Genomic DNA, 71,582 nt, shown 5'->3' with positions numbered 1-71,582 from the left:
GTGAGCATTTGCAGTAACTGTTACCTCTACCTGCATCTCAGCTTCTCCAGGTAGATCCATGGCTGACTCACTCCTTCTTTAATTCTAGGTTCAAATACCAACTCATCAAAGAGGCCTTCTTTGGTACTGTATATAAACTATCAAGTCACCCCATCCACATGCCTCCTGTCCCTTTTATCCCGATTTATGCTTCCCTACATACTAATTGCAGGGTTTATTATATATGTGCATACGTTTTTCCCTCCCCTCACTACACCATTAGCTCCAAGCAAGTAGAGACTTGCCTTATCCTGGATCCTCTAATCCTACACCTAGACTCTTGTCCAGAACAGAGCAGGTTCTTAGTATCTACTGGAGTGATGAGTGCAGGGCACGTGGATAAAGGCACAACGGCATAGTCTTGGTGTAATTTCACCGGACACCAATTCTCCCTGAAAAGGAACGCTGGCCACTTATAAATTTCTCTCTCAAGGGAACCACTGTATAAATTTCCTCTGTGTGCAAAATCCCTCTGTATTCCCTTTCTGTGTAACGCCACTCACACCACAGTCTAGGCCTTCATGGCTGGTCATTTAGCATATGCACTTGAAGTATCAATTCAAAATTGATGAACCAGGAGATGGAAAAATAGTCAATACTTGGACAAAATTTCCTACATACTGAATAACATAATCAATTAAAAAAGTATAAATAAACAAAATAAGAAAAGGGAAGGGTCAAACGACCACACAGATAAATTTGATAAAAATCTTAAAAAGGCTACTTTGCATAATTGTGAGAAAATGAATGTTGAAACTTGGACAAAGTGAACATTTTTATAGTCATTGTAATTTAACTCAACTGACAAAAGAAGAACAAAATGTAATGCTCTAAACAGGCCAATGTCAATCCTAGAAAAAGAAATATATAAAAGAACTACCCCAGTAAAGAGCATCAGACCCAAATGCTACTGTGGAGAACTGTGCATATTTTAGGATCACAGAATTCCAATGCTATTTATACTGTTTTAGAGCATAAAAAAGAAAAAAAATTCAATTCAATTCAAAGGTGCATGGATAATACTGAAATCTAAATTTACAAACTTTACATTGGGAAATAAAGTATGAACAAACTGATGTATGATTATTGATGTAAAAATACGCAGTGTATCAGCATGTGTCAGTTTGTAAACTCGGGAGTTTTCCAGGTAAAGTCTGAAAGCATTCCCCAAACAAGGAGGTCAGGAAGAGACAAGAGAGGCAGGCCCCTCCAGATGGGGAGGTGGCAGTTCTCATAAGCCAGGGAACTTACCTATGAGTCTTGTCTGGGGCCACTGAAGATGAATAGATTTTCACATCTGCCCACCAGAACCCTAAAGATTGGAGAGCCCACAGCAGGGTTTAGTTGTGTCTGTCTCAATGGTGCCAACAACATAGTGCTTTCACAAAGCCATGAAGCAGCTTTCCATGCAGTGAGACTGGTGGAACACGCATTCCCAGCACAGAGGAGGAAGCACAGACCCCCCCAGGGCCCAGGTCCAGCTTGGTGTCCCGCTTGGTGTCCACCGGCAGCCATGTCCTCTCACACACTAGAAGGGAAACACAGATAACCAAGTGAGCTTCATCCCAGCAAAGTAAAACTTGTTTAATAAAGCTATTAATAATTCAGAGGAGAGAAAAACTATACAATTATTTTCACCAGCACTGAAAAGGCATTTAGCAAAATTGAAGTAAATCTAGATTTTTATTTTAAAATTTATTTATTTATTTATTTATACAAGCACTGGGTACAGTCAGAAGCGTGGGAGGGTGAGAGAATTCACCAGAGCCAGAGCTGGGAACAGAACAGGCAGACTGATGAAATACACTGCTGAGGGGAGCAGTGGGGCGGCAGGAGAGGTTTGTCGCACCTTGTGGGACCCTTGCTGGCAGCCGGGGATTGAACCAGCGCTGCAGAGGCTGCAGGCAGCTTCGCAGCCCAGCACTCAACCACTGCGCCCACCAGGGGAGGCCCAAATCTAGATTTTTAAAAAGAAGAAAATAGTTGATAAAACAGGACTTGCTAGATGCTTCTTTAATATGATCTTATTCTTATTTTAAAGAAGAGGTGCATTCATTATGGATAGATATGATTTTCTCTAAAATATTACACAGGTCAGAAGACATTGCCAACAATTTAGTGAGGTGTCTGCACTGCACATCTTCAATATAATTAACAGACAGAAAAGTGTAGGGAAATAAAAAAAAATAGTCATTTACCATAGGTCCAAACAGATTACATAATCTAGAATATGGTTAATTATCACCTATTCTTAATGGGAAAACATGAGATGCATTTCTGACCAACTCAGGAACAAGACCACTACTGTACTGTTCAGGGGAACTAGTTCATGGGTGGCTCCCAGAAAGCATCAGCAGCACCTGCAAGGAGAGTGAGTGGAAGGCAGGACAGAGAATTCTACCACCAAAGAAGCACGAGAAGGCGTTGCAGGAAGCTGGGTATACAGGACAAGCACCTGAACTAAAGTGGTGGTAAGAGAAATGGACAGTCACCCCCGTCAACATTTTAAAGGAGATCGACTCATAGACTTCACTGTTGATGAAATACAAGTGGTGGGCCCCAGATTTCTGGCTTGGGGTGACTTTTTCATGAAGCCAGAGACACAGGACAACATGCGGATAAGAAATGATTTCAACTCCAAAGAACTGGACTTAGGGGAGGCTCTGCTCACCCTCGTGACAAACGCCTGGGCTCAGTGTGGTCATCCTAACCTGACAAAGGAGGAACCAGTCAGGAAAGCACAGAAGAAGAAGAACACAGGCTTGTGAGACATCGCCTCAGATAGAAACGTGAGCAACAGAGACAGGCCCTGATGGAGATGGTGCCTGGCGCAAGCAACAGGCAACAAACAAGTAACAATAACAAAACAGCAACAGCACTGACTTGCAGTCACTTGCGTGAACCCCCTGCAAAACACTTCTGTGTGTGTGTCTCTTTGGACATTAACAAACCCCCGGGGCCCTCAACTTCCCACCACACAGAGAAATAGAAGGGATGCTGGGGAGTCCCACTGCGGTGAGCTTGAGAGCCAGATGTCAGGGTCTACTCTCCACACACATTTTGATGTCCTTGCTGTTAGACTGCCTGCCTCCCTGACACAGTGCATGGAGGAAGGGCCATCAAACGCTTAAACTCAGGATTTTGATACAAGGAGCTAAAATGACCTCTATTACTTAGATCACTGAGATATTTAGAGTAACATGCAGGCTGGAGAAACAAAAATTCTTAAAAACCTAATATAGAAGAAATGGTTCTGGCAAAATATAAACTGCATATTAGGTATGGACTCATCTCTGCTGATTCATGGCAAGCAGCAGCATAGTCAGAAGGAAGAAAAATATAACTCGAGCAGTCTTGAAGTCTTACATGGAAAGAGGATTTGGGGACGCAGATGGTGCTTCTCCTTCTACTTCTATTGAAAATCATAATTTTGGAAATGAACAGCAGCCACATCGAGTCATACAAGAACAGTGTTTGTTGATTCATAAGCCCTACCACCCAGCCTAGTGAAGAGGGTTCAGATGAGGAAGGAAGGAAGGATGATGTAATTACAGATTCAGCATCCCTATGAATTCTTCCCCAAGCTGAAATGGTGAAAAGCAAAGACATAATTACCATTCATTTACATGAAAACATTTTTGAGTGTTCCAAGAAGCCAAAAATAACCTACCAAATTAACCCAAATAACACTGAGCATTGAACCACACTCGAGGTCGTCAAAGCAGGATGCTATGCTGGGTACCCAGCCTGTTTCCGGGCGTTCTGGGGGTCCCATCACAACAGCACATAATGTCCATTCTCCCTGCTGTTGTCCTGCTGACAGGTATATGGGCAGGTCAGCGTGGACGGCTGTATAGCACTGCTCCCTGGGTGACACTCAGCCCTCTTTTTAGGAGTGGAAAGTTTTCTGCCTTTACTTCCATCCCATAAACTCCACCAAGCCAAATTCTCACTTGTTCCAGTACACACGAGCTTTCCTTGCTGCCCACTGGGTGACACGCGACACCTCTGTACTTGCAGCAAAGTGTACCCCAGGTCTTAGGGTGCTCACGATCACCTTCTGGGTCTGTGCGGCGTTGCTCAAAGAGCTTCTATTCCTGGGGCGGCCAAAACTCAATGCACAAAATCTGCAGCTACATTTGGGGGCGACACAGGATGTGTGCCTTAGGAAACCACTGAGAATCAGAAACATATAGGCCATCAGGTGTTGTTTTTACAAATTTACAGGTGACTTTCCCAGCTCTTTTCACACGCCATGGCTTCCTTTCTCATTTTTATCAAAATGAATATAAAAGTTCTTAAGAACTGTAATTTATAAAGTCTTCAAATTACTATTTCTTTTGCTACCTGTATGGGTCTCCCAATGCAGGTGTGATCCTCATTACTGGGTGGCTCTGCCTTCTTTTTCCTCTTTCACATAGCACATCAGAGCTATAAAGCTTGACTGCCTTGGGGCACTAATCAGACAGAAGGGTTGGGTTCAATAACAGATGGTTCAGTTTACATTTGATAAATCCTTTTGTTCTTAGCCTAGGACATTTTGTTTATTCTCATTAAATGAAAAGGGAAGAAATCAGAGGAAACACAAGAGACAGAGCAGGGACAAAACTACTCTTCAGAGAACTTTCTAGTTTAACCCATGAGCCATGAAATTGGTGATGTGCTAAATAGGCTGGAACTTTTACAACCAAAAGAGCATCATTCTTTGGTGGGCTGCTCCCTTTGCCTGCGCACAAAGAAATACATAAACTGTGATGCGAATTGCAACTCAGGTTGCTTTGCTGTCAGAGTTCTAATACCAGGGCTGGCAAACTGAGACCTGCGGGCCAAACATAGTGGCCACCCAACACCGTGTAAGCCAGGAGTTAAGAAAAGTTTTTATGTTTTTGAAAAGAAAACAATGAAGTAATACTATTTGATGCTATGCATAAATTATGTGAAACTGAAATTTCATGGTCTATAAATGAAGCTTTATTAGAAGACCACCTCACCCGCTGGTTCCTCTATCATCATACCCGCTTTAACTGCACAATGGCAGAGACCAGAGGGCCCACAGAGCTGAAAATATCTTCTATGTGGCCACAGCTTTTTAGAGAAAAAGGGTGAAGCATGTGGGAAAAAGGTTAATCACACAAATGGATAAAAGTAAGCCCTCTGACAGCAGCAGGGAAGGCGCAGAACCCACATTCCATTCCTGATTCAATGGCAAAAACTCAAGACTTTTAAGTTGAGCTTGCTCAACTGTGAAATAGAAAGCAGAAGACTTAACCTACCACTTTGAAAATAAACTATGTGATTGACATATAAATATTACAAATGCATATATAAGATGCACAAACAACAAAGGCTCACCTCAGTGAACATTCACAAAGGGAATTCAGATTTTTGCATCTCCCACTGATGCAGTGACAAGAGGACAGGACTCTCCTCCTACCCCCTCAAGTAAGCTTTCCTATCTGTTGCATTTAACAAGTTTGTCTTCTTGCAGTCTAAGGAAAAGGAAGGACATTCCTAAGAAGATAATAAGGAAGTTAAAAAGCAGGTGTCAACAAAAGAAGCTGGTGCCCACCCGAAATGAAATTTCCAGATACCTGCTTCGAAAGGGTATGTCAGCCCCTCCTATCCCCTCCTTTTTTTTTTTTTTCTCCTTTGTATAAGCACCCCTGCCCTCTGCCAAAGAGCAGGACAGTGGCCTTTCAGACATGAGTCTGCTTCCCTCCTCAGTTTGTCAACAAATTAAACTACTTTCCTTCTCCTCAAACTGTTTCCTTTTATTGGCTGAAGGAAACTGAGGCCAGTATTTGGTATCACCACAAGTATCAAGACACAGGCTATTATTAGGAGGCATGAATTCCCCACCAGGCCCCCTTGTGATTATAATGTTCTTCCTCACCAAAAGAAACCACAAGTCCAATTTCTGACATTATTCATTCATTTCACCTCTTTCTAACTTTTATTTAAGATAAATTCAACGGTATGTTTTCGCTGGTGTCCACCTTTTCCGCACAACATACATTTGTAAGTCTTACTCATTTACTGTACATAGAAATCATTCATCTTCATTGCTAAATTGCATTTCATTGAAGAAAGTGCCAGAATTTATTTAGTCATTGTGCTGTTGATAAGAATCAGGTTGTTCATATTATCTATTCATTTTGTGAGGGGGCGGGTCACTGCAAATAATGCTCCTAGGAACATTATTATGTGTATTCTTTGGTGCACAGATGCATGCTTTTCTGAGTGGAATATGCATAACTTTTATTTATTTACTTACATTCTAAAAGGCACTGAAGACAAACTGAGTTTTATAAATTCCACAGTCAGGGTGGAAATAATACTAATAGTGCCTGTGCTCACTCGGGAAAGAATGGCCTTGGTAGGAGTAGAAGGTAAGACTCTAGAAGGCCGCCAGAGAGACAATGAGACCAGGAAACTACATTTTTTTAAATGAAGAAAGATATGGGCAGGTCTCCCCAATGGTGCAGAGGGCTGAGCGCAGCACTGTGAAGCTGTCCGCAGCCTCTGCAGCACGGGTTCGATTCCCGGCTGGCCAAGGAGATACCCACATGACTCGGCAGACCTCTCCTGTCTGGCCTGCTGCTCCCCTTAGCAGTGTATTTCGGTCCATCTGCCTGTTCTGTTCCCTGCTCTGTCTCTGGTGAATGCTCTCATCCTCCTGCACCTCTGAGCTGTACCCCAGCTCTTGTATAAAAATAAATAAATCGTTTAAAAAAATAAATAATACATCCAACCACACAAAAACCTACATTAAAAAAAAGAAGATATGGGCAAAAAGAGTAAGAAAGAGAGAAGAGCTGATGGAGAGAAATAAAACAACAAGGCAGAAGGCTGTACAGCCTGCAGGAAGAATAGGCCTAGGAAGAAGAGGGATTGTAAACATTCACTGTGAAGTAGCAGGCACTGCATCCTGCAAACCATTTCTTTTATTCACACCTGAAAACCAGCTGCCCCAGAAAGGCTTTTGTTAATAAGTCGGTCACCTTGTTTTTTCATGAACTTCAGAGTTGTTACACATCTGAAGTAATGCAGTGCAGAATATAGTACAGTAATAGAATACAATGACCTAGTTCAGGCTCTACTACAGTAATACAGTACGGCGATCTAGTACAGAACAAACCATAGTAATACAGTATAGTATAGTGACAGAATACAGGCTATACCACAGTAATACAGTACGGTGATCTGGCACAGAATATACCACGGTAATACAGTACGGTGATCTGGCACAGAATATACCACAGTAATACAGTACAGGATAGTGATATAGTACAGTAATAACGTATACTATAGTGATACAGTGCACAACATAGCATAGTAATATAGTATAGTGACAAAGTACAGGCTATACTACAGTAATATAGCAGAGTGTAGTATAGTATAGGATAGGATATATGCTGCAGTAATAAAGTGCAGGATAGTAATAGGACACAGATATAGAAGAGTAATATGGAACAGTATGGTACTGTAGGATAGTAATATAGTACAGTATAGTGATAAGGTATAGAAGAGGGCTCAGAGATAAGAAACCAGCAAGTATGTGTTGAGTGTCTAAAATGATGCATGTGTTCCATTTGTTATGGCCTATATGGAAGCAAACAAAGATGAATGAGAAAGTTGTACCTTGAAGTCCTATATAATTGATAATCTATAAAAAAATAATGTTTTCCTAAAAGTATATGGCCTTATAAAAACAAAATTAAAAATGTCTTCTATCGGGGCCTCCCTGGTGGCGCAGCGGTTGAGCGCTGGGTTGCGAAGCTGCCCGCGGCCTCTGCGGCGCCAGTTCGATCCCCGGCTGCTCCCCGGCCACCGGAGGAGGGTCCCCCATGGCGCGCAGACCTCTCCTGCCGCCCGCTGCTCCCCTCAGCAGTGTCCTTCGGTCCTTCTGCCTGTTCTGCTCCCCGCTCTGGCTCTGGTGAATTCTCTCACCCTCCCGCGCTTCTGACTGTACCCAGTGCATGTATAAACAAAACAAACAAACAAACAAACAAAACATGCCTCTATAAAAAAAAAAAATGTCTTCTATCACCAGCAAATCATTGACTGAAAAGTTATGAAGCAATCAATGGCTATATTACAACAGAATACTACTTAGCTATAAAAAAGATGAATTCTTGCCATTTGCTGTAACATGGATGGATCTTGAGGGTATTAAATAAAGTGAAATAAGTCATGGAGAAAAACAAATATGATTTCACTCATCTGTGGAATATAAAGAAACAAAGCAAACAAAGACAAACCCATATACAGATTAGAGGTTAGTGGCTGTGAGAAAGGGGCTGTGGGTGAAGCACATACTGGCGTGGGGTCCATTTTATGATGATGGACAGATACTGGAATTGAGGTGGAAATCATGAAGTGGTGTAAACATGTTTATTAGGCTGAAACCTCAAGTTTACACAATGCTATTATATAAACCAATGTTAGTTAGTTCAGTGAAAATTTATTTTAACAAATCTTTACATGCTTCAATTACCCTTTGCCAGAGTTGTATTATCTTAAAAAAAAAAAAAATACATGCTAAAAGCCCAGTTCTTTCTGCAATCAGTAGTCAGTGAAATTTATCAAAATATTTGCCACTTCTTGCATTTGTGATTTTTGCCTCCCTGTTACTTCCTCCCTCTCAAATGCCCACTTAGTAGTTTTCTCAATGGACATTTGTGGGTGTGTAAGTTTCTCATTATTTCAACATCCACAAATGTCTATTTTCTTAGGGTTTCTCTTGCTGGAAAATTTTAAGGTTTTACTCCTTATTCTTTATGTTCCCCCATTTCATAAATTTGTGACTAGATATGGAGTTATGAAACAAAGCAAATATTATAAAAAAGAATCTAAAATCATGTAGTTGACAATCTTTAGCAGAAAAGTAATGAATGGAGACAGTCAAAATTAGGAGCACAGCTTTAGTATTAACCATGAAATAATCCAGATTTTAAACAGCTGAGTGTGTGTGTGTGTGTGAATGTGTATGCACGTGTGCATGTGTACGGAGAGGGGATAAAGATGACTAAAAGGGGTGAAAAATGTACTTGGAATTTTAAATCTCTTGTTCTAAGTTATTAGTAAATATGAGTAAACTGGAAAATGCCAAGTTAAAGCCAAATATTTTTTGTTTGTTTTGTTCAAAGTTGTATCCTAAATTCCTAATTCCTGGCACAGAGAAATTCTCAGTTGCTAACTGCCAACCAATTAGGAGTATGTGGTTGACATACAGATGACAAGGCTCTTGTTGCTCTGGGAACAATTAAAGGAGTTAAGACTGGATACCAAGTGCAAGTAGGTAAACTAATCATCGATTTATGATCTTTCTCAGGGTTCATTTATTAGCGGATTGAAGTCATCCTGAATGGCAATGAAATTAAACAGTTCCAGGAGAGAGGGGAAGAGTGTCATTCACAGAAATATAGGGGTACCTGTGCGGTGGGGGCCACCGACTCCAGGAGCTGTGTTTTTAACAGCCTGCTCCCTGCATAATCCAGAGAAGCCAGACAAAGTTTGGTTTTGCCTCTGCCTTCTACTGTACCTAGAGACGTTCTCTCCCGGTGAACCTCACTGGTGAGAACAGAGCTCGGGGCCTCCAGAGCCAAAGGGCTGCAGCGGACCATACCCAGATGGTGGGCACAAGGAGTTCTTATCCTTGCCTCGATCCTTCCCAGCTCCCACCATAACCAAGATCAAAAAGAAACTTAAAATAAGTTACTGAGGAAGAATTGGTGGGTAGATAAAATGCATAATCACTTGATGACTTTGCATAATTATTTGGAATAACGAATACAGGTGATTCTTCTTTTTATTGTTTTCCAGCATTTTTCCCCTAAAATAGAAGAATAGGGCCTCCCTGGTGGCCTAGGGTTTGTATCAGTGATACTACCTAGAGGACCTGAGTTTGATCCCCTGGCCAGGGAGCTACCCCATGGTGCAGCAGACCTCTCCTGACTCACCCGCTGCTCCCCTCAGCAGTGTGTTTCAGTCAATCTGCCTGTTCTACTCCCCACTCTGTCTCTGGTGAATCCTTTCAACACCCTGCCCCTGCCCTCCAGTTGTTCTATGCAAAAATAAATAATCTTTAGGGGAAAAAAAGAAAACAAATAAAATAGAAGAATAATTGCTGGAGCAAGTTGGGGGAGGGGCCTGGAGAAGAAGGCACCAGGGCAGAACGGAAGGATTCCCTGGGACTGGAACTTGACAGACACCTCATTCTCAAGAAATGGAGGGAAATTTCAAGGTAAGAACTGGTGTGGGATGGAGCCCGGGAGGTGAGGCCGCTATCTGATGACCCTGGCAGCACAGCATAGTCACCATGTGGCAGGAGCTGGCAAGGTCAGGAACGAGGTCAAGGTTTGGCGTGGATACTAAGAGAGAGGGAACATGATGCCCGCAAGGGCAAGGAGGAAAAGGTGCGCCCACCACAAATTTTTATGTCGAAGCAGCACCTAACTCAGGACAGCCTGGAGGGGGAGGAGGACTGCCATCAGTGGGGGTACAAGGTACCCACCTTAGATTTTCTCTGTAAGTTCAACAGCCCTTCCGACTCCCTCACATCCATATGACGCTCATACAGACTCAACTTTAGCCATTTTTTTCCATGTAAATGTCATATATTTATCAAAGCTAAAAAGAATTTTAGAAACCCAACGTCCTCACTTAGTGGATAAGAAAACGGCAACTTTGGAGGGATTTTCCAGGGTGGCACCACAGCTTATTAAGGGTACAGCTGGACTGACCCCCGCCAGTGTCATTTCCACGAAGCCACCCACATCCTCGGCCACCCAGATTCCAAGGAAAGGGACACTCTTTGTACCACCCGTGCAAAAGTCATCACACCGAAATTAAAGACAAGACCTATGCTTTGGAAATCAAACCTGTATCTATCAAACACAGTCACTTTGTTGTAGGCGACAGCATAATATAAAACACATTACAATTAATGTTACAGAAAATAAGTGAATCCTAATATTTTCACCACACTCAAGATTTGCTAAACACCGTCAAGAGGCAGGGCCCCTTTGGGCAGGATGATGGTGCCCTCTGCTGTTACAAAAGAAGGTAGCACTGTTTGGTGCCGGGAACAATCTTTTTTTTTTTTTCTTTTTTACTTTTTTCTTTCTTTTTCTTTTTACCTTTTTTTCATTTTTCTTATTTATATTTATTATTATCATTTATCTTTAATGAAGTACCATATTCCACAGCCTTGTTGATTTTCTGACGGTGCGGCCGGCCCCCTCAGGTGTGGTCACCTGCTCTCCCACCACCTGAGCACCCCAGTCGCCCCTCAGTCCAAGGTGCGCTCCCACCCTCCCCCAGTTCCCACTCCTCCTCTGGGTGTCTCACTCTAGCCACCCTTCAAGGACTGGTGTTAGTGTTTGTCTGTGAGAGACAATAATGGAAACATAATGTGGAAGTGGGCAATTAATATGCCTCCCAAATTCACTTCACCTTCCTGAACTGAGTGAAAACATTTAGGCAAAGTCACATTTAAACGAAGTGGCGACGGCGCCCACAGCGGGTATCCGGGCTTGCCTTCTGAAAAAGACTCACAGGGCCGCACAGCCACAGATTTCTTTGAGAAGAAGCTTCTAGAACACAGGCCGGTGGCGCTGGAGGCGCAGACGCGCACCCTGAGGAGACCCGCGACGCGACTATCGCTGTGACTGTGCCTGTGGCCGCGAGCCCACCGTAGCCCTCAGGTAAGGAGAGACGTTCCCTGCAAGCCCCTCCGTACCTCTCAAAGGGGCTCGCCCGCACCCCACCTCGGCGCCTCTCCAGCGAGCCTCTGCGGCGGCACCGCGTGCCGAGGCCGCCTCATCGGCCGCGCCCGCCACACTCGGCTGTGAGGAGCGCGGCCACTGTCGCGCCAGCACGACTGGCTTCACGACAGGCGCCAACTAGACGACCGCGCTTTACGGCAGAGGGCGTTCCCCCCCCCCCACCGCCGCACGGCACACGCTTCGGTGGCCCGGCGTCGCCGGGGAGGTGATGGCGGGAAACTAGAGGGAGGCCCAGCGCGGGGTCAGGCCGGTCCCATGCGAACCCCGCTTTCTGAGCGCTGGCACCCCTGTGCTGACTCGCTCGCCAACCACCCCCCCCACCCGCGGCTCAGAGAAGCTTGCGTAGCGCTCGCCGCTCACAGCTGGTTGGCCAAGCAAGGCCTGGAAGGGTTTTATTTAGTTTTTAATCGAGTCCCTATTTAAAAAAAAAAAAAATTATTTACGCATACAAGAGCTGGGGTGCAGGCCAGAGATGAGGGGGTCGGGCAGTGAGAGGATCCATCCACCAGAGACAGAGCGGGAAGCAGAACAGGCCGAGTGACTGAAATCCACTGCTGAGGGGAGCAGCGGGGAGGCAGGAGAGGTCTGCCCGCCATGTGGGTTGCTCCCTGGCCGGGGATCGAACTCGTGCTGCAGAGGCCGCGGACCTCCTCATAGTGCGGTGCTTAACCCCTTGCGCCACCAGGGAGGCCCTCGAGTCCCTCATTTCTTAAAGCAGAGAGGAAGTAATATTTATTAGTGAGACAGGGCAAGCTAGGGTTATTAGGCAGTTTTAGGGATAGTGCAGGAGGGGACCTCTGAAAAATTTAGGGAGGCTTCAGAGATAAGGACAAGCAAGGGAAAGTAACCCATTCCATTAGGAAAAACAAACATGCCAGGACCAAGGACAACATTGTTAACGCTGGTCCTGGTTTCCTTCAGGTGGTAAAGGGAGGCGGAGATTGGAGAAATGGAGAGTGGTTTAATTTATGGTCACATTAGAAGGGCAGCTGTTTAACTTCAATGCAGGGATGCCCATCCAGAAGACTGGGCCATACATTTAAAGATGCAACTAATGGGGAAAGAGAAAGCTGTTAGATAAGGAATGCAAAGATCCCCACTCAGTAGCAAATTAAGTGAGACAGGCGAGAACTAACCAATCACAAAGAGACTGGTGAAGTTTTAGAATAATGAGAGGAAAAAAAGGTCTATATTCCCTAAGACACGACTCTACTTTGGCTTCCTTGCCCCTCCCAGGCCTGGTTCCCTGGCCTGGGAGTCCCACTTTATTTCTGCTCTTTTTCTCCTCAATAAACTTTTTCTTTCTCTAAACAAACCTGCCTCTTCTCGCTTGCTTGCCTGAGCGTCTGCGAAGTTCCTGCTGCGGCTTCGTGAGACACCAACCCGTGGGGGTCTAGCGGCTGGGGCTCAGGGCTGCCCAGCAGCCTGAAATCCGATCCTGGCTGGGAGACTAGGCCTGACAATTCCGGTATCATTTGGATAGTCGTAAGTATGAAGTCACGTGTCATTGTTATAGGACAGGGAGAGGGGCAGCCCAAACCCCGCATACCTGCCTATTCTACATGGGTTCTGCCATCCGCCGCATCAACACAAAACATAGGAGACTTTAATGGGAAGGAACTTTAATAAAACTAGGAAACAATACAGGAAAGGCAAAGAGTCTAGTTTCTAAATGAAGCATCCAGAGTTACCCGTCCCCTCGTGGGTAAAAGTCCATCCATATGGGATTGGCCCAGAGCAAGGCCCCAAAGCCCGCCATGAGTCTAAAGCACCTTCCAGTGGGGACCCACAGCAAAGGGTCAGAAACAATCAGACAAGCCCAGAAGGAAAAGAGCAAAATCAACATCAAGATAAAAGCTGCCATTGTCACCTCCCCACGGGTCTCACCCACATCTGTGTCACCCAGTCCACGACCAAAAGACAAGCTCAGTTTCTTCACGTGTCTCTAGGCTCCATGCACCTCCTCCAGGTCTCCTGGCTCCATCCTGCTTCCTTCCTCAGTCTCTTCTGCAGCTTCTCCTCTTCCTGCTCAGCTCCACCCTCCCTTGGGTGGGGCAGGGAACCTCCCCCTTTCCTGGGGACCACCCTGTTGCATCATGAAAGGTCTCTTTTCTAATTTAGTTCTCGCCTCCGAGGAAAACGTGTGTTCCGTGCGCCTTCCCAGAAGCTGGCGGGCGCGTGGAGCGATGACTGAAAACGCGGTCTTCCCCCAACTGTTGACTCCGTGAAGTATCCCTGTAGCTGCAGGCAGCGGGGAGCAAACGGCGGGCAGGGACCTCGTGGGCGGGCGCTGCGGCCACAGCCGACCGTGATGACTGAGCAGTTCACACTGCGGGGCCTGAACCTTGTAAGGAGCGTTCAGAGAGACGGGAAGAAACGTGTGGCAGACAGGAGAGCGGCTGTTTTGTGGAGAGAGGGCTCTAAAAAGTGACGTTCGGCCCGTCCTGGAATGACAAGGAAGGAGGAGGCTCTGGCTCTCTGGGAAGGCCCCGCAGCCGCAGGGGCCTCGAGAAACGCCCGAGGCCGAGGCCTGGCGCTGACAGCCCCGGGGAGGCGGAGAGGCCGCGGGGCAAGGCCTCCAAGACTCCTGGCTGGCCTTGAGTTCCAACTCTGGTCGTTTGTCGGTTGTTCACAAAAACAAAATTGCTGGTTTCCTTTTTTAAGGTCGTAATTCTGATTTGTTAAGGAAAGACCCGCTCTCTGCGGCGGTTTTCCAGCGCGCGCGAGGTGTGAGGGCGGCCCCTGGCGGCCGGTGCGAGGGCGGCGGCCGGCGCAGGAGGCCCCGCGCCAGGCCCCGCCCCCAAGCCCGGGCCCCGCCCCCGCCCCGGGCCCAAGCCCCGCCCCACACCCCGGGCCCAAGCCCCGCCCCACACCCCAGACCCCCCCCCCGCGGCCCCGCCCCGCAGCCCGCCCCCGGGCCGCCCCGCCCGTGGACGCGCCGCCCGCCTCGCGCCCCTCTGCGCCGGCCGGCGGGCGCACGCCCATGACGTCACTATGCAGCGACCAATCAGACGCGGCGTCGGAAATTTAAACTTAGGTAGTGCTGCCGAGCTCCCGAAGCAGCTGGGTGCGGGCTGACGCCGGCGGGATGGCGGAGGAAGGGGCCGTGGCTGTGTGCGTGCGGGTGCGGCCGCTCAACAGCAGGTAGGGGTGTGCTCGGCCTCGGGCCTGTGGGGTTCCGCGGCCCGGGGGCTGGAAGATGTACCCTTAGCTCCCGGGAACTCGGCTGCAGGGGCACCCCTGAGCTCAAGGCCTGGCTTCCCACCCGGGCCTCCCGCACCTGCGCCCCCTCGACCCCTCACCCCCCCGTGCCTCCGCTCCCGGGGAGTCTTGGTGGGAACGAGCCTTACCTGCACTGCGCAGGTAGTCGTTTTACACGCTTGAGTGCCTGTCCCTCTTACTGAGTACTTCTCAGGGCAGGGCCCTTCTGTCTTGCTACAGTGCAAGTTTTGAGCACGGAAGAACTGCTTATAGGGAGGCGGTCCGTGTGTATACATACGTGTGGTACACATACGTACATGTGTGCTGGGGTCTACCATCTTGGTTTGTGCCTTTGCACTCTGCTCTAGGAAGAACTTACTTCACATTTCTCAGAGGATGTCCATCTCCACCTTAGAGCAGAGCATGATTGTATTCGGTTGGCACTCAAATCTTCTTTCAGTCAAGGACTAAATTGACATTCAGAATGTTGACTCAATATTGGTTGTTGTTTATTTTAACACAGTGTATTGTTTTTACTAAACAGACACTACATTGTTGCTTTGTAGATCTTTCTAGTGGGGGAGACAGAAAACAAAACATACAAGATATTAGGTGGTGACACTGGAGTCACGGGTGCTACAGAGAAAAAGCAGGAAGGGGAGATGAAGTCCCTTTGCTTCTTTAGCGTCTGGCCCTGGTTCCAGAAAGCTAACACAGCTTGTGTTTGAGAAATGTTAAATATTACTGGGTGTTAACAAACTAGAATATTAAGGTGAGGAATTTCCTGTTTTCCAGGCTCTCATTGTGTTAGAAGACAGAAGCCCTTCTGACCAAGGTTGCTGTTGTTTGCTAGAGAGGTCATTAGCCCTCCCCTGCACAGTGTGAGGGAGGAAACCAGTGACACTTTTCATGAATGAAAAGTAACTGAGTGGAAATCAGTATTGGAGAATTTCAGGCACAAGGTGGTTGACTGGTATTTTGAGGAGTCCTCAGGTATTTACTCGAGGGTGTATATAAGAACTAGAGAAAGAGGAAGTTGAAGAGAGAAAAAAATGATCCAGATCTTATCTGCCATATTAAGGATTTCAGGCAGTTTTTAATCAGAGTTGGGTAATGAACCTACTAGAGTTCGGTTCTGAATCTGTCTCTTCTGCTGTCAGTACTGGGTAAAGGATTGAACAGAACTTCACAAGGAAGTCTAGAAGAGGCAGGAGGTAACTGAAGCCCCATTGAAAAGTGTTGCTCTCTCAAAGATGGATTTTCCATATTTTTCTTATATATGGAATGTTATTACCATCTTTTAAAATACTCTTTAGAAGATGAAATATTTTATTTTTGAATTATTGTGACTTCTAAGATCAGCTTTACTAAAGTGCAGTATTTTATTCTTTCAGAGAAGAAGCCCTTGGAGAAGAGACCCAAGTTTACTGGAAAACTGACAATAATGTTATTTATCAAGTTGATGGGAGTAAATCCTTCAATTTTGGTAAGATTATAATAGCATAAAAGTAAATATGTTATCTTTTTCCTGCTGAAAGTACAAAGATTAGTTTCCTTTTAAAAAAAAATCAGACTATGCCTTCTCTAAACTTCTTCAGGGGAAGTTTTTAAAAAATGTTCATCATGAATAAGTTAATACATTGACATTTAAAACAGTGTTTTAGTCATAGTACCAACTTTGTACCCTCTTATGCATACGTGTATTCGCGGCCTGAAATCCCCTAGCCCCAGGACTTGTGGCTAATGTCAGGTCATCTTTAAGCTCATTGGTTTCAGCATGTTCTTTGCACAGTGAATTACTAGAAGCTCTTTGAGGCTCAAGTGGTGAAGATCTTCCTTCTTTGTGTGTTGGAACACTGTGGGGATGCACTCTGCTTCTGTGGAGTTGATCGTACAGTGGGAAGAAAGGCTTTCCACACATAGTCACATTTCATACCCTAAGTGCTATGGGAGTTTATTGCGGGGACCTAGCCTGTCTGGGTAGACGCAAAGGATGAGAGACAACTGGCCAGGACTAAGGAACCTGGAGTTGCTAAGGAGTGTCCCGGCTGCTCTGGATATTGGTCTAGCATGGGTAGTGCTGCCATGTTCCAGGCATGTCCTGTGTGCCCAGTACATGGCAGCTTGTGCAGTCTGTACCTGGCCTGTGCATCTGCACTGCACGCTGAGCTTCCCGTTTCCATGAGAAGCCAAACAGGCCATGCTCCTGGCTGCAGCAAGTGGGGGAGTTGCACTCCAGATCTCCGTCCAGCTCCTGGCTGTGCTGCCTCTCTGGCTCCTCGGCAAAGCACCTCAGGTCCTCGCATCAGCCAGGAGTCAGGCTGCAGTTGCCATCTTAGTATTGAACTGCAAGGCCAACATAACAGATTTAGGATAAAGATGAACAGAAGACAGAATGACTTTTGGAAAAGGGCTGTTTGATGTATGGGTGTCATTTTCAAAACTTAACACAGTACGTGTGAGATCATAAAAGCAAGATTGGGAGGTGCGCCAGCTGTCACGTTCAGGTGCTGTAGGTTCTCCGCAGCCACATGTGCCTGTGGAGGATTGCTGTCTCCCCCTGTCTGAGACAGGGAGAACTATGCAGCTGGCTCTCCATGCTCTGCAGCACGACTCTTCATGGTTCCATGGAGTCTTGCTGACTGGGCAGATGTGAGTTCACAGAGCCAGCTGTGTGATCACAGTTTCTCACTGAGAGTCAGTACACTTCCCTTCTAAATTGCAAATCCATTTTTTAGGAGCTTTGTACTGTGAGACCACTAAAGGAGTGGTTCTTTTTTAGTCTGCTCACAAAAGCAGAGAATTGTATCCTATCCTAGTGATTCATTGGTGCAAACACTGCCCCAGCCCAGTCTTCTGCAGCCAGCTGGCTGGTCGTCCTGTGACACTGCAGCTTCGTCCAGTGCTGATCTCCCAGATGTCTGCATGCCTTGCTTTAGTGAGAGCCGGAGCTTGCTGGATAGATTCTGAACATTTAAATTTCTCAAAGACTAGTAATTCACATTTGCTAAGTAGTATTGGTATGTTCACTGTCATTCTGTGAGGAAGATAATATGTATTCGCTTTACAGGTTAGGAACCGAGACACATCGACCACCTAGACCAAAGTCACACCACTTAAAACTGGCAGGACCAGGATTTCTGTCCAGCCTGATCCAGACCACCATATGTAGCCACTTTGCCCTGCTGTCTTGAAAGCACATAGGATAGCTAACTTGCACTTTTTCTTGTGAGGAACAGTACCTCTTATAGAAAAGTATATTTGGGGGGCCTCCCCTGGTGGTGCAGGCAGTTGAGCGCAGCGCTGTGGAGCTGTCCGCAGCCTCTGCAGTGCAGGTTCAATCCTGGCCAGCCGGCAAGAATCCCACATGGCGCGGCAAACCTCTCCTGTCTCTCCCGCTGCTCCCCTCAGCAGTGTATTTCATCAGTCTGCCTGTTCTGTTCCCGGCTCTGTCTCTGGTGAATCCTCTCACCCTCCCACACATCTGACCTGTACCCCATTCTTGTATGCATGAATAAATAAATCTTTTTTAAAAAGTATATTTTTGGAGAAATGGTAAGAAGAAAACATTGTGTCTTAAATATTTTGTCATATTACCACCTAACAGTTTTCTTTGGGTAACTACTGCTTCAGAATGAAAACACATTTTTTTTTTAATATTAATTTTTTTTTTTTTTACATCATTGTTCATTCTTAAACAATATTTCCCCCACTGAAAACACATTTGATTTGTTTGGTTTGATTTCTGTGTTTTGTTTTGTTTTGTTTTTAGATCGTGTCTTTCATAGTAATGAAACTACTAAAAACGTGTATGAAGAAATAGCAGTACCAATCATAGACTCTGCTATCCAAGGCTACAATGGTTTGTACTCACTGAAGACACATTTTAGTCTTAGGTGTCTGTTTAACAGGTATTGATAGTTTCACAACTATTCATTTTCAATCTTTGTTGTTTTCGCAGGTACTATCTTTGCCTATGGGCAGACTGCTTCAGGAAAAACTTACACTATGATGGGGTCAAAAGAATATTTGGGTGTAATACCCAGGGCGATTCATGACATTTTCCAAAAAATTAAGAAGGTAAATGCCTAAATTTCTAGTTCATGTGAGTAGAAGTGATAATAATAGGACCACAACCATAGTTCTCCCTTACAGTGATGAAAGGAAGCAGATTTGCAGCTCTCTTGGGTATTCCTGGGGGGAGAAGAAAGACAAAGCATGGAGTCACACTTTCCCTGCAGACTTACTTTACAGAGCTTATATGATAGTTCTTTCATTCTCTGGGATCCTTAAGGAGTAATCCTCCTTCCAAAACGGAGCATTGAGGAACAGGAAAATCTTACCAGAATGGTTAGCTCCTCTGCCTTTGCTTAGCTACCATTGCTCGTCAGGGAGCAATAAAAAGTAGATGTAGGTAAGAGAAGGGAGGCAGAAGGGCTGAGAGGCAACTTGATTCATTACCAGTCGGTAGTTGTTTCTTATTCGGACACCTATTGATAGAGTTTTCTTTGAGCTTAAGAGAGAGTTGAGCTGGGTGCTTTTCTAATTCCATGGTATTACACTTTCATTATTTGTGACACGATGCTTTCATAGTATGCCATTATTACTCGTCAATGTAAAATCATAGGGTTCTGTGTGTGTGTGTTTTATGAATTTTTTGCTAGCACATGTTTCTTCAGTATTTAGTTTTCATAATTGGATGATCTGTTTCTACTGTTTTTGTTTTTGTTTTTTTTCCTTATAGTTTCCTGATAGGGAATTTCTCTTACGTGTGTCTTACATGGAGATCTACAATGAGACCATCACAGACTTACTCTGTGACACGCAAAAAATGAAGCCTTTAATAATTCGGGAAGACTTCAATGTAAGAGTTCAGGGGCTCCCAAAATAGACACACATACTGGCGTTATTGCTCTTCAATATTAACCTGGAATTTCTATATTTTTTTAAAATGTCTTCTCTTTCTATTTGTTTTTCGTTTTCTTAAGTATTTATAAAGGTCATCTTTCAAGCATATATATATATAGTTTTTAAGTGTTGATGGCTAAAATATTTCGTGTAAGTGCACAAAAATAGCAAAGTGAAAGTCTCAGGTTAGAATCTATGTGCTTTGATACAGGAAGTAATTATGAGTTTCATGGGTTTACTTGTTATTTTCATATAGAATAATACTCCCCGTTTTCCACTTTTAATTTCTATGAATGAATTCTGTGATAGTTTGCGCCTTCTTTTTGAGATGCCCACTTTCAAATGACTTCTGTTTCTTTTATCTTCCCATAATCGAACTGTTTCAGAGGAATGTATACGTGTCAGATCTCACAGAAGAAGTGGTTTACACATCAGAAATGGCTTTGAAGTGGATCACAAAGGGAGAAAGTAAGAGCTTATGCCTGGATTTCTTCAAAAGTCTTACATAAACTTTTGAATTGAATGTGTTTGGGATTCCAGTCGCACTTTGTATTTTTAAACTTAAAAAAAGTTAGTGATTTTCTCAGGACTTTAACATACACGGTGAAAATATGACTCGCTTTTTGCAGAAAACAGACATTATGGAATTACAAAAATGAATCAAAGAAGCAGTCGTTCCCATACCATTTTCAGGATGGTAGGTAACTCCCTATTTGGTCTTTCCAATGAAGAATGCATTCATTTTTCTACAAGTTGCCTTTTCTGTCTAGATTTTGGAAAGCAGAGAGAAAGGCGAACCTTCTAACTGTGACGGCTCCGTCAAGGTTTCCCACTTGGTGAGCATGAGGTGGCTCCTCAGGGCCAGAGCCAGTGTCCCTCGGCTGCTGGACGTTTGTTTTCCCATCTGTTAACTGAATAAGCAAAGACATGTAGGAACTGGTAGTTGTGCTTTTGAAGATGCTGCAATGTGGCCAGAGACACCGGGGGCTGGCTCTGCACAGTGAGGGCTGTAGGAACAAGTCTTGTCCCTAAAGGCCGGAGGACTCTGGTGTTGGGAGGAAGGATAAGGTTGGCAGAGCCACAGTGAAGAAGCAGCCCTTACTTCATACTGAATGACAAGCAGAGCAGACTGGAGCACAGAACCACCTAAGAGGCGGCCCCAGGCAGCTCAGGGGTGTGTGAGTTGCAGGGCTTGCGGGGTGACAGTGCTGCGACTGCACTCGTGGGTGGGGCTGAGTTGTAGAGACTTATGGTTCCTGGGCATTGTGTGAACTTCCCAGGGGGCTTCTACCAGCCGTGTCCTGGGGGCTGCCTTTAAGGACAGAAAGAGTGTAGAGGGTCTCCTTCGGGGCAGGAGCTGAACCCAGGGCAAGGGGTGGTCAGGCAGCCTGTGTGCTAAAAATGCTGTCAGTAGTTTGGGTTTTATTATTTCAATCCAACCTTCCTAATGGTTCCTTTTGCCCCATCTTACAGAACTTGGTTGATCTTGCGGGCAGTGAAAGAGCTGCCCAGACCGGGGCAGAAGGTAAGGAACAGGCATGAGGTTTGCTGAGCTGAGTGTCCTGCTGTTATTTCACAGGGTAAAAGAAAAGCTGCTGTATGGTTTAGAAAATAATAAGTTTTCCGACAGAAGGCAGCGTCTATATTGACTAGTTTTGTTTCAGACTGAAATAGTGTCTATTAGAAAACTGAAGCTATGCAGACCTCAGGATTGTGTCTCTGGGCAGCCCAGAAGGGTAGCTGGCGATCCATCCAGACCCTGGTAATCACCGAGGCAATTCAGAGAGTCGGTCAGCAGAGCGCCAATGTGCTCACCCGCCTGTTAGAATAGTCACTGCACAGCAAAGCCTCCTTTTACTTAGAACAATATAAGAAAACTCTAGAACAGACCTGAAGAACTCATCCAAACCCTTCAACAAATGGAACGCATACTAGTCATGGGAGACTCAGCCTCACCAAGGCACCTCCATGTGAGTGTCCTGCAGCCTGTGGGGACACGCGGTTGTGGCCTGTAGCAGCAAACCAGCCACCTTCAGAGCGTGAGCTAGAGATTGATGCAGGTTTTTGAAGCAACTGTGTTACTATAGTAGCCCAGTACTACACTCATGCTGCAGCATCTGCTGAAAATTCCATGTTGCAAATTATTTTGTTTCAGTAGTAGATTGATAACCTGCATGTCCTCCCACAGGATGCTGGATCAGTACAGCCGGATGATGCCCACAGCGGACCTCTGTGCTATAAAGGGAATGAGGAGGGCCGACATTTAGTAATAGGGCATGTTGCCAAGTGAAAGGGCACAAAGCACTAAGTAGTATGTGCGGTGCCCACAGCCTGTGCAGAGAAGAAGGCAGAGAGGTGGATACATGTGCACTTGTAGTGCTAGGAATCGCTAGGAGAATAAGCTGGTGAGGTTTCCTTCTGGTGAGGAAAGAAACTGGTAGAAGGGAGCCGAAAGCGGGAGAGAGCTTTTATTCAGTATACGCTTCCTTTTTGCTGTTTTAGCTATCTGAGCATACTGACATTTACAAAGGAGCCGTTTTGGTTCTATGTCGTTAGTTGCTTCTGACAGTTTGGAAGAACTTGGTTTGAAGGAAGGCTCTTTGGGGTTTGCACCACCCTCCCTCTTTTCTTGGTCATCTGTTTCTTTGTGCTGTTTCTCAGTTTTCACCTGTCCAGTTCATTTGGCAGGCGGCTGGATGGGGGGCCCCCCTCCCTTCACCAGTTAGAGGTGGGCTCGTGGGAACCCGAGCACAGATGTCACACCGGGCCCCGCCATGCCTGACTTGTCCCGTAACCGATGATTGTCCCTTATCCACGGAAGGGTCAGTTCTGCTTTCCTTTTTGTTTGATTCATTCAGGTGTGCGGCTCAAGGAAGGCTGCAACATAAATCGAAGCCTGTTTATTTTGGGGCAAGTCATCAAGAGGCTGAGTGACGGGCAAGTGGGGTGAGTCTCCCGCGGTCCCTGGCCGCTGCGCACGTCTCCTTCGGTTGGGAGCTAGCATTTCAGTGACTCTAAAGTGACTCTGGTTTTCCCCATATATTCCAAAGCTTTTGTAGTTCTGTGGTGCATGACCTTTTATACATATGACTGAGAGTGAAATTTGTTTCCTATTTTATATGCTTTCTAGTTGTTTTCATCTGCCTCTTGTAACTTGTAAAGAACTGATTCTTAACGGTGTGCCTAATTTAAGGTCTTTAAACCAACCGCATTGTGATATAAAAATTCTTGATCTTTTTCTTTCCAAAATCATTTCTCGCTTAGTGGTTTCATAAATTATCGAGATAGCAAATTAACACGAATTCTCCAGAATTCCTTGGGAGGAAATGCAAAAACACGTATCATCTGCACAATTACTCCAGTGTCTTATGATGAAACCCTCACTACTCTGCAGGTGAGCTTCACTTTTATCTCCATTAAATGTTGGGGGGGAAATCACCTTTAAGAAAAAACTGCTTACTAAAATTAGACGTATGCTTTTTAATTGACTTTATATACGTGTTACAACAAAATTGATGTGTTTTTCATGAAGTAGCATTCCTTACTTTCCCCAAACTTGAATTATTTATATCCTCTCTTTCCATTTTTTGCCACATCCAACACTATTTTACTGAAATTGACTTGATATTTTTCTTTAGCTCATTTTTTATTTTTAGTATAAAAGGGAACTGTATTAGTACTATAAATGAAAGGCAAGTGTCACTTTCAAAATTAGAAGGTGTGTGCATATTTCTAACAAAACAATTCTGAAATCCCTGCTGGCTGATTGGTGCCTGCCTTAGCCTTGACCCAAGACCTGAATTTTATGCTTAAAAGTGAGAAGGAGCAACAGAACAGCTGTGAGGGCCACCTTCACATACCCTCCTATAGTGACTTGTGATAGTCATCCTCTAGAAACTTGCTGCAAATGGCTGTTGGCCCCTAGGTCAAGGTCATGTCAGAGATTCAAAGACAGAAAATAGACTTCCTGGCTTCACAGGATGTATAGCCTTACAGGGAACAGAGACCTGTTTTCCAGCATGGCTGTCATGGGTTAATAGTTAGTGGCTAATAAGTGGGACAGAATTCACAGGAAGGAGAGATGACTAGAGGCGAAGCTCCAGGGCAAAGGGAGCATCTGCGGGGCATTGAGGGGGCAGATGGGGTGCAGCACGCATGTTGGAGGGGCCCTACCGATGTCCATCTGCAGAGCGATGCTTTCCTTTGGAAACTGGCAGGGGACTTACAGTGTTTCAGGGACAGCTGCTGCGCTCTGCTCAGAAGTATTAAGGCAGCGACAATGAGTATTAGTTATAAAAAAAACCTAAGTATTATTAATTCTTTTTAGTTTTGAACACTTAACACTTGTATTTTTCCCCAGTTTGCCAGCACCGCTAAATATATGAAAAATACTCCCTATGTTAACGAGGTGTCAAGTGATGAAGCTCTCCTGAAGAGATACAGGAAGGAAATCATGGACCTTAAAAAGCAGTTAGAGGAGGTATGTATGAGCCATGCATTTCTGGAAAGAATAGGGGCAGAGTGAGAGCTGGGTTCTCAATGCCCAGGACAGCACCTGAGTCCTGCAGCCTAAACGTAAAAGTTTGCAGGAAGAAATCAACTCAAAGTTTACTAATTTACTACAAGCCAAAAGATAGAGTTTCTTGAAATAATTCTGGATTTGGGTTTTAATTTCCAAAGGGAAAATTTTGAGATATTCAAATGGGCCATGTGGAGATACTTCCTAGAAACTGTCACAAACTAGGACTTAGGTTAGAAAGAGGCCACCTCTTGCCATCTTGGGTTCTTCAGCCCTGAGTCAGAAATCTGACAGATGGTGTAATTACTAGCCACTGGAATTTTGTGATCATCATGGCCCCATATTATAAGTTTGAGAAGTTATTGATTATGGTCATTGCATGCTAGTGTTCTGTGGATGAGATATATTTTATTTCAATAAAATTAAAATTCTCATTGCTGACATACTTAATTTATATTCTTCAAATCTAGCTACATTATCAACATAATGCAATGTTATGTTCTATAGGTTTCTTTAGAGACTCGGGCCCAGGCAATGGAAAAAGACCAATTGGCTCAACTTCTGGAAGAAAAGGATTTGCTTCAAAAAGTACAGATTGAGAAAATTCAAAACTTAACACGGATGCTGGTGACTTCTTCTTCCCTCACCTCACAGCAGGAATTAAAGGTAAAATTTTAAAGTTGACAGCTTAAACTTTGTCCATAGAGAATAGAATTCATGTTCTGATGTGTTTATTACAGTCAGAAGTGCGGGAGGGTGAGAGAATTCACCAGAGCCAGAGTGGGGAACAGAACAGGCAGACTGACGAAGAAATACACTGCTGAGGGGAGCAGCGGGGGAGACAGGAGAGGTCTGCTGTGCCATGTGGGACCCTTGCCAGTCGCCAGGGATTGAACTGGCGCCGCAGAGGCTGCAGGCAGCCTCGCAGCCCAGTGTTCAACTGCTGCACCACTGGGGAGGCCCTACATAGTCATTTCTTATCCTGTGAGACAGTGTATACAGGAAGCCCGGAAGGCCTGGTGTGCCTGCCTGTTCACCAGCCAGCACCATGGAAGGCAGTTACGAATACTGATCTGCTCCCATGCACACAGACCTTAATCCGGGAATCCTAGATTACAGTCAAGGGGTCCATTTGCAACTGCTTCTTAGGAGATTAGGCCATTGGGAACCACAGGTCTCCAGGGCAGATGGGGATATTTTCTGTTTAAATAAACTGAAGTAATAGGCTCAGGGAAATTGAGAATATAAATCAATATAGTGTTAAAAAATTCTGGCTTCTAGCTTGTGTGCTTTTGGTTTACTCCAGTAGGGGCTTATTTCTGGGGTGAAGGTGATGTGGGTAAGGAGATGCTGTGGAGCTGACTGCCTGAAGGTGATCCTGTTCTGTCGACTCCAAATGTTGACACCACGCGATTCTTAAGTGTGCTTTGCTGCACTTCCCTTACCTGTGAGCTGACTGGTGTGAGAATGATGTGAAGTAATACAGAAGTGTGCTTGCCCCTCACTCTCCACACAGCACATCTCCAGCAAGTGTCTGCTGCGAGGGTTGTTATTGATAGATACTGCTAGGCGTTCAGAACACACCTAGCAGGTAGGAAACAGCCCAGGGGAAGATGTAGGGAAGAGGGTTTCAGGAAGATCTCAACATGCACAAAAGCCTAGAGTTGTGATAAAACATAATCTGTTCCTCAGATTTACATTGTCCTGTGGCAGGGGCATTTTAAACCACATGAAAGGATTTGAACATTGCATTGCTGTGAACAAAGAAATCCAGGGACATGACATGATCGGAACTGCAGCTTAGAAAGGCATGACTTTGGAGAGGGAAAAATTAGGCAAACTTAGCAAGACCCTGTGAGGGTTGAAGTGCAAGAAGCAGGGAAGGCAAGAGGAGTCGCAGTATCAAGATGACCCGCAGGCTGGGATGGGCTGATGAAGAAGCAGGAGTCCCTGGTTCATTTCAGCTAAATCCCAGGGAACTTACAAGGAACCCTTCAAATAAAAATGAAATGTGACTTAGTTTCATGCAATTTATTATGGAGTTATCACTGATTTGAAAAGTGGGATTATGTTTTCTCATCTGAGGATGTCCTTACACTTGCATTGAAGTAGTTAAGAAAATTCTGCCAAGTTAGTGGCTTTGAAAATGGAAACTAGTTCTCTCTTTTCTATTGTTTGAGCCTCGGTCCAGGTGAGATTATTTTGATTTCTTTCTATTTAGGCTAAAAGAAAACGAAGAGTCACTTGGTGTCTCGGAAAAATTAACAAAATGAAAGATTCAAACTATGTCGATGAATTTAATGTGCCAGCAAATGTAACAACAAAATCACAAAGAGCTACTCTAACTGTCCTGGGAGAAATCGATGAATGTGAGTTTCTTTTCAGTTTCTTTTGATTATGAAGCATCCCTTTAAAGAGAAAATTAATTTACAGCTCAGTACAGTTAAAGCATTTTTTTAAATAGTATGTTAACTGTGATAGAATGGAGGTAATTATAAAAACAAGTAACTCTAAGACAAAGCCGCTCTTTCCAGACCCCCCAAGAATAGTGATTGAAACACATGAGGCAGGTATTTTTACTGGTTTTGCCCCTCATCATTGTCTGGTTAAATTAGTACCCCTGTAACGTCCACCTTAAACCTTGCTAATCTTGAAATGGTGACATTTACACTGGAGTCTGTTCCAAAATAAGGTCTCCAACATTATAAATATTTTTTAAGCAAAATTTTTAAATCTTCTCACAGTGATCAAATCCCATTCAGAATAGATTTGTCCATTTTACCTGTATCAAGGAGCTTCATTATTAAGCCAACAAGCAACCTTTTTTTTTTAGCTTAAAAGAGCTGGGGTGCAGGCCAGAGGTATGGGGGTGAGAGGATTCACCAGATACAGACTGGGGAGCAGAACAGGGAGATCTACTGAAACACTGCTGAGGGGATCAGGGGGCAAAACAGGAGAGGTCTACTCTGCCATGTGAGTAGCTCCCTGGCTAGGGATCGAGCTGAGGCCATAGTAGTAATAATGTTGGGATTTAATCCGTAGGCCACGAGGGAAGCCCCCAACAAGTGATCTTAATTCAAACAGCAGCACATGTGACTGTGTCTGTTGTGACTGCATCCTTGGCATTCAGAGTGTGAATGCGAGGGATAATTTGAACTAATCATTACCTCTAATCAGAATTTCTCAATGATCTCAATATGACATTTAGGAAACTTTGTAAAGGATAAATTTCTTTTTCTCCTCCTAGCTCTCTGTTCAGAGTCTGATGTTTTCAGTAACACGCTTGATACATTAACTGAGGTAGAGTGGAATCCAGCAACAAAGCTACTAAGTCAGGTAAGTTAAAAGTACTTCACAGAACGTGCTTTTACTCTTTGAAATCCAACTGCTTATCAGTGTTTGCTGCTGTTAAAGCACATTTTGAGCTCTGACTTCATTTGAGTGATAATTCTGCATCTAATTAAGGTTTCCCGAGCTCTAACTCTGGCTGAGGCGCATGTATCTGACTATAGGTGAGCCTTTGCTTCCAGGTCTCTACCCGCAAATCTTAGTGTCAGGGGTTTTTTTTTAATGTTCTGTTTTGCCTTGGGCAAAGCCATGAGGGTAAAAAGAACTGATTTTAAAAGTGTGAAACTTCTCAGGTATGTATCAACAGTAAAGGAATGATATATCACGGACAAAACTGTTACCAGATAACACTGAAAAGTAAAAATAACTCTTGTATGGCATCAGAACTTTTAAGAATAAGAAATACCGTGATAGATGCTGTAGTACATTTAGAGAGTTTGGCTACTTTCTGGCCTGCTAAGGTTCAAAGAAATTTCTATAGTTTTAGAAATACAGTTGTTAAAGAAATTTTCAGTTTCATTTTGTAATAAAATTTCATTTTATTTTGGAACAAAATTACAGAGCTTCTTGGAAATTACTATCATTAGTTAACCATTATATTTGGTTACTATTGTTAATTAGGTATTGTAGGCAAAGTGCTTTTTTGTGTCTGAAACATACTCTTGAAGTTTGTTGTTATTTAAAAAACCCCTGGTGTTTGTTTTGCTTTTTTTTTTTTTTTTAATAGACTCCGAGCTTATTTCTTTCTTACATAGAAAGTAGAAATAGTAGAAACTCTTAAGTTTCTGAGGTCAATGAATAAACCTCTGTTTTCTGTCCTAAGTTCACAGCCCTCTGAGAAATAGTACAGAGCCAGGCAAGTAGAAAATTAAACAGCCAGCTATGTTCCTGAGAAGCTTATGGGTTTGTGGCCAAGTGTGCGGGCTGGTGTGCACCCTCCTCCCCCACTCTCCCAGCCAGTCTCAGCAGTTTGTTACAAAACCTGGACTGAATCAACCTGGACTGTTAGAAAGATATTGAAGAAATGGCTTAAGCCACTAAGTGATTCAAGATTGAATTACTCGATTAATCCAAATTTTAGTTAAGGAAACAAAGAATATGTGATGTGCGTTCTCTCTCTGACTTGAATGTCTCATTTGGTTCACGATAGGAAAACTTAGAGAGTGAGTTGAACTCACTCCGGGCTAACTATGATAATCTGGTACTGGACTACGAACAACTACGAAGAGAAAATGAAGAAATGGAATTGAAATTAAAAGAAAAGAACGATTTGGATGAATTTGAGGCTCTAGAAAGAAAAGCTGAGAAAGATCAAGAGGTAAGCGCTGTGAAGATAGGACACTAAGGGAAAGCCACGCTTAGACGAGAGGTGTTTACTAGAGGCGGAGCACTGAGGGGCCAGCATCTTCCACTCATGGCTGGGAGAACTTAAGAAGTAACTCACTGACTTTGTTTCACAAATAGGTCATATTTGTTTCGCAGAGGCTCTTATACAAGAAGGAGGAGGAAGAAATAATTTTCCAGTGATTTCTGTTAATGTTTCCTTTATTGTGGTTCCAGAAGTGCTGCCTAGAGCATAGCTGTTTCCTACTGAATGTTATGAATTTTAATATCTAGCTGAATGTTTTATGTATGGGTGCTACATATTAATGGATTTTGTTTTCTTTACAAAGTCAGTTCCTCAATATTTAGGACATTATTAGAATAGCTGGGGAAGCTGATTTTGTACTTTCTTTTTCTCTTTAAAGTTATTGTGAAAAATTAATACTAAGTAGCTTTAGGGAGTTTTTAGAAATGAAACAGACTACTTAAATTTTCCAAGTATATAACAGCATACATGTTAAGAGAACCTAATCCAGAAACCATCAGACTTAAGGGACTCAGAAATTATCCCAAAATTAAAGGCATTTCTTAGTATAGAATCCTTAACTTAAGACATGATGAAATTACCGTGTAAGATTTTTTAGTGTATATTTGCTTTTTTGAAACAAGACTCCATAACTGTTACGAGATTTTGAATTGATTCATGAACTCTCCCAAAATAAGAGGCAGTGTCTTGGTGTAGTTAAAATACAGGTTAATTTACCACTACTTGTTGGATTTTTGACACAGTCCTTTTTTTCAGCGTCATAGTCTTTTGCCCTCTTTTCACGTTTAAAGGGGGAAAAGCATTCTGCACCAAACTGTTAGTTCCATCTGCCCATGTGGTTATTCCTATACTTCATAAGTATTTTACTTGCAAGGCAGAAGTCTGTAAGTTCTTTATGGGGGTCATTTAACTTGTGTCATAATTTGCGTAACAACAAAATGCACTGTCATAAAAAGAGCAGGGACTTTCAGTTGGTGGGACTGAGTTTTATTGAGAGGGTGTTGTCTCATGTCGTGTGGTTTCTGAAGCCAAACTGCCTGGAAGCTCCAGTTGTGCCACTAACTAGCTCCCCGCAGATCCAAGCCTGTCCTGATCAGCGGCAGGGCCTGGCTAGCCCCAGCCGCCCCAGGCTTGCTCTGCAGGCCTCCTCCTTCACCGAGAGAGTGCCCTGGGCCTTCTCCTCCCCGGTTCATCCAATTTTTGTATATCACTTATGGTAAATAATAATATGACATAGTTAACTTGAGGCATATGTATAGTTCTCTAACATTTTTTTACACCACTTAGCAGAAACTGAAGCTCACTGGATTGAGTCAGTCGGAGGAGCAAGACAAGTTTCAAAATTCTATTTTAATTTGTTTTATGTAATTTTATAATTTTCACAATTTAGAGGTTATCTTAAGAAGTAAAATATTTCATATTACGTGCTGAAAATCACAGTTAAAACCCACAGTGTCTCTGTGGTGTGTGGTGGCTGCCCCCGGTCTTAGCCCTCTGCTCAGCCCCTAAGCACTGCCTTATTGGGGTGCCCGCAGACCTTCACACACATGGTTTGGTCGTTTATGAGCCCTGGCACTTAAAATGCTATTTCAAATGAGAAGTGGGAGAATTTTTCTTTCTACATGTAATCAAAAAATAAGATTTCTCATTTGCTTCTTCCATTTTGGTAAATGTGATTTTTCTTGCATAACAGAAACATGGAATAAAGGTTCAGAGCAAGTGTCTAAAACTGCCTGACAGGACAGGTGGCACTTGAGCACTTGAAATGAGACCAGTCTGAATGGACTTAGAATAGAAAAAGAAACTTAATATAGTTTGAGAATTTTTATATTGATACAATAAAGAAATGATAATACTTGGGTATATTAGGCTAGATAAAGTTTGGTATTAAAAGTATTCTACAGGCTGGCCCGATGGTAGTGGGTTATTAGCATTTATTAACGTTAGTGTCACTGAAGTCGGTATACACTAAAGTTGGTATACAACCCCCCCCCCACTGCTAAATTTGACTGGCTTTTATAAAAATAAAAAATAAATAAATAAAAGTATTCTACGTGTTCTTTTTTAAGGTGCAAGGATTCATCTGCTTATGAACATTAAATAATTCTAAGGAAAATGTGTATATCTTTGGTAAATTATAGACTATTCTAAATGCAAACAAATCTGATATATTCAAGTATTTAATCCTGCCATTATTTTGATAGAAACTTTAATAGAAATAATTTTGTCTTATTCTTTGTACTTTTGGTCAGTTGAAGTATGTAAAGCAATAACATTAATATTTTCTGTAGAGTAGGGCAACAGTGAGGTGATAATCCCACACAGACCTCTGTGACTTTGATGAGCAGTAATAAAATTGTAAAGGCACCAAATGAACCTATTCCAATCCCAATATGAGCTACAAATCATAGCCCAATGTAGAACTAAATGAATCATTTATGGGAAAGAAAAAAATCTCATAGAATCTATTTCTGCACTTAGCTTGCACAAACAAAAATCTATGAAAAGTGTATTTTTTCAATAGCCAGATGACCACTACATCTCCTTCAAGCGGTGCATACTAATTTGCTTTCAAATTCATGGTAGCTTTATTAACCGATGACATACTGGTTTTTGGGTCATGCTGGGGTTTTGTTGGTTTCTTTTATTGGAGTTTGGGATTTTTTTTGGTTGGTTAATTTTGGTTTCTGCTGCTTTTGCATTTTTATTGGATCTTAAATAACCAAGTGCTCTATTGCAGTAGCTTGAATAGTTGATCTCTCAGTCCCTTCTAACTGATGGGTAGTTCTGAAGCAGTAAATGAATGCTTTTTTTCTCTTTATTAATTATTGGTTTGCTGTGTTACCTGTTCACATGCTCTTACAGATGCAACTAATTCATGAAATTTCCAACTTAAAGAATTTAGTTAAGCATGCAGAAGTATATAATCAAGATCTGGAGGTGAGCATTTATGTTGGTATCTATGTTCTATTGACAAGGGATTAGATGTTCTATTGACAAGGGATTAGAACTATAAATTATGTGATAATTTTGTGACTGAACATGACTTCAGAAAATAGAAGGAATTAGATTTTTAAATGGGCCCTTTTAAAATGTTACTGTCTAAGTGTTTAAGCTATTCAATGTAAATCTTTTCAGTAATTTAGAATTCAAACCCAATGACGTTTCACTCCCCTTTGACTCTTTTAGAGTGAATTAAGCTCAAAAGTAGAGATGCTTAAAGAAAAAGAAGACCAGATTAAGAAGCTACAGAAATATATAGACTCTCAGCAGTCAGAAAATACAAGAATGGACTTGTCATACTCATCGGTAAAAACCATATTTATCTTGTACAATGTTGGCATTTACAGACCCCATCCTCCTCCTCATAGCAAGTGCTAACATTGAGCCTCACATGCCTGACACTATTCTAATTGATACACAAATGACATTTTACTTAATGCTGTCAGTCATACTATGAGAGAGGAGCTCTTTTTTTTTTTTTTTTTTAAGATTTATTTATTTATTTTATACAAGAACTGGGGTACAGGTCAGAAGTGCGGGAGGGTGAGAGAATTCACCAGAGCCACAGCGGGGTGCAGAATAGGCAGACGGGCCGAAGACACTGCTGAGGGGAGCAGCAGGTGAGGCAGGAGAGGTCTGCTGCACTATGTGGGGTTCTCCCTAGCCAGCGGGGAATCAAACCGGCACTGCAGAGGCTGCGGACGGCTTCTCAGCGCTGCGCTCAACTGCTGCGCCACCGGGGAGGCCCGAGAGAAGGGCTCATACTGCCATTTTAGGGATAAAGAACCATTGACATAGTAGACGATAGCATATTTTTTTTTTGAGTGAAGTAAGTTATTTAGAATTTCAGTAATTAAGAATTTTTTCTGTAGTTTAAATATGTGCAGAAGCGTACAGTCATTGTGTTCAGATGAGCACTTCTGTGGGTATTAAGTAATGAAACTATAAAACATATGCAACTGAGCAGAATCTAATATTTCATTTTGTATTCTCGTTATAATTCCAGCAACTGCTTTAACAATTTGTTGGTTGTTCTTCAGAAACTTGTGGCTCTAGATGATGTTGGTTGGTGAAAGATCATGGCATGAAGTAACATTGAATGTCACAAAGAATCGCTAATCTCTTTTCTGTCTGCTTTCAGTCCACCTGGTTATTTCAAGTTTGAGCCTACTTTTTAATACCCTGTTTTAAAAGACCACATTTTCTGGTCAGACTATATCATATATTAGTTTATATTGCTTTACTTTCACTTTAGTTTACACTTAATCACACAGTACTTTTCTTTAACCTTCTCTTGCTATGCTCTTGCTAATGTCTGTTAACACCTGATTCTTCCTCAGCATGTTCCCCCTTTTCTGAGGCCCTAGAAAGACAGCCCTGTCACCACGTCCTGTGTGTCTGTCTGCTGATTTCAACTGAGTGGCAGGCAGACTCACCCACTTGTTAAAAGATTATTGTTTGTTTACTTCTCTTTATTCATAGAGTGGGTTTTATCCATTCTCTCATGCGTGCATTAATACTCTGTCAAAGTCATGTGGTTGAACTCATTCAGTTCATGGTGATAAAATGCCACTTATCTAAAAAAGAAACTGGATATTTTCAAGTATTTAAGAAAGTAGCTTAAAAATAAAAATACAAGTGGAACTTTAACAGGCTAACTGAACGATAATTTTATTGACCTTTTGTACACAATAGATTTCTTAAATTACGGTATTTCTATACAATGCTTTTATAATTCAGAAAAGCATAACCATGATTTTTAAAATATGTCTATTATGGAAAATATTTCTTTTTATCTATTCTGGACTGCTTTTGGGGAGCAGCACACTTTCACCATTTTTGATGTGTTGGGAATCCCATCTGTATACATGTTCTGTAAAGCCTCCCTAATTGTGAGAATGTTAGATTTTACTAAATCCTCTCTTTGTGTCTATAAGGAAAACACTGATGACCTAAAACAAATGAAGCAGACCCTGCTTGATGTCGAAACTGTAGCCCTTGATTCCAAAAGAGAGTCAGCCTTTCTTAGAAGTGAAAACCTGGAGCTGAAAGAGAAAATGGTAAGTGATCATGTAATATTTATCATAAAGTGGTGTGGTCAGCACATTTTTGTGAATTTCCAGTGTTTCCCTTAATAGAAAGAACTGGCGAGTACATGCAATCAAATGGAAAATGATATTCATGCATATCAAAGGCAGTTGGAGACAAAAAAGAAAATGCAAGTGGACCTGGAGAAAGAGCTGCAGTCTTCTTATAATGAAATAGCAAAGCTCACCTCCCTTATGGATGGCAAGATTCCAAAAGGTATTTTATAATTAGGCTTACCTCCACACAAATTAGCTTTCTCTGAAATGTACCAGAAGGATGTTGCAGTTATGGTCCAGGATTAAATATCCATCATTCTCTGTTTTTAACAATTCAATCATGTTTACCAAATTGACTTTTTAAATAAATTTTATTGATCTGATGAAATGATCTAACTTTGTAATTTATGTTGTCCCAGCCACAAACAAATTCTATATAATTTACCAAAAATTTTCTACCTAGATTTGCTCTGTAACTTGGAATTGGAAAGAAAGATTGCTGATCTTCAAAAGGAACTGAATAAAGGAGTTGAAGAAAATGAGGCTTTGCGTAATGAAATGAACACGCTTTCAGAATTGAAGCCTTTAACCTCAGAAATAGAAATGCTGAGGAAAGAGGTAAATGCATTTTAAGCAAGAACGCTTATTGTGTAAGGAAAACGTGTGCAATGAAGTCTTAATGTTCTGCCATAGTCTACTATAAAGTAGCAGGCAAGACAGTAAATGTTTGTCGCTGCTTATGGGGCCTCCCCGGTGATGCAGCGGGTTGAGTGCAGTGCTGTGAAGCTGTCCACAGCCTCTGCAGTGCAGGTTCAATTCCTGGCCGGCAAGGGAGATTCCCACATGGTTTGGCAGACCTCTTCTGTCACTCCCGCTGCTCCCCTCAGTATTTCATCAGTCTGCCTGTTCTGCTCTCTGCTCTGTCTCTGGTGAATCCTCTCACCCTCCCGCACCTCTGGCCTGTACCCCAGCTCTTGTGTAAAAATAAATAAATCTTTAAAAAAAAAAAAAAGTAGATATGATTTCTCTTCTAATTTCTTCTTATGCTAGTGGGTGAACACTGTATTTCCAAATGTACTAACTACACTCAGTGACATGGTCACGTGACGGCCATGTCTGTACTTCCCACCTGTTGCTTTACATAGGTTTCAATGGCCCGCCCTTAGTTTTCATCTGTTTTTTCCTGCTAGTTGTGTCACCAAGTTGAGTAAGTGGTGGTGCTACTCTTGAGTTTCTAAAAGGAGTACAAATGACAGGCAACTGAGTCCTTACTCTGTGGCAAACATCCAAAGCCCTTCAGAAACATTTAATCATCAAAAAAACCCTAAAGTTATTGCTTTTTAACCCAACAGAGAGTTGAGCTGCCTTGTCTACCGCACCGTTGGTCCCCAATTTCCTTTGTCTCTGTTTTTCCCGTCACCCTCCACCTTATCTTTTGAGATGATTAAACTTCACAGGCTAGATGATGTGTTTCAATTACTTAAGTAATATTTTAAATAAAGCTTAATTATTTAAGCTATTCATGCATTCAGTTTTTGTCACTCTAAACTCTATTCAGAGTCTTTGGGGGTAAAAGTGAGTCACATCCTGAGAAAAACTAAGGTGCGAGCCTCACCATGAATTAGACAGCACTTTACAATGATAGCTAAGTAGATACGTATTCCAAGTGTTCCTACTGAGCTGTCTTGATGCAATCCTTCCTAGGACATGTAACTTGAAGGCACAGTTAACCAGGATAACACATTGTTAATGGAAATATGACCAAGAAAACCTGTCAAATAGTGGCTTCCTTTCAATGTGGGTTTTTTGGTAAAGGTTTTCTCCCTAAAAACGGCTTCAGTCGATCATACATTGCTAACAGAGCTGAATTCTACTTCTTTTCCATAGATACGTGATAAGTCTGAAGAACTCTCTGCAGTGACATCAGAAAAGGACCGTTTATTTTCTGAGGTAGTTCATAAGGAGAGTAGGATTCAAGACTTACTTGAGGAAATTGGGAAAGCTAAGGATGACCTAGCAGCTACCCAAACAGACTATAAAGGCACGGGTCAAGACATCCAGGATTTTAAAAATCATCACATTGAATTTGAGCAGAAGTATGAAATGGTCCTCGAGGAAAACTTAAGAATGAATCAGGAAATAGGAAATCTGTCTAAAGAGGTGGAAAATCTTGGTGTCAGTTTGGCTGCTCTGAAGACCGAGGTTAGTACCAGATACCCTCAAAGGAAATACTCTTAAGCTTGTGAGGTTTGGCTTTTGTAAACAGCCTGCAGGATACTCTCCTCACATCTACTCCTTATTTTAAAGCTTTCTCACAAGACCCAAGAACTTCAGCAGAAAACAACCGAGAGTCAAGAAAGGCTGGGTGGGATGGAGCAGCTGAAGGCACAGTTGGAGAGTAGCGATTCTAGGCTGCAGACGCTGGAGATGGAGAAGGCGGTGGCTACTGAGAAGCTGCAACAGACCTTAGAAGAAGTGAGAGCCTTGACGCAAGAAAAAGATGAGCTGAGACAGCTGCAGGAGCGCCTGCAGGTGGAGAGGGACCAGCTCAGAAGTGACATTCAGGACACTGTCCACATGGTGAGGCTCTGGTGGCCTGCAGTCCCCGCGCCGCCTGAGTAGCAGTGACAATACCACTCTCACTGCTGCTCACAGAAATTGTCTTTGTTTTTCTTTGTCAAAGAACATAGAGACCCAGGAACAGCTACGAGATGCTCTGCAGTCCTTGAAACAACACCAGGAAACAATCAACACACTGAAAATGAAAATTTCTGATGAAGCTTCCAGGGATGTGCCCAAGGAGGGAAGCACAGGAGAAACAGAGGGTGAATTTCAGGGAAAGGTAAAGCATGTTTCTGTTCTTGGGTCTCAATACTTGTCTGTGAACTTTCTTCTTAACTTCAGACTCTGGCCCATGGTGGTGATCTCAGTCTTACCTGTTACCCACAGTGGTGATAACTAGTGATCATTTATAAACTTAACCCTGATGTCCTTGAAATAACTTCAAATGTTACTACCTTCCTACTATTTTGAAAAGGGAAAGACAAAAAATATTACTTCACACTTTAAGTTCATATTTCCTGAGACCTGGGGTAGTTTAAACACTTAAAATCCACTCTCAATTCTAAGAGTAAGGAAGATTGGATTGTTAATATTTATGGTCAGAATATTTACTGTAAAGTTTTGTATGTTAGACTTGTTTAGAGTTGACGCTAAGCAATGAGTATGTGCTGCCTATGTCTATTTCTAGGTCTTGGGCTATAATTTCACTCCTAGGTGCTCAGATCTCATCTTGATAACCCATTGTAGGTCATATGGTTTATTTTGTTCTGCGATCTTAGGAAAGCAGCTGCTGACCCCGTCACTTAGCTGTACACCAGGAAGGCCAGCGTGCTAGGAAGATATTTTACAGAAGTTGTGTTTATTTGCTCATGTTGCCATAGCAAAGCATCATCCACTGACCGACATTTCCCTAATGTTTTCTCCATTGTTTTAAGTTGTTGGAACATGTAGCCCTGGTTGCACTCCCTGATTGTACACCCCTGACTGCTGACAACCACGGCCCTGTCTGTCCTCCTGCACCAGGGCGCCCACACTGCACATTTGCTTCGGTTAAGACTCGTCTCTGCGTCAGTGGCTATGGGACACTCTTCTTAAGAAGCATTTATTAAACTCTATGAAGAAAAGATGAATTATGCTGCGGAGACTTGTGTCAACATTATTTTGTCTTTCTCCATGTAGTAAAATTTCAGCCTTTGTGAGATTTGTTGGCAGTGGGGCCAGGCAGCTTGTGCAGGAAAGTTGTAAGGCAGAGTTCCAGGTGGCTTTTAAAGCCAGACTCACCTGCCCTACCTGACGTTGCTGCTCATGTCCATGGTTACGGGTATTGTTCCCCCCGAGCACTGTGGACAAGGGCTCTCCTTGCTGGATCCAGTTTTCTCTGTCCAGTGAATATGATAACAGCACCTCCCTCGTAGGGTTATAGTGAAGACAGAGCTTTGGCTTTAATTATTATTAAAACTGTGACCCACGTGAACCAAGAAATTCTTTGTTGCCTTTCCATTTTAGGTGTCTGGCGTAGGTGCACAGAGCTGGGACACCAGAACAGCCCAGATGCTGATTGCAGGCGTGGAGGATCGTGAGCAGCAGAGAAAAATACTTTCTTTAGTGCAGGAGAAAGAGGAGCTGCAGCAGGTGTTGGAGCGGGTCAGTGCAGAAAAGGAACAGCTGAAGGCTGACCTCAAGGAGAGCATTGAAATGGTAGGATTGGCACTGTAGCCATGGCAAAGTGTTTTTGTCTTTGTCTTAGTTTTTTTACAACCATATGGAGGTAAATTTACATGCACTAAGTGTGTCTGAGGACCTGACAAAAGTCTGTCCTGGGTACCCTCTACCCTGTCAAGTCAGAGGGCACCTCCTTCACCCAGGAAAGTCTCCTCTTTTTTTTTTTTTTTTTTTTTTTTTTTAATCTAAAATGTGTTCTCTTAAACTCTCACCTCTTTCACTGTCACCTAACTGAATTTATCAAAATCTTAGGTCTATTTCATTCTTCTAAAGAAGTCAAGTCCATATAGCCTTGTATAAAGACTAGCCATTGGTACTCATTTGGGCTCCCCTATACATGTCTTTATCAGAAGTGAAAATGTGTTACCAAAACGTTCTTAGGAGATGAAAAATGAGTTATCTGACAGGTGTATCTGTATATTTAGTCTCTCTTTAAATCTTTCTGATGTTTACTATACCTGCTAATTAACCGTGTGACATTATGTTAGTTTCTCCATCAAAATACCCTCAACCTGATGACAGCCTTTTGTTTCTCTGCCCTGAATCGCCCCAGTTGGGCCTTCTCACCAGAGAGCACCGTCTCTTCTGGACCTTCCTACAGGAAGAACCACTCACACCTCTTGCCCAACCCGGCAGCCCTTTCTGCCGGTGGGATCTCCTGGGAGCGTGGGTCTGCGCACCTGCTGTCTTGCCGGTGGAAGTCTGAGTTGCTGCCACTCTTTGGCTCTTTTGAGCAAAGCTGCTGTAAACGCTTCTCTAGTAATTGACTGGGGTAGTTGGTCACAGGAGGGCACTGTGTAGCTTGACAAGAATTTAGTAGACTGATGTCCAAATCCAAAGCACTGTGTGTCCCAATGATAACTAGAAGAATCCTGACGGCCACATCCTCGCAGTGCTTCATGGCACTGGGGTTTCTGACATGGCTGTCCGAGTGGTCTTTTGCCTTAGGAGTGGAGGTGAGTAGACTTCTCGGGACAGAATGTTAAGCCCAGTTGTAATTCTCATGACAGGTCTGTAAGTTTGGTGATAAAGACACAGGACCAAAAAAATAATAAGATTCTTGGCATGGTTGATTAATGATGCAGTTTATTTTTAAATTAGTCTTTTCTGATGTAGTTTCTTGTGACTTCTTTTCAGGCTGAGATAATGCAAGCTTTTACCTGGTTTTGTAAATGTAAGCTGGTATATTTTGATTTCAATTTTTTTTTTTATTGTAGACCATTGAAAACCAGGAAGAACTGAGAATTCTTAGAGATGAACTCAAAAAGCAACAAGAGATAGTTACACAAGAAAAGGACTGTACCATCCAGAAAGATGAGCTTTCCAGGACCCGTGAGAAACTGTTAGAAGTTGAAGAAAGGCTGAAGGAAAAGGTGAATTTTCATGTTACCATTCACACCAGCTTTCCTGACTAAACTTGTTTTTTAGTGATGAATTTTTATTCCAGTAGGCCTAAGTTTCTGGAAGAGCATATACCTTCCAGGTGAACAGACCTCAGTGCTAATATTTTGTGGGGTTTTTTTTTTTTTGTTGTTGTTGTTGTTTTAATATTTATTTATTTATTTTGCATAGAAGAACTGGGGTGAAGGCCAGAGGAGTGGGGGGTTGAGAGGATTCATCAGAGACAGAGTGGGGAGCAGAACAGGTGGATCTGCTGAAATGCTCATATTTTGGACAGCCTCTGCTACACTGATGGCTAAAAATAATGGGCAGGTCAATGATAAGTATTATTCAACATTGGTAAAGTAAATTTTATATAAAAATTTTAAGAGATTATGGGCAAAATAGTAATTAAAATTTTTAATTCTTAAGAGCCAACAACTTGAAGAAAGACAGCAACAACTTCTTATTGTACAAGAAGAGGTGAATGAGATGCAGAAGAAGATGAATGACATAGAGAATTTAAAGAATGAATTAAAGAACCAAAAATTAACATTGGAACGCACAGAAATGGAGAGACTAGATTTGGCTCAGAAACTTCATGAAAATTGTGAAGAAATAAAATCCCTAACCAAAGAAAGAAATGATCTCAAGGAATTACAAGATTCATTTGAAATAGAGAGAGAGAAACTTAAAGGGTACATAAGGGAAATAGAACTGACAGTAAGTTACACCCTTATCTTTCATGTTTCTTCAAAACTGAGCTATTCGGGAAGGGGGAGGTGCGGCTTTGGTTTGTTACTATAATGTTTACCTGTCGTTTGCTAATAAAGGGTTTAGAAACAAAAGAAGAACTAAAAGTGGCTCGCATTCGTCTAAAAGAGCACCAGGAAACCATTGATGAATTAAGAAATACTGTTGAGAAGACATCACAGATGATGACTATTCAGAACTTGGAAAAATCCAGGACTGAATTACAGTGCAAGGTTTGTCTTCCCTTCTTTCCCTCCTCTGGCCCTTTCCTCCTTTCTGCTTTGAAGGAAAGATAAGCAGGAAGGGGTGTCTTGGTTACAAGTCATTCATTCACTCACTGGATTGTGTTTGCTGAGTGACTGGCATGGTGAGCACAGTCCTGGGTTCTAGGAACAAAGGAGACCCAGGTGGGCCAGGCCCTGAATATAGAGCTTCCTCTGTGGTGGAAGGAGGTCATCAGTAAATAGTCCCAGGAACAAGATGGCTGAGATGATGCCCATGCTGTGGAGGAAGCAAGTCATGGGGCACTGGAGGGTCACAACCTCTGTTAACAGCCCACTGTGTGCCAGGCATTGAGTCTATGCATCAAAACACGAAGTTTTTGTTTCTTCCCAATATAGGTGTATTAAAGTCCAGTTTGATAAATGCAGGATATGGTGTGCACAGTTACAAGCAGCACCACCAGTTGTGGCAAAGGATTGTCAATATGCACAAATGAAAAATTGGGAAGGAGTGCTGGTGCTCCTCTGAGAGTGGGACACCCCTTGTTTGGGATATAAACTGATGGACTATGCGTTTTCTGCTGTAGATTTGGGAACTAGTTTGGAAATGAAGGTCTTTATGGCTGACTGAACTAACGATTTGTCAGTAAAGCATAAGAATTAGTTCACTTTGGATGAAAGCTGAAGAAAAAATAATTATGACAGAATATGACTAGCAGAAAAGTCATGAGTATTCCAGCAGCAATCAAGGGGCATGAGTAAAGAGGGGATTGTCATCCACACTAGGCCTAGAGGCCCCCCCAACCCATTGCTGGGGAGATGTGATGACCTCCAGGTGCTAACCTTGTGTTTCGTGACCATCCCAAGACCCCAGAGCCTCCCGAGCATCAGGAGCTGCTTGCTGGCATGAGTGAGGTCGACCGGACCCGGGAGACAGTGGATGGACAAGCGACCTGGGAAGAACCACCCGGAGCCGAGAATTCAGCCGTGCTTGCCAGCGTGGGACTGCAGGAGAGCCCCAGAGAAAGAAAATCTCCCACAGAGGAAAGAGACAACCTGCAAAGGACGAAAGAGACACTTGAAGCCGAATGTGAGCAGCTGAAAGAAGACAGTAGAGGGCCCGTGGCCGACGTGAGTTCCCACCCGTCCTCCCTCCCGAAGGGCATATAAGAAGTGAGTCTTTGGAGTTTGGGGCATCTGTCATTCATGACAGCAGTTTTCCCCATGTGTCTCTTAGTGATGAAGTGATTGGAAACGGGACGTTGCTCTTAAACACTTAAGAAATTATTGAAACAAAAAATGCTTCAGAGAAGACAGTTGTTTTCTTAAATATTCAGAATTACTTGCAAAAAACAATGCTAAATTATATGAAATTAATTCAGCAAACCTATTTTCTTTCCTTCTCTTAAATCTGATTCTTCCAGCTTTAAATACAGCACTGCCCTCTCCCTCATTGTGTCAGTCAAAAACCCAGGAGCCCTCCTTCTCCCCGCTCACTCCCTAGCCTTGTGGTGTGAAGAGGGGTGGGTGGGTGTGGGTGTGGGTGTGTGTGTGTGTGTGTGTGTGTGAGAGAGAGAGAGAGAGAGAGAGAGAGCGAGAAATCCACCCACTTTTCTCTCCAGTTGTCAACAGCCCCATCACTGCTTTCCCTGACTTTCTGCAAATAGCATCCTACCTGGTCTTCCCCCATTCTGTCTTAATCTTCTTAGATTCTCTAACCCAATCCCATGCAATCTTTTCTTCATAAACCCTGGAATAGCTTCTCTTTGCCCTTGGAATAAAGACCAGACTCCCCACGTGGCCTGTGTGCCCTTGGGCCCAGGCATTCTGGCTTCTGGACTTGTTTCCCCCCATCTTCCTTCTCCTCGTGACTCCACAACTCTGGTCTCTGGCTCTCCCTCACCCTGAAGACGTCCTGCTCTCGCTGCCTGCACTGTTTCTTGAGACCCCTTCACCTGGTTAGTGGTGTCAGCCTTCAGACCTCGACTAGTGTGCCCCAGCCCCCAGGAGGTCCTCCCTGAGATTGCCGTGAGACCCTGGAGTGCCCCACCTGGGTCTGGTGGGATTTGGCACAGTATCTCTCCTACCCCAAGGGGTAAATCTCACCATTTGCTGTCCAGCCTCTGGTAGGACGCTGTGCACCCTCAGTGACTGCTAGCCAGCTGAGTTGTGGAAGAGCAGGAAGGCTGCTCTATGAATGAGCGGATCCCAGCTGGATTGTTGTAGGAAGTATCCTTATTTCTTCTCCCCTTGAATAAAATACAGACTCTGGATAGCAACTGTCTTATTTTATGATTTTCTTAAGGCCCAAGAATCTCAAGAAAATCAAGACCTGTCCTTCAGCATGGAAGAAAAAAGCAGTGAGGCTGAGAAAACAACGAGTGAGGAGGGGGCATCGGAGGCACCATTCAGAGTCGAGGGTGCAACTCTCCCGGAGTTGGGGGCAGGAAGGCTCAGCTTGTCACAGGGGCTGCAGGAAGCCCTTCAGGCTGAAAGTGACCAACTCAGAGAGAACTTGGGAGAGGTCACAGCTAAAGTAGGTTTTTAAAAACATTTTACAAGCATTTTTATAAAAGCTAAACCTTTGAAAAACCAAATTAGTCATATCGTGATGTTTATAATGTTTCTGCATATTTCTTGCAATTTCCTCTAATAATGAAGCACCAAGAAATGGAAAAGGAACTGAGAATTGCTCATCATCACCTGAAAGAACATGAGGAAACCATTCATCAGCTGAAAGTGGCTCTTTGCGAGAGGGAAACCGAACTGTCAAGCATGCAGAAGGAACTAGAAACAGCCCACAATGAATTACAGAAAAAGGTAAATTGGGGGTAAAGGAACAGGGTGGGTCTCCCCAACCCTGCAGGGGAGACAGCCCAGCTGGGGAAGCCAGGGGAGGGTCTCACTAGGACCTTCCAAGCATTGTGCATGGACCCGGAAAGTGCCATTGCAGCTGTGTGTCCAGCAGTGTCAGCACCACTGTGCAGGGCTGTGTGGAAGGGTCTCTGCCACAGTGAGGTGCAGTGACCAGTAAAGCAAACCTGGACACGGGGACATGCTCAGTGTCTGCGGTAGGGCTGCTTAGATTGGGGCCACAGGTTGAAGCCATGGTTACCAGGCCATGGGTGAGGGGGCTTGGGCACTGGGTGGTCCTGTCAGGGAAGAAAGGGTGGGTGCGGGGCTGTTGACCTCTCCAGGTCACTCAGAGGAGGGACTCAGGTAGGACATCTCCTTCGTACACAGCTTGAATTGTGTTTATCTTTCCCAATAACCATCAAGGACCTGGAAATACAAGAGGAACTAGAAACTGCTCGCATGAGTCTGAAAGAACAGCAAGAAACCATTGATAAACTCCGAGGGATGGTTTCAGAGAAGACAGATGAAATATCAAGTATACAAATGGATTTAGAAAACACAAATTCTTTCTTAAAATCACAGGTATATTTTTCTCTTTTTAAATTGTTACCTGAATAAAACAATTTGAATTGGGTCTTTGTAATGAGACAGGACATGAATTAACCTAAAATTGAAGACAAGTAAAGCTCTCCCTACCCTGTTTAGAAACTATTTTTTAGCTGTTTATTTGCCTCTTTCTGTCGCCAAACTAACTGTATGATTATCTCAAGGTCCAAGAACTCCAGGAAAAAGAACATCAACTTCTTGAGGCAAAACATTGTCTCACAGAAAATATATACCAAACAGAGCAACTGAGGAAGGAAATGGAGGCCCAGAACTCTACCCTGGGAGGTCTGGAAGCAGAGAAGTTACTGTTGACACAGAAACTTCATGAAAACCTTAAAGAAATAGAAGTTATCACCATGGAAAGAGATGGCCTGAGAAGAGCAGAGGGGGCGCTCCAGACAGAGCAGGAACAGCTCAGGGAGAGCCTCCAGGCAGCCAAGACCAAAGTGAGTCCTTCTCATCACACCCTATACCCACTCCTGCCACAGCGGGCCTGTCTCCAATGGCGCCACAGCCGCCAGGAAGCTGGGGACCTCTGGACAGGGCCTTGGGCAGTCCTGAGCACTTCATCTGCTGTGCCCCCACATTGTTAGTGCACACTGGAGTCTGCCTGCGTGCGTACTCAGTTGTTAAGACAAAGGAAAACACACACACACACACAAACGTGCACTTACACACCACAGAGTACACTATAGCGACTAATTAAAAAATGAGAGACAACCTAAATGTCAATCAGAGGGAAATTGGGCACATATGAGCAGCATGTCAGAGTGCTAGACAGCAGTTTAAAAAAAGTGAAATAAATTTGAATGTTCTTACTTTGGAAGCTCAAAGTCATTCTGAGTGGAAGCAAGCAGAATAGGGGTATGACAGGCTTATTTCTGGGGAAGTGAGAGGTAGGGACACCTGTGCCCTCAATAGTGGAGTAATAAGCAAGCATTTGATGATTTTTACTAAGAAAATATGGCTTTCACTTACAAAATCAGTTAGCATTAAAATAATATATCACTGTCCTTGAATTTTCTGTCATGATGAAGGACCTGGAAACACAAGAGGAACTGAAGTCTGTTTACATGTGTCTGAAAGAGCAGCAAGAAACCATCGATAAACTCCAAGGGGTGCTCTCAGAGAAGATGGATGAAATATCAAGTATGCAGGTGGATCTAGAAAACAAAAACACCGAGTTACAAGAAAAGGTACTGGGGGATGGCTCATTTGATTAGATACTAACTTTGGTGCCCAGAACCTAGGGGTGTGTGCAGTGGCAGTTCTCACTGGCCTCGCTGCATCACCCTCCTGGGTCTGTGCCTTTCGACAGGAGAAAGAATAAGTATGTTATGTTTTGTAAGTTGAAAGGCAGGTACGCTGGTCTAGGACTGTGAGGGTCGGAAGAGCAGGTGGGAAAGCAGACGGGGATCTGGGGGTTCTGAGTGCTGAGTGTTGTAATCTGGGCGGTGGTTACAAAGACATGGCTGTGTGTCAAGAATAATTGAGTTACACCCTCAGGGTTTCTGTTATGCATAGAAGACAGTAAATCACGAGAGGAATCACACAGAGTAGTAATGCGTGACATGAGAAAAGTATTAGGCTAATAGGTTTAGAAACGATTCTTTTTCCTTCCCTGAAAGAAGAAATTTGTATACTAATGTATGATTTTGTGATTATCTTAAGATTCAAGAACTGAAGTCAAATGAACAACAGCTTCTTAAGTTAAAAGAAGCTGTCAGTGAGACACAGAAAAAAATGCCTGAAATGGAGCGATTAAAGACACAACTCAAGACCCAAAGTCTAACCCTGGATAAAATGGAAATGGAGAACTTAAATCTGGCTCAGAAATTGCATGAGAACCTTGAAGAGATGAAATCTGTAACGAGAGAAAGGGATCGTCTCCGGAGAATGGAAGAGATGCTCATCTTGGAGAGAGATCAGCTTCGGGGAGAGCTGCAGGGAGCCCTTACAAGGGTGAGCTCCCCCGCGCCCATGCCGGACGGCTTCCTGGGCCCAGACCGATGATGAACTTAGACACTTGCTATCACAATTCCTCGTACAGGATTGTGCATGTGCACATCTTTGGTTGGTGCAGCCTCGGGGAAAGACCTAGAAGTAGTGCAGGTGACCAGGATGGCACTGGCTAAGCGGGCATTCAGATTGTGGGGTCCAAGCCTAAGAATGGGCTTCTTTATGATGCCGATGTGGGAAGACTACAGGTGTGAAAGGTGAAAGGAGAAAGCCACACAGAGTCAGCAGGAGAGAAGTGGTGGGGCAGGAGCCCCCCATAAATGCTGTTTAATTGGGGTGGCAGGTGGGTGTGTTCCATGGCCGGCACACACCCTTTAAGAGATTCTGCTTAACAGGGTCATCACGAAGAAAAAGCACTGTGCTTTTTTTTTTTTTTTTTTTTGGTGGGACCCTTGCTGGTGGCTGGGGATCGAACTGCCGCTGCAGAGGCTGTGGGCAGCCTCACAACCCAGCGCTCAACCGCTGCGCCACCAGGGAGGCCCAAGCACTGTGCCTTTTTAAGAGTGTATTTCTCAATCATTTCTATGACACAGGATCAGGAAACACAAGGAGAACTGAAAACTGCTCATGTACATTTGAAGGAGCACCAGGAAACTATCAGTAAACTCAGAGAGAGACTTTCAGAAAAGACAACACAGATTTCGTGTATTCAGGAGGATTTAAATAAAGCAAAAGATGAATTACAGAAAAAGGTATGTGTTTTATTCTTTGGTGACCAGATTTGTAGAATGAGAAGGGCTATCTCTGTGGAGATAGAGATGTAGACAGGTGGGTGTAAGTAGACACTGTATATTAGACGCTTCTCCTTCCTTGAAGGAGTTGTTTTTGCCTTCTAACTTATTTTGTCATTATCTCAAGCTCCAAGAACTTCAGGTAAAAGAGCTTCATCTTCTCAAAATGAAAGAATCCGTCAGTAAGAAATTGGGACGGCTAAAGAAGCAATTTGAGGCCCAGAATTTATCCATGCAGTGTGTGCAAATAGAGAACTTAGACTTGACTAAGAAGCTTCATGAAAGCCTTGAAGAAATAAGAGTTGTAGCTAAAGAGAGAGATGAACTGAGGAGCATAAAAGAATCTCTCAGAATGGAAAGAGACCAAGTCAGAGAGGCCCTGGGAGAAGGGGTAGCCAGAGTGAGTGAGAGTCCTCCCCTCCTGTGTCACAATGTAGCGTGGACGATTCAAGCTTTTGGAAAAGGGTAGCAGTGTTTTTATATTTGATTTTTGGAAACTTCTACAAACAATAAAGGGATAATGGGAAAATATAAATTTTTCACCCAAATAGAAAATACAGTTTAAAAGAAGCTAAAATGCTTTTCTAGAAAATACCTTTGTATTTATCTTTAAGAACCAATTTGTTAAATCAAGCAGTTGTTTTTTTTTTTTTTTTAGATTTATTTATTTATTTATACAAGCACTGGGTACAGTCAGAAGCGTGGGAGGGTGAGAGAATTCACCAGAGCCAGAGGGGAGAGCAGAGCAGGCAGACTGACGAAGTACACTGCTGAGGGGAGCAGTGGGTGCCAGGAGAGGTCTGCGCGCCATGTGGGACCCTCGCCGCGGCTGGGGATTGAACCGGTGTTGGAGAGGCTGTAGGCAGCCTCGCAACCCAGCGCTCAACCACTGCGCCACCGGGGAGGCCCAAGCAGATTATTTTTTAATGTAACTTTCAAAAAGGTATTTAAACCAAGACTCAGCATTACTCCCAATGGAGAAATATCCAAAGGTTGAAGACCCAGTTTCTCCCTCTGCTGACAGAGAAAGGCACTTGTAAGTGGAGTTCAAAGGCAAGGAGAACATAAAAATGAAACTCTAGTCTCATTTTCTGAGACATTTGGAATCATTTACCTTTAAAAACCTAATTGGACCCTCTAAAAAATAACATTAAAATTGGGCAAATAAATTGTATGAAACCTATAAAAATTCTTTTCTCATAAATCACCTGCAATCTCAATAGAAATGTCAGGCTCTGAGGAACCATCTTAATTTGGGGCCTGATTTTATAATGAAATTTAATTCACAGAAATGTTTTAAACGTTAGTCATTCTTCCGGGCACTGTAGTGAGCACAGTGGAGAAGCTGGCCAGCAGGATTTCAGTCCGTCTGGAGGTGGGCTCTGTGCTATGGGGTGCTGGGGAGGCCGAGCGCAGACTTGGGGACCCGGCAAGGAGGTGGGCTGTTTGGGGTGTGGTTGGTTGGCGGTAGTTATGCTAATGCAGAGACTTGGAAGAGTAGGAACCAGGGACAAATAGAAAATCTAATTCGTAACCCTAAAGGTCACAGGAATAAATCCTGCCTCCAAAAACACTTGTTTTGTCGTTCATTCTCTAACCGTATCAACAATGTTTTTAAGCTACAAGTGTATCATTTCATTCCTTTATTGAAATGATAAAAAAAACTGTCAGGTCACTATATGACTAGACATTATGTGTGAACTTAGTTCCAGCTGAAGCCTTGTTACTTCTCTGTATCACAGCAGGACCAGCAGAACCACAAAGCGATGGTCAAATGTGGAAAAACGTCAGTATGTGATGGAAGACACCTTACAGAAAACCTGAGAGGGAAGTGCTTTAGAATAAAAGTAAGTGTCTTTATTAAAATTCAGGTGAATAGCTATTCCTTTCTAAAAGCCTAAAATGGAGTCACTGGTCTGTGGAATGAATAGGAGACGGTCAATATCTTCCTTAATTTGGTAATCTAGCACAGGTGTGAGTATGCATGTACACGCGCGCACACACACATACACACAGTGGTTTGTGGCTGCAGTGTCACTGAAAGGTGACACTTGAGCATATCCCTTTGAGAGAGAATCGATCTCACAGGGGCCTGGACACAGCACAGAGGCTGCCTGCTGGCTGCAGGGAGTTGGGCAGGGCCCAGCTGGCGAGACCTGAGGGCTTGTGCTCCCAGCGAGGAGGCAGGACCTGGGGTTTTCCTCTGGGAGAGGTGGAGACCTGTGGCAGCCTTGACCACGCAGAGCCCAGGCCTTACGGACCATCGTAGATGTGACTATCTGCTGTTGAGAAAGGCGGGGTAAAAGCAGGAAGACCAACTCAATGTCCAGGTGGAGAGAACGTGGCTTAGCCCAGAGCTGGCAGTGGACGTGGTGATCGTTTGAGGGTGAGGCCAGGAGGTTCCTGTTGCCTGATCCCTAGAGACGTCTTTTGTTGTTTGCGGTGCTGCCACAGGTCAGATTCCATGGTGCAGCTAATCCTAAAACCATGGCAGGGCCACCAGCATCCCAGGTCAGGGAATGGCAAGCTTTGCCTTGCATTGGTGGAAAGAGAATGGTTACTGTCAGGGCCTCTTGTCTGTTAGCACCTGCACTAGCCATGCGGGTCAGCTCACGATGCCACCAGCACCTTGACCTGCCTGACTTCACCTGCTCTCCCCAGGCTGCCGCCTGCCCCCGCGTTTGGGCTTGTGGGCCTCAGCCTGCATGTCCACCACACCCAAGCCCCCTGCAGCCACTTTCTGTCATGAGCTGGACTCTGCTCCACCAATATAGCAGGAGAGCGCATCCGAGGGACAAGTGCAGGAGGGGAGGCATGGCCCCGTCACACGGCTAAAGATTGTGAGAGTCAGGATTTGACCCTGTCTCAGTTTAAAACATGGTGTTGGGGCACTTCCAGGTGTGCTCCAGCATTTCTTCCAGCTGTGATGTATTGTGTATTTCACACGTTGAATATATGTACGTACTTTAAGTAAATTACACAGTGCTGCTGTACTTGATTTGCTAGGAGACTTTGTGGTGACCATGTAGTCTTTATTATTATTACTGGTATTATTGTTGTTGTTGTTCTTGTTGTTTTTGTCATAATGGACCCATGACCCCCAGTCTGGAAGTGGCAGAGCTAGAACCTGACCCCTTATTCTGATAAACCTCAGGGAACCCGATTCCAGGCAGGTAACAGGAAGGGGCCTCTGCAGCAGCCCCCCGACTGGCAGGGAGCTGGTCTGGTTCCTCTTCACCTGTCTGATCTGCTACCTCGCAACCGGCTCTCACAGAAATCAGCCTTCAGCTAGAACCTCATTCCGAGTTCACTACAGATTTTGCAAAGGCTTATTTAAATCACAGATTTCAGAAGACTAAAAAAAGAACAGCCATCAAAATGATAACAATGGTCAAAATGATAACCTGGTTTTCTTTGATAAATTTTTTTAAATTTCCATATTAACATTATTTCCAGAATCAACAATAATAATTTCTTTTTTTTTCCTCCACACACAGGTCTTAATTTATTTCTGTGCAACAGAAAGGGTTAAAGTACAGATTTTGTTACAGTTCTCGGGCTGGGACTATTCATTGTTAAATGAGAGTGAGTTCTTGAATGAATTCTTATTTTCTTTAGGAACTTCTGAAGAGATACCCAGAGATGGATAATCAGTACAAATGCTTAAGCAGATTATCTCTTCACCTGGAGAAGGAAATCAAAACCCAAAAAGAGCTTTCAGCTAGAATAGAAGCAAACCTCCCGCTTCCATCTCCACAAACCAAAGAGATTCAAAAGCTTCTCGCTACAAACCAAAGATGTTCCATGGAATTCCTCCGGGTCATAAAGAAATTCGAGGTACCGCCTCCTTTACTGGTACCCCTGTAACAGTGCTGTGCGTCTCAGTCCAGACGCTGGTCTGCTGTGCATCCAGAGTGGGCCACTGGTTGCCTTGTCTCACTGCTGACCGGGAGCTGGTGTGGGCTGAGGCAGGTGTGTGCCCCACCTCCCGGGAGCGGGTTACTCCCCAAGCCACCGGGCACTCAGGGCAGTACCACAGCATCTCCATGCCTCCTGGTCTATCACAAGGCAGGGGTAGTGTGGTGACGGGCGGGTGTGCAGGTGTGTATCACTCCTGGAGACGAGACAGGAGACAGATGACAGCAGGGCCCAGGGAGGGCCATTGGGTTAGGACCTCACTTGACAGTGACTCAGTGGTGACAGTGAGCTGACCATACTGGCATTTTCAATGAGTCTCTACAGAGAACTGAGTTGGAAGGTCAGCCTAGTGGCAGGAGCAGGGTCGAGGGTGCTGCCCCACAGGGCAAGGCTCATAGGGAGAGAGTGTATGAAAGATATTCAAGAAACGCCTCGCAGCTTAAAATAGTGGGCCTGTGAGGTGACAGTGAAAGTGAGGAGAGGAGAGTAGACTGCAGTGCAGTGGGAGAGAGCCATTCAGGGGTTCAAGGTGAGAAAAGTTGGGGGCAGGAGAGAGCCACGCACAGGTGCCCCATGCAGCTCAGGAGGCTGTGTCAAGGTGAAGGGCAGCTAACTCTGACAGCAGGCATGGGCTGGACACTCCACCCACGTTAGCCAGCTCTTGGTGACCTGTCGCCAGTTTGGGAACAGTGATTGTGGAGGAGGCGAGGGGAGCTGTGAGTGGAAGGTGTAGGGGCCGATACCCCATGCCCCCACGTCTGGCAGCTGGGTGTCCATAGCGCATTCTCAAGGTCCATGTCACAGATGGCGCTGTCACCATTGTCACCTTGAAGCCGAGCATCTGAGGATGGGTGACGGTTGCTGCCCAATCTGGTGGTTGCCCAGTTGTGGGCGGGAGGGGCTACTGAAAGGGAACCTCAGGTGCCCAGCTGGGAAGAGTGGGCCACTGGTGATGTAATTAGCCAAAAAAAGAAACAGAAAGGTGGTTTTCTGGAGAAAGGGGTACGGTGACATCTTAGGCAAACTGAATCCTGGAGGCAGGTCCAGTAGGAAGTCAGGCACGTGGAACTTGCAGCCCAGAAGGTCTTCCCTTGAGAAGCTGAGAAGAGGTGGGGGGAGGCTCCAGGCCACTTCACTCACCAGGGGGTATGGATGAACAGAAGATATTGTCCCACCTCACAGTCCCAAGGATTTAAAATTACTTCACCTAGAAAAGGAAAGCAAAAGAAAACAAATAAATAGAATTATTTCATCTAAATGTGACGAAAGCTTCAATCCCAATTTGTGTCATGTTTTTTCCCCAAGTATGTACTAAGTCAAATCACAAAGTTCAAAGAAGAAAATCATGAATCCATCAATAAATTTGAAACGGCTGTTGTGGATGAAGTGGAAAAGCAAAATGAGCTGCTGATTAAGATACAGCACCTGCAGCCAGACTGTGACGAACCATCCATAGAAATAGGAGACCTTGAAGAGAATTTGGACCTACATGCTGAGGTATAGTTTGTTTAAAATGGGTTCAGACATTTAGCCTTTTTAGTTAGGGAGAAAGTTACCTTATCCTGTGCTCAGGGCCATTTTCTTTTATCAGAAATTGAAAGTACATCACCAAGCGGCAGCTGGGCAAGTGCAGAGAATGTAAGAAGGGGACTAGCTCCTTCAGAATCCCACAGCATAGGAAAACTGACCTCATGTCAGCAAGTGCAGATTCCTGGAACCCCAGGATATGCTTTTGGATTTCTTTTCTGCTCGGAATCTGGTATTTCGGCCACAGTGACCACGTGTGGGATGACTTGTGGTCCCTGCAGAGTAAGGCCTGGCCCTCCACAGGCCTGTGTGTGCATGCACAGCTGCCTGGCTCCTCTGGCACTGCGGCCCTCGGGCACGCTCACATGGCCCCGGGCTTCAGCCCTGGGGTAGGATAGCAGACGTGCCCTGTCCATAGCCTGCAATGCTAACGTTTTATCATCCAAGTAACGAAATTTTAAATTAGAATTTTATTTACTTCAGGCTAGTAAGAATGACAGTTCAGCATGGTAGTCTCTCCCCTTTTTTATGGTATTTATTTTATATTTGACTACGGTGTTTGGTTTAAAACTTCACTCATGTTTGGATTATTCATTGCTTAATTTTTTTCACCAGGAAATTCTCAGTGATCTCACAGAAAATAACTTCCACAACATAAATACTGAATTTGAAGAAGTCCTAAGTAATAGGAAAGAGATGACCCAGTTTTTGAAAGAGTGGTTAAATACTCCTGTTGACACAGAAAAGCTTAAAAATGGTATCCAGAGAAAAAACGACAGGCTCAGTCAAGTGAATATCCTTTATAATAACAAGATAATTGTAAGTAGGAATTTTTATTGTGTTATTTCTTTCTTTCTTTCGTTGTTTGCTCCAATTTTTTACTTCTTAAAAGGACTTAATGTTAAGTTTGTGCTCTTTCATTTTTCATCTATGCTTTGAAAAAAATTGTGACGGTAAAGCCTATTCCCCCTCACAGGTCATGCTTCCTTAAGGCACTCAGGCCCCGGGCTTATCCTCATGGAGAAGGGACCCTGGTGTGTTGTCCTCAGATTCCGCATGGGGAGTCCCCTCACCCTTCCTCACATGTCATTCCTGTGGGCAATGAGCCTTCCCGTGATGACAGCTGATGGGGGTGCAGGCGTGGTGCAGGCTGGGAGGCCACACAGACCAGCTGGCGGCCACTCAAATGCCCTGGGGCCCCACCTATGTCCGTGCCGCTGCTGGGATCGCCTGCACTGGCCCTGCCACCTGGTGGGTCAAATGTGGATCTTTGTTCCCAGGGTGGTCGGCCCAGGGACAGATTCCCAAGACCTGAGGCTGCTCACAGTCAGTTCACTCTTTTGTTTCACTTTGCTCTGATGAGAACACCCAGTCTGACTTCTGGAGTCATCCCTGCCCCCACACAACCTGGTGAAATAGGCAGAGATCAGAGTAGGCAGCTGGAGTGGGGAGCTGGGTCAACACCAGTGCCTCCAGGACTGGATTTGTGCGTTCACCTGTTGGGTGATTCTTTCCTGACACTTTAATTTCATTTGGAAAATACACTTAAATCACATGGAAATAAAGTTTTTATTTTTTTAAAAGTTTTCCCAAGGGTCGTTAATCCTCTTCATTGATTACCCAAAGCTAACAAAATAAATAGGCTGTTTCCCAAAAAAAGTGCATGATCAACAAAGAAAAGCATAAATCCAATGTCTGTATAAGATCATCTCTGTAATCACTGATTTTTCTATGCTGTTGAGGCCCCAGTGTAGATAGGAGGCATTTGTCTGAGGCAGGGAAACTGGGAGCTTGCATGGTGTGAGGCTGGGCAGACCCCAGGACAGTCCAGGGTGCCAGCCATATACCACCCAGCAGACACGTCTGATGGAAATAACATAAAGTCACCAGGTGACAGCCAAGTCCTCGTAGTAAGAGCAAAGGCAGAAAGAGGGTGGATTCAGTCCGTCCCCCACGTCACAGAGGCTGGGGTCTGACTACTGTCCCACACGGGAATGCAGGGTTTTCACATCACTTACCAAATATCAGTGACCTTTTTCTCTATAGACACTGAGGTTTAAAATGAAGCAGGACAGTCGTTAAGCTTATCAGCTGTCAGATGGCCCATCAGACATGCTATCTGATGTCTGCTAAGGTTCTGTTTTTAGCCATGACATAGATAATGGCCTTCCCTGCACAACTCAGAGTCCTCCCACGCCTCAGTGCTGAGCTAATAGTGAGACTGTCATCCTGCAAAGCAGTGAGGCCTCCTGGTCCTTATTCTTTAATTTGCATCATCAGCTTCCACCATCTGAAATTGTGGGAACCAATGCAAACCAGAAACAATTCACATTCTTTTGAAGTTTTGTTTTAGAATATTTTTTTTTAAATATCACTTCCTCTTCAATTACAACCTACAGGTTTTTCTTCTTTTTTTTTTTTTTTTTAAGATTTATTTATGCAAGAGCTGGGGTACAGGTCAGAGGTGCGGGATGGTGAGAGAATTCACCAGAGAGAGAACAGGGAGCAGAACAGGCAGACTACCGAAATACGCTGCTGATGGGAGCAGCGGGCGCGACAGGAGAGATCTGCCGTGCCATGTGGGACTCTCCCTGGCTGGCTGGAGATCGAACCTGTGCTGCAGAGGCTGCAGACAGCTTCACGTGCTATGCTGAACCCACTGTGCCACCGGAGAGGCCCTTAAAACATTCTGAATAATGAATTTCAACATGTACCTGTAATCTATAATTTTTGAGCCAGAATTGTGTTTTCACTATCCATTAGGCTATACTTAATGAATCAACAAAGTCTGAAGAAAGAAAGGCTGTTGTCGCTAAAGAATGGGAGCAGAAACTGAAATCAATGAAAGAGATAAATGAAAAGCTGTTTAAAAACTACAAAACTTTGAAAATCCCCCAGACATCTGTTGCCCTTGTCAACCCTGCTCCCCAAGACGATAAGAATCATGTTATAGCCAGAGCTCCACAGCCCACCTCAGAGGTATGTGATTCCTTATCTTTTCAATAGCAGTTTTATCAGTCACAGTGCATCCGTATAACATTTCAGAGAAAAATTATAGCACTGAATGTATCTGTTAAGAAACACGTACCATGTGTGTCTTATTTTTTACATATAGTCCTATTATGTAAGATCTGCCCTTTGGATCATAAAACAGAACTATCTTGCAGTATCTTAGATTATAATTTCCAAAATCACATGACTTCCAATTAAACTATAACTTGTCTGTATACAGAACTGGTTTAGAGGGAAAAATAAATTCATTCTTAATCAAAATAAAGCATTAACAGGTTAAACCTGCAACATATTTCTTTTTTTTTTTTTTAATAAATTTTATTGTTATATTCCCCATACAATTGCAGCCCCCCCCATTCTGACCCCAATCCCTCCCCTACCGCCCCCGCCCCCCTAAAAGTGTCTCTGGTTCATAGTTTTTTGTTGATTTTGATTTTCACTTTCTTATAGTTATTCATTTTCCTGGTCCCTTATTTAAGTTTTCTAGATTCCTGCTATGAGTGAGACCATCCGGTATTTTTCTTTTTCTTTTTGGCTTATTTCGCTGAGCATGATCCCTTCCAGCGCCATCCATGTTGCTGCAAATTGCATGTGTTTATCTTTTTTGAATGCTGAGTAATATTCCATGGTATATATGTACCACATCTTCTTGATCCAGTCATCTATTTTTGGGCATTTGGGCTGTTTCCAAAGCTTAGCTATTGTAAACAGTGCTGCTATAAACATAGGGGTGCAGGTGTTCTTTGGAATTGATGTTTCTGTGTCCTTTGGGTAAATACCTAGGAGTGGAATTGCTGGATCATATGGAAGCTCTATGTTTAGTAGGTCCAGAAATCTCCACACAGCTCTCCACAGTGGTTGGACCAGTTTGCACTCCCACCAACAGTGCAGAAGAGTTCCTTTTTCTCCACACCCTCGCCAGCATTTGTTGTGCAACATATTTCTTATGCAGATTAACTGTGTCTAAGAATTAGTATTTTAATTGAATGGTCCAGTCACTACTCCCTAACCGGGGAGTAGTTAAGTAAGCACACTATTTTATTAGCACACAAAATGACTAGGTGGGCAACACGAATAAATCGTATGTCATTTTTTAACATTGACCACGGTTCAATGATCATTTGCTGGTGGAAACTAGAATGTGAATGTACAGCATGTGGATTTGTTGGTCAGTTGTCCATCTCAGCTGGTAGAGATGGAAATAAGAGAAATATGAAACACAACTAACCAAAGGCAGTAAGATAAAAAAAACAGAGGGAAACTCCTTCTTCAGCGACCCAAGGAAGTGCCTTCTGGAGAACAGAGCAAAATGCTGCTGCTTGGACCTCCCAGCTAGAGCAGCCTGGCATGTGGGGTCAGGACAGAGCAGAGTGCGCAGTAGTGCCTCCAGATTAGCCTCAGCACTGGGTCCTGGTCATGGTGACAACCCTGTCATGGGGAAGAGCTGGTCCTCTCTGTTGGCTCAAGACCACCACCCAGCCATCGGGAATAAAGCAAGCCTGCATTCCTACCTGAGTCAAACAAAAATAAATGCTAGGTGGGCCCAAAACGCAGACTTTATCCAGGAAACCTCCATGTATGTGCAAGTAAATACTCTGTCACCCACGAACAAAGTCAGGTAACTATATTCAAGTACTTCTGACTTGCAAAAACCTAGAAATAACCTAAAATATTTACCATTACATAATGGCTTAGCCAAATTATGGTACCTCCACAAAGCCCATAAAAACAGAAACCTGAGAGAGCTATCTGTGCCGGTAATGGAAGGATCTAGAATATACCTTATCAAGTGAAAAAGAAGAGCAGAGCAGGGTGTGTGTTGTGTGGCTGTGCATGCAGCTGGTGTTGGCGAGCTGCGTGCAGCACGCCCCAGGAAGCACAGGCATCTCAGGAAGGGGACCCCGGAGGATTAGCGCACTCTGCTCTGTCCTGACCCCACATGCCAGGCTGCTCTAGCTGGGAGGTCCAAGCAGCAGGCCATTGTATCAGGGTCAGCTGGATCTGAGCTCGGGAAACTTGCTCTTCATTATATGCCTTGAATGAATTTTGAATTTTTCTCTTGTAATTTTCAATTTGAAAAATTAACTCAAAAATAAAGGGAAATGTGAACTATACATGTTAAAGAGTCAGCTGGCAAAAGTGCTTTCTGTGAGTGTTGAAATGGGAGTGTGCTAACCAGTCAATAAAATAAACATTAGAAGGCAAAATCTGGGCATTTTTAATCCAAACATCACCAGTTTCTAGATAGATACTTGCCTTGTTTTCTATCCTTTGTTAATGCAGTCTGTGAAAAGTTAATACCTAAATGTGACTGTCTTTGTCTCAAACTCATCTACTGTGATTCCGTCTTAAATGTGTGTCTGTTCCTCATAGAGAATTCAGGAGCTGGAAGCCTCACTGCGTGAAGCTAAAGACAGCGCGAGGCATAAAGAAAGCAAGATTATAAAAATGCAGAAAGAACTTGAGATGATGACTGATGTGATAGCAAAACTTCAAGGGAAAGTTAATGAATCAAATGAATGCCTTGAGAAAACAAAAGAAATGATGCAAGCCCTTCAGGTGACTTAAGCTCTTTTCATTTTTAAAAAAAGGTTTTTGCTGTTTCTGTTGAATGTGGCGGGCGGTTTGGCACTCCGATCTGTTGCTCATCGCCCTATACCCGTGTGAAGGGCTGTGCTCACACTGAGAAAGCAAACGACTGCCAGAAATGAGATGACTCTGGGGTTCAGTCCCGAGCACCCAGAGGAGAGGTGCCTCTGGGACCCCGAGATGCGCAATGACTTAGGGAGCTGGGGAGGAGTCCGAGCTAGAGCAGAGCTGTGGGGACCCAGCTGTGGGACCAGTGGAGAGAGAACGGGCGCAAGTGAGATGGAGCAGGTCCCGCTTCTTTTGCACTTGGGGATCTTAAAGTGTTTCTGGGAGCAGGTGAATGACAAATAAATGGATGGATACAGGTGTCCGCCCGGAGAAAACACTCGGGGGGCTTGTAGATGACACCCACCACTCCATGATTTTCAGCCTTTTGGTTTCATTTTGTTCAGGTGCATCATTTTTTACGTGGAAAAGAATTTAAGATCTAAAAGCTGTATGTTCTCTAACCACATGTCGGCTTTAGAAATTCTTCGCATGAGGGGCCTCCCCGGTGGCGCAGCAGTTAAGCGCTGGGTTGCAAAGCTACCTGCAGCCTCTGCAGCGCCGGTTCGATCCCCGGCTGTTCCCCGGCCACCGGAGGAGGGTCCCACATGGCGCACAGACCTCTCCTGCCGCCCGCTGCTCCTGTCAGCAGTGTACCTCGGTCCTTCTGCCTGCTCTGCTCCCTGCTCTGGCTCTGGTGAATTCTCTCACCCTCCTGCGCTTCTGACTGTACCCAGTGCTTGTATAAATAAATAAATAAATCTTTAAAAAAAAAAAAAAAGAAATTCTTCACATGAAATGTCTAGTTGTTATTTGTTTTGCTGTTAAGTGATCTTCCCTGTTTTTCATTTATTTGGAGTTGGCTGTTCTTAAATGGTCCTACCCACTCAAAGGGGATTCTTTGAAACTACTTTAAAATTATCTTTGTCTTTGTCTTCCCTAAAAAATGTAGGACAAGGCCGCTTTGGGAGCTAAACCTTATAAAGAAGAAATTGAAGATCTCAAAACAAAGCTGGTCAAAGTAGACCTGGAGAAGATGAAACTCACCAAGGACTTTGAAAAGGAGTATGTCTTTGCCTTAATCGGACATGATTTTAGTGACTTAAATCCCCCTTCTATACTATATAAGTTTATCGGCACTAGTTAACTTTTTAAAATATGGTTTATGAAGATACTCTTAATTGTTTCTTTGAAACAAATACATCCAGATTTTAAGCATATGAAATTCTTCAACTAATCATAATTGTGATCAATTAACAACACTGCTTTGGGGTGCTTTTTTATTAATCATAGTAACAGCTCAAGAACAGTCCTTGTGTGGCTTGAAAGTGTTATTGTGTGTTTAGCGGTTGACTAAGATTTGTGTTGGTCTTTCTGTTGTGTCACATGGGGGCTGTACCTCCTTGTCGTTTGTGGCACCTGTCCCCAGGAGCACTACTCCTCTAGGGCTGTCTGTGCACGGTGCTGTGTGATAGCATGCCCGTGGCCTTGGTGAAGCAGCACAGGAAAAGATACTAAGCAGGCAGGGAAACTGAGTGAGAAGGGAGATGTTGCCACTTACTAAGGTATCACTTCAGCAAACTGTTGAATCTCTCTGGTCCTAACCTTAATAGTCAAAGCTCGATTTGTAATAGAGCATTTCTTTTTTTGTGTGTGTGTGTGTGGGACCCTTGCCGGCAGCCGGGGAACGAACCGGCGCTGCAGAGGCTGCGGGCAGCCTCCCGGCCCAGCGCTCAACCGCTGCGCCACCAGGGGACGCCCAGTAATAGAGCATTTCTTAAAAGCCGTTCTGACTCCCAACTCTTTATTCTTCCCTAAACCTCTGATGGATATTTAATGATACCTAATCTGCCCCAAAGTGGCTCTCTGTACCTTGGTGCTGTCTCACTTAACTAGCCTTCCTTTTGCTAAGTCTGTTGGTTTCAGTGGCATTTGCACCTGTTAATTATGAAAAGCAGTTTGACTTACAGCTCAGAGTCAGCAGATACTTTCAGAGCATCTGAAAAAAGATACTATCTGAGAAAGACAGGAAGCCCTGTAATTTAGCACTGCGGATCAGCCGTTCGCATTCCAGGCCACAGCCTGCGTTGGCTTCCCTGACATCCTGGGAAGGGAACTGTTAGGGAATTGCTGAGCCTTCTAGCTGTTTCTAGGACCTCATGGTAAACATCTAATGGCTTCATGGTCCCTCCAGATATACTGCTCAGTAACCAGCTAGTAGTTAAGAATGTTGTCCCTGCCCCCATGTGAGGACCACCCCCTCCCCTGCAGGAGCTGCATGAGGACGTCACTCCTGCCTCTTGGGGATGTTCTGTCACTGTGATGGTCTCAGCAGAAAATTCTTGACTACAGGTCTTTTTAGTCTGCCATTAAAGTCTTTCTTTTCTTCTTCTATTAGGATGACTTCTGTAAAAGCCGCCGTAGACTATCAAAAAGAAGTTATACGGGTACTGAGAGAAAATCTTAGAAGAAATCAACAGGCCCAAGATACCTCAAGTAAGTAGAAGAGACTTTCCATGTACGTCTCAGCCCCTTGACATCTCTCAGACTCCTGCACCTAACTGTCAGGTAAACCTGCCTGATCCGGACACAGAAGAACTGTTTCTAAGATGTGTTCCTGGGGTCTTTTCCTGAGACATTTCCTTGGTAGACATAGTTCCACTGTTTATCACTGTATAGTCTTGAAAAATATGAATTTTTACCTTTGCAGTCTTAGTTGTTTATGTTGGTGAAGATGCTCTGACTTAAAGCCCTAAAGGCAGGAGCAGCCTTCCTAAGAGCATGACCTGTGTCTCACAGGTTGTGGCCATATGTAGACAGGACCTACTGTCCATGCTGGGCACGCAGAGTGCATGCTGGCCTGTGCATCTGCTTGGAAGTATAGCATGGACAGTTTCAGAGCTGATCAAGTCTCTGCGTAAACAGTCCTCAGCCCACCCTGTCCCACATTCTGTCTCTTTTGTTTTACATGGGGAGAGAGATGCCACAGGACTTGGCCACTGTCTAGTTGGCAGGCCGCTCCCTGAACCAATGCCTTGGCCACGAGAGGGCGGGGCCACCCAACCTTCTACTCACACATGCTTAGTGCAAGGGTCGCGCCCACAGTCCCATGTGAAAACGCACCAAAAATTCCAGATGCCAAGCAGACGTAAGATGTGCATATTACTCTCGGCTTATTTAAGAAAAGCTAAAGGTGTACAGATAAGGTGCATGGTACATGTTTAGCTTGAGCTCCCTGAGCCTTGCGGGATAACCCTGGTTCCTAGAAAACTTTAAGGTATAAAAGAGACCTGAGGATCCTTCGTTGTTACAGAAGGGTCCGGATGATTACGCCTGATTTGTAACTGATGTTCAGGTACATGCTGAAGTCAAAATAGCTGCAAAGAAAATTACATACACCCTCCCCGCCTTTTGTGTTACTCCATGATGAACGTTCACGTAGTTGAACAAATGTGTTGAGTCCTCATGGTGCCCTGAGTGGCTCCCACATCCTGTGCTGTGAGGTGCCCTCCCGGTGCCGCCGCCATCACTGGAGCTGCTGCACCATGGCCCTGGAGAGACGCAACGAGCAGGACTGTGGTGGTGGGACTGGCAGGATCCTGGAGACACCCTGGGGGCCAGAGCAGCATCGTGAGGGTTAACACCGCTCGACTCCCAGCCCTGGCCATTAGAGCTGGCACCTTCTCCCTGCATCTGTAGATCTTTTCCGGGCCTCTAGGTCCCTTCACATCCCAAGATCTGCACATGAGGGTCATTCAGGATCATCGGAGTATCTCAATGGCCCCTCAGCGTGAGTGTGGGAGTGTGATGGGCCCTGCCTGGAAATAACATCCTGAGGTGCCCTGGAGTAGCGGGCTGGAGAACGGATGGATGGAGGGGAGTAGTGTTCTGGTCTTTATTTAGAAAGTGTCATGGTGGTCGTGTCTGTGACCAGCGCCCTGCTCGAGGACTCAGGTCTTGTTTCTGACTGTTCGTCTGTGGTAAATTGGCTTCTTCATACATTGTTTCACTTCAAGTGAAGACATTCTGTATTTAGAATGATGAGTGGTTAGGCAAGGGAAGCTTGAGGTAGAAGAAAGTCACATCTGACCTCAGGGGAGGTGGTGATCAAGGTGTTTTGGTTTTTATAGTGACTGATCGCACTTAATAAGGCTTCCTTTATTTTGAAGTTTGAAGGTAAGTAAAGTCATCGTGTTTGTGTACTTGTCTCCCACAGTGGTCTCAGAACACACTGAGTCTCAGCCTGCAAATAAACCCCTAACCTGTGGCGGTGGCAGTGGCATTGTACAAAGCACCAAAGCTCTGATCCTGAAAAGTGAATATGTAAGGCTAGAAAAAGAAAATTCCAAGTTAAAGCAGCAAAATGAACAGCTCCTCAAGGAAAACGGTGATCTGTTAAGGTAAGGTGTGTGACCACGCCGCGGGCGTGCCCCCGTGCAGGTGCAGGTGGGAGGGTGGGCTACACAGACACTGTGTACCAGCTGGTGAACCTTCCCACACGGACAGTCCGTGTAACGTGTCTGTAAAGAGGGGGATGGACACGATGACAGCCATCCTGTGTGCTTACTGTCAGTCGACTCACTTATTTTCAACTAAGCCAAGAGCCAGGGGGCCAAGAGATTTTTGAGAGTCGGCTTAAATACACAACTGCACATGCCCAGTCTGCAAGGTTCTCCTCAAAGCAGCTTTCAGTCTGGTATCGTGGCCTGTTTACTTTTACTTTAGGAACAGTTCTAACAAATTATGCATCTACCAAAGATGAGCGTCTTGGCAAGAGCACACTTCTAGTGATAGCATAGAGGAAAGCGTTCATTAAACAAATAATCATACAAATAATTATTTATAGTGATTGCTATTAAACAAGTGAAAAACCAAATGGGACATTGTGAGTGGGTGGAACAGAGGGTGGGACCTTGTCTAGATGTCGGGAGGAGTGGTGATCAAGAGACTAGAGTAGGAGTTCCGCCAGGTGACGGGGACGGAGGTGCCTGGCATGGCCAGGGCACAGGGGATGGGGCGGTGAGGTGCCAGGTCATCGGTCCAGATCACACGGGCCTTTGGGGCATCTAGAACGTGAGGGGAGGATTGTGAGCCCACCTGGTGAGGTCAGATGGCGTTGCTGGTGTTAGGGCACCGGGCTCTATTCTGCTCCAGCAAAGGTAACCTCAGCATGGATGACAGTGGCACCGAAGGGGACAGCAATGAGGAGGTGCAGGGCAGAGATGAGCCTGTGGCTTCGCCTCCTACCAGACTGATGTGAAGGAAAGGGAGTCACCCCTAGGCTTGCTCCCAGGCTCTGGAGGAACTAGGTCAATGCCCGTGGCCTCTCCCATAGGAAGCAAGAAGGGGCACGCAGTATCATCTTTAAAATTACAAAGGCCAGGTCAATCCAGCATCCAGAAGACCCACTCTGTTGCAGTTTGGCCGCAGAAGCTCAGCAGATAAATCACTCTGGGTGACGCTGATTCGCCCGAAGACCCAATCCCCATTCCGGGCTTGCGTCCACAACTCTGTGACTGTGGCGGTCAGTCAGTTTGTATCGCCCTCGTTCCATTTTCTGAACTGCAGAAATAGTCCAAACAGGAAGAGCTTGGTTGAAATTAAAATATAAACACGATAAAATGGTCAAGGATATTTTGTGTTGTCACTCCATTGTAAAGAATGGTGTGATGTGTGGACATTTCAGGTCTCAGGTATGCTAATGAGCTCCTTTTTTGTTTCTCCATGTTTAAGCAATAATCACCATCTTTCCAATGAGGTCAGAACCTGGAAGGAGAGAACTTTGAAAAGAGACCCTCACAGTGAGGCAGCCCGTGAGATTTCTCCAAAGTCTCCGAAGGTGACTGGCATGGTCTCTAAGAGGAGGCACCGCACACCCTCCCAGTGCAAGGAGCGAAACAGACCAGACCCCGCGCCCCAGGAGTCTCCCAAGTCCTGGTTCTTCGACAGTCGCACGAAATCTTTCCCAGCACCACACCCGGTTCGCTATTTCGACAACTCTGGCCTAGGCCTTTGCCCTGGTAGGTGGCTGTCCTGGTTTCTTGGCATGGGGCATTGGACCTCATCTTCAGCACGTGGCCCTAGGTGTGGGCAGAGGGGGCATGGCTGGGCAGCTGCCTGTGCCTTTTGCACCTGTGGCAGGAGGATTCCCCATAGCACTATTGTGTGGCCACGTCTCACCCCAAGTCCAGTCTTTATTCTGCCTCTTCAATGCTCAGCTTTTCCCAAAAACATAAAGACACTGCCCTATAAACAAAATAGTTCCCTTGGAAAGGCCTTTCTTACTAATTGCATGGCACGTGTTCATGTCCTTCCTGCTACACAAGCCAGACAGCGACTTGTGCACTTACGCATTCACCCAGTCAGCAGCATATGTTGGCCTCTTACTGTGTGTCAGGCATTAAGCCCTGGTGGACACTGACTGAAGAGCAGAACCAGCCATGATGCCAACCCTCATGGGGAGCAGTCCAGCAACAGGGTAGTCCAGAAAAGGACAAATTCTAGAGTACAGGGGCCAGGAGATATGTCACCACCTTTGTTTTAGGTATACTAGAGGTGCTCCTTGAAGGGAACAGAATGCTCCTTGAAGGGCATTACCATGAGTTATTTAACCTACAGGTGGGTGACAGCCCCAGTGGGAGGGTAGAAACAGGGCCACAGAGCACAGAGGCCTCTGCAGGTGGACCTGGGGCCGAGAGCAGAGCCAGACCCCAGGCCTGTAGGTGGTACAGCCTGTGCTGTCTGCTGAACAGTGAGTGGTGATAGCAGTGTGTGGCAGTGGTGCAGCAGGAAGTGACGCAGCGCAAGAGGACAGATGAGAGAAATGTGAGCGTTAAATCAGTGCATGGGGCAGAAAAGGGATCAGGGCCCACCCGCCCCATGAGTGCTGTCAGGATAGGGTGAGGCAGGAGGCTCTGGGCAACAGGCATTTCTTGTCACCTTCCTGGTGACACAACCTTTGTCACATGACCCATATGTGCAGCCAGAGTCCTGTGGGGCGGTGCCTCACCCATCGGGAGCTGCAGCAGCTGTTGGGCCTGAGGATAGGGGCTGCTGAACCAGGAGAAGCCTTGAGCACAGCTGCAGGGTCTGAGGCCGTATACATCTATTACACCCCAAAGTTAGAGCATGTCAGCAGCTGGACATGCTCTGAGGGGCACAGGAAGGACATTTTGGGGGGTATGTCCCCCACCTAGTATTTAACAAACATTTAAGAACTGTCCACTGGCTAACACAGGGAGCTTGGACTGTGTCACACGTGAGATTTTAGGAGGCTTGAAAATCTGAGTTATCTAATAGTGACAGAGGCAACACGTGCAAAATATGAATTACTCCAAACAAATAAAAACGCCTGTCATTTTATCAATATATGACTGTCTCTGGTACTGTTTATTAAGTGAAGTAAATAAAAAGTAGCCTGGAGGAATGTGTAAATCAAAAACTGACATTTCAGAGTTAAAGGACGTAGTTCCAGGGCCTCCCTGGTGGCGCAGCGGTTGAGCGCTGGGTTGCGAAGCTGCCCGCGGCCTCTGCAGCGCCGGTTCGATCCCCGGCTGCTCCCCGGTCACCGGAGGAGGGTCCCACATGGCGCGCAGACCTCTCCTGCCGCCCGCTGCTCCCCTCAGCAGTGTACTTCGGTCCTTCTGCCTGCTCTGCTCCCCGCTCTGGCTCTGGTGAATTCTCTCACCCTCCCGCGCTTCTGACTGTACCCAGTGCATGTATAAACAAAACAAACAAACAACCCAGCAAACAAATAAATAAAGCATGCCTCTATAAAAAAAAAAAAAAAAAAAAAAAAATGAAAAAAAAAAAAAATAAAGGACGTAGTTCCAGCTTGAATTTATAAAATGAGTCTAAAAATTGTTTAATGTCAGTCATTAATTTTAATTACAAAAGGTAATCTAAATTATCTCAACAACCTAATTATTAAAACCAAGTATACTCAATTTATTTTAATAAGTATAATAACTTTTAAAAATGAGTGTTATTTTTAAACATTAGAGGAGACTGAGCGAGCTTTCTAAAGTCTCAAAGTTTTCCAAAGGTGGCTAAATTGTCTCTAAAACACATACTCTTTATTTAGCACACTATTTTTCTAAAAGTAAGTCAAAAGAAAATCATCTGTTTGATCACTTTGAATCTCAAATTACTGAATTCCAAGTAAGAGTTTACTTCATTTTATAGATATGGTTTTTACTTGTGAAAAAAATTTGAGAGAGAGAATGGGATACATCTCTCCAAAATAGGCGACGTGAGGATTGCTTCTTAGGCAAGCCAGAGGAAGTTAATGGGCACCTGGCCTTTTTCCTTTTTTCTTATCTCTGCTTTCCTCGCATCCTTTCCACTCCCACTTGCATTTGGTTCTGTATATTTTTTACTATGATTGTTTCTGTTTTTGCTTTCTTCCCTCAGAAGAACAGACCACCGGAGCAGAGAATGTGGCCCCTCAGCCGGGTGCCTGGCTCACCTCCTCTGAGTCTGACATGCCAGAATGCAAGACCCAGTAGCCTCGTCTCTGTCACTTTCTTGGATCCAAGTGGCCCGTGAACCTGGTTGGGAAATGACTGTCTCTGGCAGCTCTGTCACAGCCAACCTCATTGCAACTCCATTTTCCCTTTGCCACCAGAATTGGAAGATGAACAGCTCAGAGATAAGTGCTTTCCAGTAAGGTAGGACAGTGATAGGGGTGCCTGCTTCAACATGCCAATATTTTAGAAATCAATCATTTTATTTATTTGTGTATTTTGTAAAGAATAAATTCATTGAAGGAAGTGTGGTTTTTCCATGTATTCATAAAATGTATACATTTTACTAGTGTAAAGTTGTAGACATGTGACTTACTTTTGAATTGTAATACACAAATTAATATAAAGCATCATGTGGTTAGCAAAATTATAAACATTTTTAGTACCTTGAACATTCAGTAAATGTCAAGCAGTTCCTAATGGCAGTTCTCCATTACCTCCATGAGAGGCCTCTTGCTGGGTACTCCGATATGTTTTGCTCTGCTCTCTTGCTGCCCTTCAGGATTTTGCTATGAGAAGATACACGTTTTCTGGATTTCAGTCATGAAGGAATAGCAAGTGCTAGCGCCTCTTCGTTTTCTAGTCCTTATCTTCGGCGTGGTGTAATGGCCTGAGTTCTTGCTTCTTTTCACGCTGACTACCCGCCCACCCCCGGTGAGCACCCTGCCTGGATCCATAGTTTTTTTTTTGTTTTTTTTTTTAAAGGTTTATTTATTTATTAAACAAGCAGTGGGTACAGTCAGAAGCGTGGGAGGGCGAGAGAATTCACTAGAGCCAGAGCGGGGAGCAGAACAGACAGACTGACGAAATATACTTCTGAGGGGAGCAGCGGGTGGCAGGAGAGGTCTGAGTGCCATGTGGGACCCTCGCCAGACGGCCGGGGATCGAACCGTCGCTGCAGCGGCTGCAGGCAGCTTCTCAACCCAGCGCTCAACCGCTGTGCCACCAGGAAGGCCCAAGATCCATACCTTTATGTTCTCAGGGACCTGTGACCATATTAAAGGTGAAGAAGTGAGGTTTGAGAGAGTACTCAATGGTACTCTTGTATCAGGTGACTTGAAATACCACATAAAACGGCAAGCTATACAAAGTTTAGAACAGTTAGTAGTTTCAGGACATTCTTGGTTCTTTGGTAGGAAGATGCAAAGGACAAGATCACAAATTTGCATCATGACCATCATTTTAAATCCTCTCTTGGATATTATTCCTTATCGTAACAACTCACAGGAATTCACTAGGGCTGAAGGGAAATGATTGTTCTGTTCAGCTTCCTGTCCCCAAGCCTAACAAGGCATATATCTATCATCTGTAGGTTTTATTCTTTACAATGTGTGATCCTCTTCTGAATAAAAGTAGCACAAAGTCATAGCAAGTATATTTCACCTGGAAAATAAAACTGAAGGTTGTTACAGCGTAATCAGTGATCAGCTGTCCAGTCTAGGAGAAGTTTGCTTAACTCTTGAATTTAGAGTTCTACGTCCTTCCTCAGATTTCAGGTAGTTTGGTGCCATTAGTCTTGGTGTGTCCCTTTCTCACTTCATTTCTGGAAGGCCATGATGCAATTTTGGTCCATTGCTGATGTCCCATTAGCACTTCAGGGTCACTTCTCTATTTTTCCTCCGTGACTGAGGGATTTCAAATGACCTGTCTTTCGCTTTGTTGATTCTTCTGCCTCCAGTCTGCTGTTGAACCCTGTAGTGGTTTCAATTTGGTTGTCATACTCGTCCGTTCCAGAATTTGGTTCTTTTTTACAATTTCTGCTAATATACTATTTTCTTCATGCATCATTTTCCTGGTTACTTTTTTTTTTTTTTTTTTAAGATTTATTTATTTATTTATACAAGCACTGGGTACAGTCAGAAGTGCGGGAGGGTGAGAGAATTCACCAGAGCCAGAGAGGGGAGCAGAGCAGGCAGAAGGACCGAAGTACACTGCTGAGGGGAGCAGCGGGCGGCAGGAGAGGTCTGCGCGCCATGTGGGACCCTCCTCCGGTGGCCGGGGAGCAGCCGGGGATCGAACCGGCGCTGCAGAGGCTGCGGGCAGCTTCGCAACCCAGCGCTCAACCGATGCGCCACCGGGGAGGCCCTTCCTGGTTACTTTTAATTTTTCCTATGCATTCTCTTAGATCATTGAGCTTTTTAAAAACAATAATTTTTAATTCCTTGTCAGGGCATTCAGCACTCACTGGGGTTGGCTTCTGGCATCGTTTTGTGACTTTGGGCTACATGTGGCTTTGTGTGCCTTCTGATATCTCTTTTTTTTTAATATTTATTTTTATACAAGAACCGGGTACAGGCCAGATGCGCAGGAGGGTGAGAGGATTCACCAGAGACAGAGAGGGGAACAGAACAGGCAGACTGACGAAATACACTGCTGAGGGGAGCAGCAGGCAAGACAGGAGAGGTCTGCTTTGCCATGTGGGATTGTCACCAGCCAGCCGGGATTGAACCCACGCTGCATTTGGCTGCGGACAGCTTCACAGTGCGGCACTCAACCGCCTGTGCCACCAGAGAGGCCCCCTTCTGATCTTTTGCTCAGTTCTATGCATTTGACAAAAATAGTCACCTTTTGTAGTGTGTGCAGATGGTTTCTCACATGGGAAGGCCATCAGTGATCCCAGTGATAGATTCTGAGGGTCTCTGAAATCTTAAGACTTTAACTAGAGACCTTTGCCTCTAGTTACAACTAGTTTCTTATCCAGGGGTCTCTTCTCTTGCTCCCTTTCATGTCTGTCTGAAGTACTGCAGATGCTGGTGCTGCAGCAGGAAGCCCCTTTTTTCTGTCTCTAGCATTCAAAGGACAGCACCCCAAGTCCAGCACAATAGAGTGATCCTCAGGTGGCCCTCTGGTAAACTGGGCCACCAGACACTCCACACTTCTCCCACCCAAGGGTGAAGCTGCAAGTTAGATTGGCAGAGCCCACTAATCCGGGGGGTGGGACCTCAAGCCCCCTACTACCGAGTACACCTGACCCATCAGCCTACCAAGTCAGAGGAGTCAGAAGGCAGTAACTCAAGCAGCCCTCCAAAAGCCCAGGACTTGGGGTGTACTTTCCACTCTCCATGTGATGGAGAAACCATGAGTGGGGCGGAGCTGGGAAAAAGTGAGCAAGGTCAAGTGAAATAGCTCTTACCCTCTCAGCGAGGTTGCTACAACTCCTTAGTGGGCTCTGAGGTTCTCATAAATGTGTCTCCCTCTGTGGTACTGGTAAGTTGGTGTCAGGGGGAGAGAGCTGAAGCTTCCTAATCCTTGGTCTTACTTACCTCTTCCTCAGAGTCTTGCTCAACTCTGACAAGTGTCAATAGCATGATAAGTGATCCTGTGGAACAATGAAGAAAACCAGCAACGGAATCTTGCAAGTATATTAAAAAGTAGTATTATGTCCAAACAACAGTAAAATGGTCTAAAGAGTAATAACAGTACCAAAGGACAAAATATTTTATTCATAGGAAACATTTCTTTGAGAGCCTAGCAAATTATATCCAGGAATCTTGTTGAGAACCTACCAGTCATATTCAGCAAATACTTTCTGACCTGTGTGCCCATCATTGGTCTAGACACCATATGCACTGCCTTTGTAGAACTAAGACAAATAGCTTTTAATATGAGGTGATCACCACAGAAGGGCAGGAGAGAGAGGGTCCTTCCCTACCCTTGAAGAACTAGTCCACTGACAGCGGGAAGGGCTGACAGGTACAACAGGTGGCAGGCTGTTGCGAGCCCCCTGCACTGGTGGAGATCAGTAGAGAAGGGAGGCTGAAGGGAGCAATGTCGGGAAAGAAGTATTAGAGTGGGCCTGCGCTGAAGAAGGCTCGTGTTCACAGAAGTCCGTGCCTAAGTCCAAGGACAAGGAGAGGCCTTGTTGGTTAGGCCAGGAGCACAGCTGGCTATGCTCACACACCAGCCAACACTGGGAGCTGCACTGGGCAACGTTTACCATCCATTATATCAATAACTGAGTTTCTAAAACTCACTAAGTACAACTAGCAGGTGCTGTGCTGATGGTTTTATACACAAGGCCCCAGATTCCTGAGGTGGCTGCTGTGGGAAACTGCATCCTACCAGGGAGGAAAGGGTAGGATTTACCTCCATCTTTCTGACTCGTCTTTGTTCTTAACCACCGTGACATGAACACACTTAGCTCCAGAACCCGAAAATTTGAAAAAAAGAAGACCCAGACTTATGTTTCGCACATAAGCGTAGAGGAGTTATTCTGGAACTGCCGCCCCAAGACTGTCTTCAAGGAACCAGGCCCCTGCCCTTGCCCTGCTGTTCTAACGTGGCCTCGGGGCTCACACGCAGTCACAAAGTGGCTGCCCGGCCGGAGGCAGCACGTGTGCGTCCCGCAAAAAAGCAGGGAAGGAGCCTTCGAGGGAGGCCTCCCCTGCCTGTCCTAGGAGGAAGGACCCCCCAGAGTTCCTGCCCTGTGAGTCTGGCCAGTCCTCCTGCAAAGGAGGCTCGAGTAGCAGAGGTTTTGTCTCCAGACGTCCTGAAATGACAGGCAGGAAAGCGCGGGGTGGGTGCTGAGCGGGCGAGGGGAACGGAGGCGCCTGCACCAAGCGGCAGGGCGCGCGGGACCCCGCGTCGGGAGGCGCGCCCCGCCCTCCTCAGCCGCCCGGGGCCCCTGGCGGCGCGGGGTGCGCGGCCTTCGCGTCCCCCGACGGGCTGCGCCGCCCTCTCCACAGGCGCGTGCTCCCCTCCCCGGCCGGCCTGCCGCGCGCGCCCCGCGCCCGGACCCCGCGTGGGCCCCAAGGCACGGGGCCCGCGGGGGGCGCGGGAGGGGACGGCGACGCGCAGGCGGCCGCCAGCCTCCCGCCGCCACTTGCAGCGCGGTGCGGCCCAGCGCCCCTGGACGG

General features: G+C 44.6%; 1 protein-coding gene across 1 annotated transcript; it reads left to right on the top strand.

Moving 5' to 3' along the window:
- Window positions 1-14,916: 14,916 nt before the first annotated feature.
- CENPE (centromere protein E) lies at window positions 14,917-66,708 on the top strand (the record flags this gene model as incomplete). The annotated part of the gene is made up of 46 exons (XM_084251984.1): window positions 14,917-14,972; window positions 16,424-16,515; window positions 18,802-18,891; window positions 18,991-19,109; window positions 19,774-19,893; window positions 20,324-20,405; window positions 20,567-20,634; window positions 20,708-20,773; window positions 21,411-21,462; window positions 22,796-22,883; window positions 23,202-23,331; window positions 24,298-24,417; window positions 24,964-25,122; window positions 26,678-26,825; window positions 27,704-27,792; window positions 28,955-29,122; window positions 32,039-32,113; window positions 32,363-32,482; window positions 34,114-34,236; window positions 34,315-34,480; window positions 34,724-34,878; window positions 36,148-36,462; window positions 36,568-36,840; window positions 36,944-37,102; window positions 38,329-38,520; window positions 39,762-39,917; window positions 40,357-40,647; window positions 40,758-40,910; window positions 41,766-42,029; window positions 43,560-43,718; window positions 44,142-44,336; window positions 44,525-44,806; window positions 45,398-45,556; window positions 46,032-46,322; window positions 46,913-47,071; window positions 48,853-48,957; window positions 50,729-50,947; window positions 52,334-52,525; window positions 53,171-53,374; window positions 55,319-55,534; window positions 57,941-58,126; window positions 59,154-59,266; window positions 60,600-60,697; window positions 62,418-62,601; window positions 63,935-64,221; window positions 66,614-66,708. 46 exons carry the CDS (start codon window positions 14,917-14,919, stop codon window positions 66,706-66,708), a joined length of 7,233 nt encoding a protein of 2,410 aa, XP_084108110.1.
- Window positions 66,709-71,582: the final 4,874 nt, after the last annotated feature.

The sequence above is a fragment of the Talpa europaea genome, assembly GCF_964194135.1.
Source record: "Talpa europaea genome assembly, chromosome: 13".
Taxonomy (NCBI): domain Eukaryota; kingdom Metazoa; phylum Chordata; class Mammalia; order Eulipotyphla; family Talpidae; genus Talpa; species Talpa europaea.
This window is presented reverse-complemented; position numbering and strand designations above follow the sequence as displayed.